The sequence below is a fragment of the Protopterus annectens genome, chromosome 15.part0 (genome assembly GCF_019279795.1).
Source record: "Protopterus annectens isolate FY-2018-M chromosome 15.part0, PAN1.0, whole genome shotgun sequence".
NCBI classification, from domain to species: domain Eukaryota; kingdom Metazoa; phylum Chordata; order Ceratodontiformes; family Protopteridae; genus Protopterus; species Protopterus annectens.
In genome coordinates this window covers 411,306,985-411,379,073 of record NC_056749.1, presented here as the reverse complement: position 1 = coordinate 411,379,073, position 72,089 = coordinate 411,306,985, and positions in this window count along the sequence as shown.

Here is a 72,089-nt window from a genome sequence, read left to right as displayed (position 1 = left end):
AACTCTATACTGAAAATCACAATTTTTTTAAGCACTGGATTCAAAGTCACTGGCTGACTGGTTTGGCTTCAACATTGTTGCTACCACGTATGCAGTTTTTGTGGTCATCAGTTTGGAAGGTCCCTTTCCAGTTTTTTTCTACATTAAAATATGTAGATTGCACAGAAAGCAGCATATTCAAGAAACATGTTCAGAAATAAGTTTAGAACATTGCCGGACCTTTTGACATCAACCTTTGAGAGAAGGTAGCTATAAAGCATTACTGCAATGGATCAACCATTCCTTTATCAAACAGTAGCTCTGCATCACAATGAATTTGTACCACCCTCCTCAACAACATCTAATTTTGTAGTGGATATTGAATGAATCCATCACTATTGTTTATAAGATTCATGAACGATGTATTAGGCTCACACATTTATGCACCTCCACTTGCTCAAAGTGAACTTTTAAGTCAAGAGGTTACTGAACCCAAATCTTTGCAGAGGTTTTGATAAGAGGTGTCCTACGAGTAGTAGCATGAACTCATGCAACTACATCTGGTACCACTAACTAAGCACAGTCATTCTGCAGATATAGTCACCTGTGCTGGCAAAGATGTTTTGATGAAAACAGCTGAATATGAAAGCAAAATACTGTAATGCAACAACTTCTGGAAACTTCCGCAAGCTGATAAAAGGAGTCTTGCCTTATTTCACATCATGCGGCACTTTTAAGCTTCAGTCCTGTTGTCCTGCTCCAGTTTGCCTTCATTGAAGTCTTTCAAGAAACACTATGACCAAGATCTGCATCACTATACAAAGCTTTCTATGCTGTAGTAAAAATAAAATATTCAAGGCCAATGGCACCAAGCCACACAGGCTCAAGGCCAATGGCACCAAGCCACACAGGCTCAAGTGAACTGCTATTTTAATCTCAGCAAACTTGCAGTCATGGGGAACTTCTCACTTTTAATTTAACTTCAAGCTATGAAACCCTTGATAAGGTCAGACAAGACTAAGGCTTACGTAACTCCTGCAGCAGTTTGTCTTGTCAAACACAAATGTTGAAGTGTGACACACATTACAGCACAATTTTCCATTAAGACAGTTTGCTTCTTTTGGAAGCCTTTGCTTACCTTTTAGAAGAATCTTCAACCCCGGGATTCTCTAAACCTGTTACAATGAAATGTGCTGCTAAAATCCATTTTAAAAATACAGCAGTTGGGCTAACACATTCTCTCCTGCACACGAGTTAGACCATATTACAAGTTCACCATTTCTTACCTTTTGTGATCTTTAATCCTGGGGTCATACAGATCCAGCTTCAGTCTTGACACTGGTCATGTGCAGGGCAAGTTTATAGTAGTTATAGTTAACCTTCATCTGTATTAGTCACAGTCAACCCATGCAGAGCCTGACACCAGCAATGACAGTTAGGCAACAGCTGCCCAAACAGCCAAATCTAAATACAGCAAAAGCAGAATTCTGTGTTTAGTCATGCCCACAGAGCTATCAAAACTACATTCCCTATACTACAGCATATTCCATGCCCTTTAACAATCGAGGTACTAAAATGCACAGAGGATTAAGTCAGATATGACAGTCTTAATGGCTAAACATACTGTCCAGTCACACCTACATTGCATAATGGCATCTAGTAATTAGCCACCATAATGCAACAGAAAAAAAATTGTAATTTTTTTTTTTTTTTAAACAGAGCTCAGACAAATGAGCCTACAGACTGAGGAGCCATTTCATATTGCTAAAAACTGCTCTCTAATGAGAGCTATTCATATTTGCTAACATTTCTGCAATACCACAAAGCCTAAATCAGCTGTATGGTGATGAATTAGCAATTTCATCCCATTCATAAAATGGGAACTACCTTTGATGTCTTCAACCGCAGGAAGCATTTAATTGCTTGGAGAAGTTCGGAAGCTGGTTGAAAAAGAATTGTTTGCAATGTACTTGGGAGTAGCAGTGCTCTGTTCACATACAGAATAGCAGCTATGCTTAGAGGTGTACTAAAGTAATGTTTTAAATGTAACCATGTTAGTCCTACTAGGACAATGGCCTACTTTCAGGTCTGACCCAAGGTAGCTCTACTACCAAGGGAAATTTGGGCCAGGCATCAGGGAATTTCACTACTCTCCAATAGGTGCCATGGGTCTTGCATCCACCTGAGCTACCAACTCAAGCAGATGAGCCTCTGTTTAAGGTCTCAACTGAATGACAGTAGTGCAGCACTGCACTGTATGCTTTCACAGCACCTGTTGCAGGAATATAACCAACAGCCCTCTTCACCAAATGGAGAGGGCACTACATGTGCCACTGACCACAATCGATGTCGGTCAAGACTCCAGTCCTCAGGGATTTCCCAGTCCACCAGACTAGCAAAAAGACAGTTTGAGATTTTAAGTCCTGCAAGATTCCCCTCAAGATCAAAATGAAGGCAGGCTCAGTACACATAATGCTACTTTGTACTGAAGTCAGTTGCCACTAATTGGTGTACAAAACCACATTAAGAAAATGGATTTCTCATCCATGACATACAATTAAAACTCAGTACTGTTCCCATTAATTCTTCAGAGACAGGTACCATGAAGTTGACTTGTATTCAAACATACCCATTCCAAAATTTGGAAGTCTCTAGTGTCCAAGTATCTTCCATCATGCTGAACTTCTCAAGACTACAGACCACTCATACCCTTGAACAGGCAATTCTAATCCTCATTTGCTACTGACTGGCTATTTTCTAAATCCAGCTAGAGAGCTTGCCAAGATCCTCACACATCCAGGCTTTAACAATGCTGTCTCAAGCAGTGGGACATCTTTGTGAGCATTTCAGATGGTCAAGATTGCAGCCACTACCATACTGTCCCACTGCCAACCAGAACCCATTTATATTCAACTGCATTCAGACCAGGCCTGGGCCCTTGGGATAAATGAAGGCATAAGCCTTTGTTATGAAGTGCTTTTACTTTTCAGGGCACTAGAGTGTGAAGGAGTTAGTTTAAATACATTCCTCACCATCATACTGCTCAGTTCAAAGCACTAGGAAAATTGTATCTGGGGAAGAGCAGTCAAGATACAAACTTAAATCTGTGGCACCATGAGAACCTTCAATATTAGTAGACTCAGTAGCTACAGAGATTTTAATTACATCCACCCTTCTGAATATCGATCTACTGAGGCACTAGGTTAACTGACCAGCATCCATGTAACCAAATTTGGCTCCAATTTTAAGCCTGATGGATTCTCACAGAGAGACTGCAGCAGTGTCTGCTAGAAAAGCTGTACAGAGAATGTGTCCATTAAGGAAAATTCAGATGTCACCCAAGTCCAAAGAGCATTTATATCCCAAAAGGAAGAGTCCAGCAAGAATGTTTGCTTAATAAATGATAGTTCTCACTACTAATAGCTAGATTTCTAATTGTCAATGAAAGAGACCAGGTCAGCTTGCCAAATTAGTTGTGCACAGAACTTCACACTTCAAGTTAATTGTCGCTAAATTTTTTTGCAGCAGTTAGACTTAAGAAATTTGTAAGGCTGGGGACTACATTTCAGAAGTTATATTCTCTACTACTATGTAAGGCTGGGGACTGCATTTCAGAAGTTATATTCTCTACTACTATGCAAGGCTGGGGACTGCATTTCAGAAGTTATATTCTTGACTATATAGAGAAGCACTGGCCTCAGGCCATCTCGGATCAAAATTTCTTTAACAGGACCCAGGAAAAGCCCATCTTATGGGACAGCTAGTAGACAGCTATCTCGGTAGGAAATGCTCCCAGATCCAGGACAAGTATTTATAAAGTAATCAAAAGATGAGAAGATATATTAGAAAGTACAAGCAGAAGTTGGCACTGCTAGAAGCCAGTTCAAGTAGCTGTGCTCTCCAATAATGAGAGCATTTGGATAGTATTTCTGAAAAACTTTACAGCACTGCAACAGAAATATCAATGAATATAGACTACAGTTGACAAGGGAAAAGCCAAGAGTGAGGATGCACAGCACTTCCAAAAACAAGGACCACTATAAAGGAGTGCCTTATCCACCTAATGGGCTCCATGGGTTAAAGGACACCACCCTCCATGTTCTTTGGGGTTTGTCTTAGCCCCCAATTTACCTATTAAAGGCACAGGATTTTCCTTCCTGAAAGGGGCTCTAGAAAGCTTTGCTCATAATGGATACAAGCAGTTGAGCAAGAGATCCAAAGGTATGAACACAATCCAAGTTACAGGGAAGTGGCAAGTGCTACTGGATCAAACTGGGGGTGCCCTAAATTTACCTCTGGATGATGGGAATTTACACCCCGAATGAAACACTGATTTAATTTACAATTCCGGCTTCAACTTACAAGGAGTAAAGTGCTTGGGACAGAAATGCTGAATAAGGAAGAGGATGGAGAAGTCTTGTTAAAGACAGCCTTAGAAAACTGATATGCCAAGAGTCCAGCAGAGTTGCCACGAGTTACCTAATGCAAATTGATGAATGTAGGCTTCATCCACAGGCTGCAGGAAGGATAGGCATGGTGGCTTGTATTCAAATACACCAATGGTATGCATGTTTCAGCAGTGCCAATCAGGACCAGTAATTTCCAATAAGGCAAAGAGTAAAATGAGCAGTCCCATCTGCCCACTGTACAACATGGTTGCCTACATGTGATTCTCCACCCCCCACCTGCCAGTAATCAACTAGAAGAATCTGTTTATGGTAGACTAGAAAAAATGCCAAAGCTTCTCAATCTGAAGTCAAGATCCTGTAGCATGTTGAGTAACTAAGGACTTGGGATCCTGTGACTGTAGGCAAGGGAAAGGGGGAATAAAAGCAGCACATCCGACCAGATAGCAGCTTTGCTAAAGCAGCAGCATGTAGAATGAAGAGGAAATGGTCTCAGACAGGAGGACTGGAAGTGGAAGAAAGATTTTTGAACAGTGGATATGAAAAGTAACTTTAGGAAATGATTTCTTAAAAGTACCCAAGATTGGAAGATGTGGAAATTCTTACAAGACAGGCTTACTGTAAAAGTACCATAGTTACAGGCTGAAGGAATTGAGACCTTCCCTGATTGCCACAACTGATGAATGGGTGGCTGTACAGTTAAACATTTTGTGCCACAAATTTGATAAAAATATCTACTTATATTAGCAAGACGGTAATGCCAACAGGAGCAATAGCATTTCTAATGCATCTTGCAATGCTGAAGTTATTTGGAAAGTGTTGTGGACCAAGGAGTCAGCAGAAGCAATAATCATGGTGTTTAGCAGGGGTGGGGAAAGGATTTCCCTGCAAATGCTTTAATTGTACAGAAGCCTGTGGATCTTAAAGACTCAAAACAGGATCATGCATGGTATCAGAAGGGGTACTAGACCAGAAAGGGCAACAAGTGGTGCAGGCATTTAACCATAGGGAACACAAGCATACTTGAGGATGCAAGGTTAAAGCAGGGCATGCTGACAACTGACCCCAGAAAAGCAGTAGAGCCCTGAGGTAGACAATTATATTATGGAAAGATCTTTGAAAGATGGTTATTGTCAGAGAAGACTTGAGAAGTGGGTGACCTGGGGTCTCAAAGCAAGGATGATGGCAGAATGAAGTCCACACAACATCCACAGAAATGGCAATAGAAAGGAGAAAATAGACCTACTCTCAGGACAACAGTCAGACAAGGGTGATGTGAATACTACCTTGGGGAGGTAGAAAAAGACAGACTTTCTTCTTTTTGGTAATAATGGTGTCCATGACTTTCAAAGCAGTGCAGACAATGTCATCTCAGCAAAAGCCTGGCTGTAGTTTAGAGACATCATGCATGCAAAGGAGCAGGGAAAAAAAGGTATTAAGTGCACTTAAGCACATTTTAAGATGCATGTGCCCAGTACTTTTTGTAGTGATCTGCTATACTTGCTGTCAATGAGTGCATGTATGGGGATCATGAAGCAGTCCTATCCCATTGCAGGACAATCTCAGGGTTTTTGGGAGGACAGTAACAAGGTATATATTGGCTGGTATAGGGACAAGCTAAACTCAGTTTCTTAATAGGTGGGAGAGCTGATTTACCACTACTCTTGGTGACACTGATGGCCACTGCATTAACTGGTCTGAGAAGGGGTGCTGATCAGTGACTTCCTGACCCAAAGGCCCTTAGGGACCAGGTCTATCAAACAGCAGCAAATTAAGCCTGCTTTAGGGGGGGTGTGGTGGTGGTGGAGGAGAAAAGTTGGGGTAGTAATGAATATTGCACGGATTAACAACTTCATAAAGGGGGAGTATAGGAGAGCTAGGATAATTCTTTCCACTTACTCTTGTAATAAGAGCTACAAGTGTTAGCTTAACATTGGTCAAAAATAGAGGGTAAAGCACAGGAATTTTCAACAGCTCTGCATAACAATGAAAAAGGGTAGCTAAAGATGAGGAAGGCAGAGGGACAAGGGGACAAAGGATTCAGACTGGCCTGAGCTCTATGGGCCTAGTACAGACCGACCCAAAATCTTCCACAACTGGATGAAGTATTTACAGGCATTAGGAGGAACTAATCATATTAACCCCACTAATTTCTAAAGTGGCCTTCCAGGTGAGTGTCAGTGACAGATTAACAGAGCCTATAGAAAAGTTTACAATAGCATTGTATTAAGAGGTGTCAACGCTTGCACTACATCTGTGCGATGTCAATCAAGTGTCTGTTCACCCATCAGCAAGATTAGAGAAAGCCCTTCAAAGGTTAAAGCAGCAGCAAGTGTTTTATTAAAGGAAGACCATCCAAGGATCAGCCGCTGGCAGTCTTACAATCACCAGGATTATTTTTAATGGTCAAGGTCTGGTGTATAAACGAAGGGAAAGTTGAAGACAGAACAGTAGTAGGGAGAAGTCCATTTGAACAGAATTGCTACTTGGAGGTCCCTGTACAACTTCCAAAAAGCTAATGAACATTTTCAATATCCCCACTATCAGATCTTACCACCCTCAAGGAGACATTGGCGATTAGAATCAGCAATGAACAGGAAGCAGTTCTGCATTCCCTGTAAAGATGTTCAGGCCATGGTGGCTAGTCCTACATGGTGACTATAATTTAAAGCCATAGCAGAGATTAGAGAACATAACTGGAAGATCTGAAGGCAAGGATGGGGAAGTATTAAATACCTGGACAGGTAGAGTTGACAAGACTTTGCAACAAGTTCAGACAATGATACTTCCACATATACCTTTATCTTAAACAGCATATACAAGCCAGCCCTGTAAATAAGATTAGAGGGGATAAGTATGAGACAGTGTGTGGGAAAACAAAAAAGATGAAGGAGTGGGAAAAATAGCCTTAAGACTCAAGAAAGCAGGAAGATTATGTACACTGGAGAGGTGAATGGGACAAAAGTATTTGCGATCTATGGTGGATCTGCCCCAAGGAGCTGTGGGGAAAAAGCTAGTAATCTAGGAAAAGGACATTAGAAGAGGGACCCAATAGATAGTTAAAATGAATAGCTAACTTTCCAGTTCAAGAGAAACACAGTTTACATAAAGGATAGTTGCTGTTACACCAGTGTGGACAATATAACCAGACTACTCAGAAAAGCAAATAAAAGATGCAGGAGGAGAAAGTGATTTAGGAGACAGGGCTAGCTGTAGGAAAAAGGATAAGGGAAGGAAAGGTACAGGTAGCTGGGGGAGCATGCAAGAACATGATATGGGTAAGTTGAGGGAGCAGTGGAGAAATGATATGGGCAGAAGAACTTTTTTTAAAGGAATATTAGCAATAAATGTATTGAGTGTGTCCCTTTTGGGGATCAGTATAGGATGGTGCACAGGTGGCATAGAACTCCCTGCAACAATATCAAGGACCATAAAAAGAGGTTATCCAGAGTGTTGGGAGATGTGGGGAAAAATGCTGCTGGGGTGCACACTTGGGGAGGTCATTATTGCAGAAGGGGTTAAGAGGTCTGCAGTAAATTGGGGAAGATGCCAGTTCAGTAGGACATGTGTTTTTGAAGTACATAAAAAAGGGATGGGCTAGAGATTAAGGGCTAGCCAACTGCTTACCAAGCTAGAGATACAACAGCCAAGGCTTGAAAGGGGAAGATTTGGAAGTTTAAGAATAAGGATCTGCAATAGAAACAGCAAGAATAGAAGTATAAAGGAGGTGTCCAGTGGCAAGACCAATCAAGCAAAGTATCAAGTGATGAAATTATAGCTTTAAGCAGATTACAGTTGGTAGTACCAAGTACAGTTGCAGGGACTGATGTTAAGATACTGTGCCCAAATGGAGGTAATCTTCAGGAGAGGGGTAGGAAGTAGAATATCACAAATTCTGTATACAGTGAAAGATGCATGATGGAATCTTCCAATCCATTACTAATGGATTTACTGCACACAAGTCAAATGGCATCAGAAATACTGTCTAGTGATCTAAACCTCTTCTGCAGCAGAATAGTTTTGGGGGTGAAGAAGATACTGCTGCTATGGAACAGACTTCTCATATAAACAAGACATTCATCCCTGTCCATATTCAACTGCAACTTAGATCTATGGATAGGAAACAGATTTACCCCAGGACTGCCCTCTGTACTACTAATGGACACAGACCATTGTTAAATGCTTTACTTCATGCATGGCTCCCCTTAAATAATATATGGTATCATCCCAGTTACTCATTAGGGGTAATATACAATCTACTGGATGGGAAAAGACCATCACAAAATGGGACATTTTAGAGCACAAACAGGTAAATTTTCTAGGCTTAAAATGGTCCACAAGGGCATCTAGCCTAGTACTTACCTAGACAGAGTTAGAGGGTGGTTATGGTTATGAACTGTGGAGTTTGAAGGAATTGTGCAGCTTGAATTACTTGGGGGGGTATGAATGAGAAATCCAGTTTTGTTGGATTCTAATAAGATGTAAAGGTCAGCTATTTGTGCTTCATATACCATGGCAAATTTGTATAATTTTGCCAACAAATGTGGAACCAATATTTGAAAATGTTAAATGGTATTGAAAAGTCTGGTTTCTTAAGTAAATAAAAAGAGGAATTACAAACCACTTTCAGTAGCACATAACAAATGATGCAGGCATATTTTTGGTATTCTACCCACTTGCAAATAGTCATGAATGACTAGCCAATAACCAACTAGTCAATACCCTCTTAGCTGTAAAAGCATAGTGCCCTGACCTTAAGTATTACCTGGATGGCTAGGCCTGAATATCCCAGTCTAGTCCATTAAACCCTTACAGGAAGTGATTGAAATGCTATAAGTACCCCCCCCCCCCACCATGAGGTATGGTTATTTTATGGTCCGGTAATTTCAGTGGGGGATTGACTGGCTATGCTACAAATTATCCACTGGAGCAACAGCCTAATAGTAACCCAGGAATAGATATGCCGACTCTCCCAACCCAACTACCACCCCCCCCAACACACAAATTTAAGACCTTGCATGTAAACTACTTTCCTGGTTAATAAATAAAATTCTAATGTCATCTAGGTGGGTTTGCTGCATCTATCTGCAGCTTTCCGTAAGCTAATTTGTCCAAAAGCTGCAGGGAGAAAACATTGACATACCAGCTACATGCTTAGAGAATGCATGTGTAAAACTTTCAATTTAGCTCGCAAGAACATGCATACAGTACTAAATGCAGTCAGATTTAAATAAAAACAGTGTTGACCATATACATTAAGTTTAGTTCACCCATATCAAGTTTTTATATTCCTGCATAGAAATTACAAAGACTACATACTCATCAGGTAAATCGAGATTTAGATTTGCCAGGTGTGTTCATTGGTTGTGGGGGAAATGAGACAGAGACACAGACCACCAATTAAGAAGCTAATCCTGATATCAAAGAGCAGCCTTTGTTAGATCCAGTTCAAAGTTTATAAGTGGTGTGAGCACAGTGAGCTACTCAGTACCTCCAGTAACAAGACTAGCATGTTTCAGGAATGATGTGTCAGTTTGCCATTTCAAGCACTCTACATGAGGTTCCTAACCAACTCAAACATCACTAAACCGAAGAGCCTTGTACAAGAGACAAGCAGAAAGTTACAACAGAAACTACACAGTAGATGCCATTTTGATTTGGCTGAACTATGCTGTAATATGGAGAGCACAGTGAGGAATGATAACATTTACCATGCAGAAAGCTTACCCATGCACTACCAAGGCAGTTTGGAGACTATTTCCAGTCAGGCTGAAGAGAAGTTAGAGAAACACATTTATACAGAGAAATAATAGATTCAAGCATAAGACATTTTAGAGAAAAAAAGTTATCCATTTAGGGCTTACTGGCAGATATGCTAACAGGCTCTTATATAGTCAAGATTAGCATACAACCAGGTCAATGTAGCCAGGCACTGTAACATTTTCTAGGAGAGTCTTGGCTTAAAGCTATTCCAATACATTTTTAAAAGACTGTGTAAACCACGGGTAAACAAGTTGTGGCAGAAGTGCCAGAGTATCTCAAATATTTGGATTGTCTACTCCTGAGCAGACTTACTGAGGTTCTTTTATTGACTTTTATAACAACTTCTTACAAATGGGTACATACATTCTAAAGTTTGCTGAAACAATGAAGTATAACTACCTGCTTCCCTGTTACCATCCATTTCTGCTCTAACACAACCTACAAATACATCATAATACTGAAAATATACCTATCCTTTGTCTACCCCACATCCAATTTCTTTTTAAAACACTTGTCATATCTCCTACAACTATCTGTAGGAGTACTTTATAGCTCCAACTGTGGGAACACATACAGAAGACATGATGCTGGTCCTAACTATGGACTAGGAATTTGCAATCCTTCAGCATAGTATGCACTACCCTGCACCCCTTTCAGATCAGGGTGTCACCACAAGTATAGATCAGTGCCTGCAACAAACCTCTGTAGTCAACAGTCTTGACAAACTACTGATATCAACCATGCTTTAATGGGAAGTGGGGAAGGTCCTTCACAGTCCGTTCCAGACCTCAATTGTCCAATTTTCTTTGTCCCTCTAACTGCATCTAAAAGTAACCAGTTTAAGGAAGAATTAAATAACAACAATTAGAGTTACAGAATTTCTACTTCAGAAAAGTTACATTAATTCACATTCTCTAAAGTCAATAGCAACATAATTTTAAAAAGTATCTCTAATCGTTTCCGAAATTGTGCCAGATTCATTGAGTTATGATCAGTAATAGTGACTTCCATTTGTAATTCTTGCACAATCTGAAGTTAAAAAACACTAAATATTACAGCAGATCACAGCAAATATGCTATTAACACATGCGTTGTAAGCAATAAAATACAAAACAGAAATAGAACCAACATCAAAAGACCAATATGTGCTTTCTGGGGAGGGAGCATCCATCAGTATACATGCCATTACATTTGGGCTGCTGCAAATCCAACAATAGAGTTTCTAATGACACACAAGAAATAAGCTTAAGGCATAGTTTTATTCATGTAAAACTGAAGTTTTTGATGTCATACAAGATGCACTACCAAATATATTCCCAACCAAGAATGGTGAGTAACTTACAGCTGTTGCCATTTCTTCAGAGTCTGTTAAAATGAGGCACAAGAACTAGCCTTTAATTGTGATAACAGCAAACAAGCCAGTATGCAGTGTTTTTGCAATGTGAGACCAGATGTTTATTCCCTACTCGGGTTACCGAACAAGTTAAGTCAGTGGTCCAGATTGGTCAGTTAGTATTTATTTCCAATATGACCGGTGACACCTGGCCATGAGGGTCATTGTTGCCCTGTCCCTTGGTAATTCTGGGTATGGCTACAGTTACTCAATTCTAGACAGAGCTGCATATTTAGCTGCAAAATGTGTCATTACGTTTTTAACTACAATTAAAATATGACAATGTCCCTCAACACCCATTATGTTGCCCAGACTTTACAAATTAAAATATAGAGCAGTAAAAGTCATAGCTGGACTGTTAGCATTCAATCTTTCAAATACCACAGGCAAGTCTCACCAAAGGCAGGCTTAACTTCTAAAAATAAAACTGTGGAGACTTATGGGAATTTTACATAGTTTACCCAGTTTATAAGTAGTCAGTTTCTAAATGTAACTTTAAACTTTAATAACCACCAGATATTTTGAAGGCCTCCTCCCTCCAACCACAGAATGCCTGTAGCTACCACCCAATACAAAATAACAGCTGGACATGAAAAGGGCATACAACACCCCCCCGACAAAGCCTGAGAATATTTTTCACCACAAAGAGCAGCTTTAAAATATTTCAATTACTATCTATAGGAGCAGTGAACCAATTATTTAAGATAACAGATGTGTAAGATGCCTTCAACAAAACATAATTTGCATTATAATATCCCCAACCAGTCTACCAGTAGGGAAGGTAGGGAGAACAGCATATAGTCTTCTATACTTCTACACATGTGTTTATGAAACAGACTTAAAATAGAAACTACCATACCTCTCAAGCTGAGAAAGACAAAACTGGACAGAGGGCCAAAAAATAGCAACTTTTTTTTAAATACTGCTCTTACAAACTTAAAGTTGATAAAACAGGTTTTGCATTACCATGGATTTTTCTGAATATAAAGTCTATAACTGAAATGTGTGCCATTATTTTCTGTCTTCAGTCCTCAATGAAAACCACAATTTTATGAGTAACGGACCAAAAATATAAGGCAAAAGTCTGGACAGCTGAGAGGTATGCAATCCACCTCACTAACCTACAGAAGGAAGGAAAATCCTACCCACCATGAGAGTACAATCAATCTTTCTACATGATGGTTTCCATAGTTCAGTCCCGACTCCCACCCTACCAACAGTTTTTATAGGCTATAAACCACCATCCCAGGATACCAGACTAGTCAATAGGCTACCTTTTGATTTGGATAACTAGACTAGTTGTGAAAGACTATTCATTCTGACTAATGAAATCCATGGGAAACAATTGGAGTTTAAAAGTTCTGAAAAAAAAAAATCACTGTAACCGCTACTAGGTTAGTATCAATGTAATATAGCTGCAACCTTGAAAATATTGTAAATAAGCTATTTTCTCTAAATGAATTTCAGAAGTTCTAAGATGTTATTTATAGAGCTAACATCAGACAGGGATTTGCTGAAAAATAAGCTTTCTATGGACAGAATGGAAACAGTTCGAGCTATTGTTTAAATCCAATACTCGTAGGCTACTACTTAGTGTTTTGGGGAGATGAAAATTACTATTTAAATAAAATATTTTCCATCAGAAATGCATAGTACAACTCTTCCAAGATTTTGGCATATTTTTGCTCACATATGATCGCCCCCTCCACCACAGAAATGCTATTATTGCCATTTGACCCAGTGCCTGCCATCACCAACCTGGCACTATGGGGTTAAGTGTACAGTATTATGAAATTTGGTGCCAATTTACTGATACCCCATCTTGCCTTATGTCAACCTTTACTGTAATGTGATTGCATATTTAACCTGGAAAAAACACTGACTGATGCATCACTTATGAAAATATGTGTCAATATGTGACTGAAGTAAACCAACTACAGACCACCATCTTTTCTAGTACTAGTTTCAAGTTTCTGGGCTGAATGTTCTAAAAATAGACCATACGTGGTACTGCTACTCTGAAAATACAAGGCTACAAAACTGGCCCTCTGTTGTTTTCTATTCTTGCTATCATTTTGGATGGTAGAAGAAAAAATTCCCTCTACTCTCTTTAGATGTACAGAAGTTATCAAAGTTATCAAACTAAAGACAGACAAGAGTCCATCTGTTTTAACCATTGTTGTCTAGAGATCAAGGCGTACAAAACCAGTGATATATTGCATATTAACACTGGTCAGGCTTGAATATACTAAGAAAAACTGCTCACTTCCTAGCTGGACTGCTCCTTCTGGACATATGAATCGATTCTAAAAATGGCTTTCACTAACCAGCACCAAGCTGTTTCATACAGGATTCTTTGACAGGTACAGTGCTTTGAAATTAGAGGAGCCACTGGGTAGTAGATGGCTCTCCTGCAGCAGGTAATGCAGAGGATACATACTACTGTCACGTAACCTGCCCGACTTCCCTCAATGAGCAGTAGAATAATCTTATACAGTCAATTCCTCAGGACCTGCCACTGCTGGGAGTATAGATCCTTACTGCCCAGACAGTTTAAATGGCTGTGATAAAAGTGCAGGCAGCTTAATGCTCTCTACACTAATATACAAAACTACTCTGGTAAGAGATTTAACCACCCACCCCCTACCCCTGCAAACACATCTAAACCACACACATCTTAGCACAAGAAATCTGAGAAAAGCCTAAAATAGAGGCAGATTTTAAATATTCTTATTAACTTAAGCAGCTGCTAGAACAGACTGTTAGCACACTTTTTTTTATAAAAAAAACATTATTGGAGTTTAAGCAACAAAAATTATAACCAAGCTGAACTAATACAAGTAGAACTATAGACAAAGTCCATAACAAAGACCATTTATATACAATACCTGCCCAAAAGATCTTCAAGCTTTAACCATGATGGCTGTTTATGTGTAAAATGTGATGTTCTTGCATTAAGTTTGTATTTCCCTATTACATACATTTTTTTGCTAAAGAAATGAATTCTGAAAGAGGATGTGTTTACATTTCCCATTTGTGATAACTTCCCTTGTTATAACAAAAAGATACTAGAGGAGAGGCACTTGTGTTCTTCGAATGGAATCCCAAATTGGTGTGTTAAAATAATGAATTAGATTTACAATTATCCAAAATGCTTTGGTGAAGTTTTTGAAATCTATCCAAAATGAAGCAAATCATTTACATTGAGACCATATGAAACCAATTTGCATTTAAAGCTTCTTCACACCTCCAACACTTTATATTGTCTTGTATATTAAAACAATTTTGTGTGGAGTTAGGAAACTTCTGTGCAAGTATGCTTTTATTGGATCATTTTTGTTTTATGACGTTATCACAAAATATTAAGGAAATTTGTCTGTAGGTCTCTGGTGCGGTCGTACCTGCTTGAATATTGCATTCAAGACCATTCAGCCAAAAAATGATGCAAGATACTGTACATAGGAAGAAAGGACACTGGGATGGTCTAAATGGATGGTAAGTTACATCAGGAAAGACTAGGAATGAGAATTTGCAATGGAATTGAAGAGAAGGTTGGGATTGTAATAGTGATCATTTGATGCGGACTGAAGCTCCAAAGATCAGCTTAGAGATGAAAACATTGTTCAATAGCTTAGCACACTACAGAGAAACTCTTGGACTGGCTAGTACACAGCAAAAGAAATGATTTTTAAAGAGCATGGAGTAACCTGAAATTGCAGGTATGGTTATTGTGAAGATAAAGGAGAGATGTAGTGTTGTAGAGGCCACACTAGGTAGAAACTTTTTAATCTGCACCCATGTACAATTTGTCAACTCAATGGACTGACAAGGACAGCATGATGTCAACATGTGTCCTTTCGGAGAAGGAAACCACACAGATGTTTTAGCAGGCTTATTTGATAGAACGAGAAGTTTTAACAATGTATTGCTACCTTTTTATGAAACAGATTTTATCGTATAGCAAGTGAGACCAAACCAAATTGTCATCTTTTCATTAGCTTAAAGGAAATTAACAGACTAGACATATGTTTTTAGCTGAAATATACTAAGATGAGACAGATGGCACTTGCTCTAGAAAATACTGCATCAGTGCTATAGGATTCAATCACCGCTGAGCTGAGATATAAATCACTATTACATCAGGCTATTAGGCATACTTCTCAAGGTTGCTGCTTCATAACAGTATTGTCGCTTGACTGACCAAGCTAGATAATTACCATGAGAGCTTTGCCATCTTTCCATGAAACACATTGAAGCCTCAGAACTTGGTATTCTCCATAGTCAACTGAAATTAGGGATCAAAGAAACAGGAAAGCACTTAAGGTCAGTTCACAATTTCAGTTACAAATGCAAGGGTCTGTGCCAGATACTTGCCTGAATGTGCCGTATGGTACTTTTCCGTCTCGCATGCCTGGTTGAAGTGGAAGGTATACAGATTTATGGGTGTCACATTTGAACGCTTATTACTTAGGTAAACTCAAAGCTTTTTATCAAAATGCTTTAAAGTAAATTAACAAAACAGATGAACCAGTGCAGCAGTAAATCAAAGGCAAGTAGGACTGTCAATTATCTATACAGCTCCATTCATGAATATTTCATGTAACAGCATAAATTGTATATGTATTTTTAAATTACTTTATTCTAATGGTAAGTCACACGGCTTGTAGCATCATTAACAGTTTCACACTATTTTAATAATATTTGTTTACTTGCGAAAAGGGCAATTCTTCCAGTCCACAGAATTTTGTAATATGTAATATTACCAGTTTAACAAATCAGTCAAAGTATAAATATTTGTGTGTGGGTTTGTGTGAAGTAGAGGCACATGATGAATATAAAAGCAAAATAAGCATGTACCAGACATTATCAGAACTAAACTAAAGAATATGGTCCATTATACATGTGTATATAAAGCATTTTTTTCAGTGAAGTGAGACCCTTTGACCAACCAGGTTGAAGGGGGAAGTTAATGCCTCCCCCATAATCTATCACTTAAGGACTATTCAACCTTTTTGATATGGGAATACTGCCTTATCCACAGCATTCAGAAGTCTGTTAGATGGAGTGACAGCTATATCCAGTTAGTGTGTTTTAGGGTGAGGTAATTATGGCTCCTATAGGAGAAATTTGTAGTGAATTTGGAAGACCTGGCAGAATGTAAGCAGTGGTACTGGGTTTACTTGGATGGTGAGTTAAGGTTTTGTCCAAAATAGGCTTTAGATTGTATGTGGTCAGATGTCATCTGATCAACAATTTTGACACCTGGCAGTTAGTTTTGTATGGGCAACTATGCCATTCACTGTGATGTTAGCAGAGATTGGGCATAGGGAGGGCTTTTGCTGAGACAGCTATAGAGTAAGAGTTGAATATTTTCTAACAAGCTTTCTAATGAGAAGGATTCTTTACTTTTAGGAGTTTAGAGATTGTGGAGCATGTTTGTGTAGAATCAGTGTACTGGACTATACTTGTATAGGTTCAAAGGTAGGTACTAGGCTATTTGCCCAAAGGCATTTATAAGCCTAGCCAGAATGTGTTGGCTTTTGGTACCCCCTTAGATTAGTTCCCTGTGCCTCTGTCCAGCAGAGCCATTGAAGTGATCCCTGGGGTAAACTTTGTTTCCCATCCACTCGTCAAGGTTTCTCTCGAGTGTTCACAAGGAGCTCTGCCTAATGTAGATTGGAATCTTGTTCCAAAGCATGGGAAGTCTCTGGGACAGGAATCTATCCCTCCAGCACATCCTATTTATTGTTGTGGTGAGGTTTAGGTCCCTATAGTGTGTGGCTCGAGGGGATAAGGTTTTCTTTAGGTGGAGCATGTCAATTCTGGGTTGGACATGGCCTTGTATGTCAGGCAGAGATCACCTCTGAGTAGGCGGTATGCAATAGAGTACAGCTGGAGTTTTTAGTAGAGCTGCATAGGGCATCTGTTTTGAGGCCAGTGATCCTCTTGGTGAGGTACTTCTGTGGTCTTTCCAGCTGTTTCAGGTGTCTTGTAAGGTACATCTAAAATGGGGCATTGTACTCTGTGTCTGATGAGTGAAGAGTAGAGGGGCACAATGACCTTGATCTGGATGTGAACCCTTTTGTGATCAGGTGGGGCACATAGGATTTTCTAACCATTTTGGCATTGTGATTATCAAAGGAGAGATTACTATCTACTTGGGTCCCCAGATCCCTCATTATATCTTCTGTATTTAGGGGATTACCACCTATGTGGTAGTTTGTGGGCATGTTTAGCAAATGTATGGAGATTATTGAAGATGTGAACTAGAAAGTGATGGTATTGTCCCTTGAGGAACTCGTGGATACAGGAAGAAAAAAGTCAGGACATTCACTGCCAGTTCTCTGTGAGAAAGGAAGCTGGTGAAACCAAGAGAGATGCATTAATGAATCCAATAAGTTTCTAATTGCTGAAGACACCAAATACTTTGGTAAGGTCTAGGAAAATAAGTTTTGTTTTTCAGGATGACATTGTTGATAAACTAGGTAGTGCTGCAGGAAGGACGAAAACTATGCTGTGTAAGAACATTTTCATTTAGGTAATTAAGTTGAAAGATGCTATCCTCAAGCACTTTGGAGAAAGGAGAACATTGCCATCAGGCTGAGGTTAGACATTCATCCTTTATGGAGTAGTAAGAAGGATTTTTTCCATAATCAATCAGGATGGAAAAGGGTAGACTAGGGCATCTGCTGCTGTTTTGATGTACTCTGCAGGTACATTGTTTGGTGCCAGAGTAGTTGTAGTTTGGAGATTTATTTATTTATTTTTTATAGTATGTGTGGGAATGAGTACAAGCTAAACACGTTAGGACGGTTGTGTATGTCCTTGTAAGGTGCACTATTGTCTTATCAGTTAGGCTATTGTTTGGATGAGTGTGAGATTGGCTTGGAGTGCTGTTTGGGATGATAGAAATGGGTTGGGTTGTTTGTCCAGTATTTGATATTTAGGGATGAGCAGAACAGTTAAAATATTTTTTTTTAAACTTGGGCTAAATGACCAGCCAGACTAGGCTCAGATTTTTCTAAGCTTTCTCTTCGCCTCAGGTGTTTTCCTAGATTTTGACTTGGTTCTGAGTGGAGTGTGTGCATTAAGGATGGTCACAAATGTGTTATTAAATTGAAAGACAGCATCATCTAATGGTAGGGCTTATAGATTATTCCAGTTATGAAGTTTTAAAAGTAAATATTTTTGACAACTACAGTGAATTCTGAGTTAGGGAGTGCACCACATGAAGCAATATCAGGGGTGGAGGTGGTTTTATCTACTTGCGTTTTTAGTGTGATTGATACAGTTTAATTTGTACATGGAATTCTGCATATAGTAGGCTGTAGGGCAAAAGAGTTTGCTAAAGGATAATTGATCGTTTACTTTGTACGTGGAATTCTGCATATAGTAGGCTGTAGGGCAAAAGAGTTTGCTAAAGGATATTTTATTGCAGTAAGTCGGCTGTAGTATGCAGGAATTTTGGAATGAGTGTATTTGCTATGTTACTAGGCAAGTAGGTCTGTTTACAAATAAGGGAGTCGGTGGGAAGTATAGGAGAGCAGAGTGAGCCATAATCGTAGTAAGGATAAACAAAGTGGGTTTACTCCTTCAAGAAGCTCACTGAAGAAAAACCTACTGAATGGTTGTAATGATGGGAGAAAATGGCAAAGAAAAATGCAGGAGAGCCCACAGTGAGCTAACGGGGAAAAGGGGGGTTGGATAGCACCAGGAACTGGACAGTTAAAGGAGATGCAAAAAATCAAGCAGTATATTGGAAAGAGAAGTCAGTAGTGCAATACTCCAAAGTTTGGGGTTGTTGGGAGACAAAATAAACAGAAACCCCTCTTGGTTAGTGTACAATGTTAGAATTGAGTTTATGTAAGAAGGTGATTCCTTAGAAGGTAATTGTTATGAATGACCTCCAGCTGAAAGTTTCAGGAAATAACAGTTTGCTTATATTTTACAACCAGTTTAATGCAGTTGTATATTTACTGTTTCTTGGCATTTCCTTTGCTGTGTTTAGGATCACCAATGCATACACAATTCAAAGTCTAGCTTCAGTGTTGTCCAAAATGCAGTCAGTCAAGGGGATTCATTTAGAGAATATTGGCAAAGAAAAAAGTACCGCAAAAGAGCAAATATAGCTAAGAAAACAAGGCAAAGGTAGTGGCGGGCATAACTCTCAACCGCCTCTGATTTTCAGGTATATCCCTGATTCTGACTCAATTTTTAGCACTGTCCCTCTTAATCCCACCTATGCTAGGGTAATCCTATGCGCTAGGCTTGTAAAGGCTCCAGGGCCAGTAGCCTAGTACACACCTATGAACCTATAAAACTAGGTGAATTTTGGAGGAAAGAGGGTGAATTACACTTCATGAATAATGACAAGAGTTAGACTTTTTACTTCAGAAAATGTGTATTAATTCATATGCTCTGATTATGTCAATGTCTCAAGTTAATAGCACTAAGATTTTAAGTGTCCCTGATTTTTTCTGGATCTGTTCCAGATTCTGATGAACTTTGTCCCTGAATAGTTGAGAGCTATGTTGGCAGGAAATATGAAAATAAAAAACAGGTTTGCAAACATCAAGTGGTGTAAAAAATCCACATGACCAAAACAATGGAAAGTTGTCCTACCTGTTCTGCAGGTTTATCTTCATACAGAATAACCACCCAAAAATGCCAGAGAGATGCAGAGTAAGATGATTTCACAACCGATCACTTCCAGGGCAATCCTTGTAAAAATACAAAGTATTTTAATTATATTAGTGAACACACATTTCAACAGCCAAACAGACTCCATTATGAGGTTCTACTTCAAAACACTGAAATTTCATAACATTGAAATTCAAAACATGAGACCAGAACATCAAAATCCCAAATCAATGAAGCTTCAAAACATTGAAACTTAGTTTCATAACATTGAAAACTACATTGCACATGTAAACAACCCTTCCACCTATAACACCTTAATTTCTACTACATCTTTGCAAGGAGCAATCCCCCCTGCACCCCCATGTAAAGGGCTCTACACCCACACCCCTGTAAATTAAATATACCAACTCCAAGACTGTACTACAGTGGAAAAAAGTTCATTTCCTAACCTGACTGTATCACAATCACCATACACTGAGGTTAGGAAATTAACTTTTTCCACTGTAGTGGAATCTTGGAGTTGGTATATTTAATTTAGGGAGGGTGTTGGGGAAGAGCCCCCACATGGGGGGGGGGTCAGCGGGCTTGCCCTCCTGCAAAAACAGTAGAAAGCGTGTTTGTTAGGTGTTATAGGTTGAGGGGATCTTATTTAGATGTGCGATGTAGTTTTCAATGTTATGAAGCTAAGTTTCAATGTTTTGAAGTTTCATTGTTTTGGGTTTTCAGTGCTTTGAATTTTTGATGTTAAGGTCTCGATGCTATGAATTTCAATGTCATGAGATTTCAATCATACACATCAGTGATTACACTCTGGTAACTCAAATAAGTCTGTAGTACAGTTCACAGAAACATCCCAATACTACACTAGGGAGAAAACTTGCTGTACTCTGCTATCAATAGGTATCCAAGTTCAGTCAAAAGACAACTGTGTTCTTTTGTTAATCTTTGTTGTGCAACTACTAGTTAAAGGCAAACTAAACAGGTTCATGGTTGTGACAGTTGGCAAATCTATTTGTCCAGGGTAAAATGTTTGCCTTGCTTTGATTCCTAGAGCAAGAACATCATGAATAGTGCAATACAAGTACCAATACTAACAAGATGAGACATTTTGAATCAACATATATACTTATCAGTGTACATCATATATGTTCTGTAAGAACTGCCAGCAATGAGCAAATTACATAACATTATCAGTTTTCCCCAAGAATGAGGAAACAATTTTGAAACTTTGCTTAGAGATTGGGATTTTTGGCTCAGTAGCTGCAGTAGAGCCTATAAGAGAGAGGAGGAACAGCTGGCCAATGCAAATGCACTGCAAGAAAGAACAATTTTATATATGTGACAAGCATACATTAGGCTTACAAAACACAGGTAAGGAGGGTTACAGTATGGAAAATAGTTTAGATAAGGAGTGAAACATTAGCAGATAGTATATTCTCTAAGAGACAATCAAAACTGTGTAAAAAGGTGGCAAGTTTGCGTTTCACAGCTCCAAAGAAGTGGTGTAAAGCCTAACTTCAGTGTTTATAATTATGTTCCAATGAGTTTGCATGAAGTTTCTTCACATACTGTTTCCTTTCAAAACACAACCTAACTAGCTGCATTAAATTCTCCATACAGAGGTACATCTCTCTTTTGCTCTTATTTTATCCCCAAGGGTGGTAAGGGACCATGAACATCTTTTCATGCAACATTTCCAAAATTTCAGGCAGAAAATCTTATCAGGACTCTTCAGTCCACACTTATCTACCCCTTTCCTCTACTACCACTGATTTACATTACAGCAGTTAAAGCTAGAATAGGAATGTATGGCAAATATATGCAGCATCCAAAGTAACCCATTTGGTTAGTATTTAATATATTAGAACAGAGTCAATCTGTAGGAAGGTGATTACCTAGAGTAACTGCTGCATACAATGTCCAGACAAAGTAGCAGTACATAAAATTATGATTTAAGTGCAGTTGCATGTATAGACAGTCTTGTCTTTACTGGGTTTAGGATTACCAATTTTTCACTCATTTTAAAACCCAGTTTCGGTGTGCGGTCGTGACAATATATTAAGCTCTAGAAGCAATTCATTTGGGGAAAATAAAAGCAGAGATAGAATTCAGGATATCTTCCAACCAAGAGAGGACTTATCAAAATAAGAAATATTGTAGAAAAAAAGCTGTGGAAACCTCATTTTGTTAGACTAGATCCCAAGTATGGGGAATGTCTTTACAATCCTTGATAACAGACGACTCATTTCAGAAGGACACATTTCTGCTGCATCGTCATTTCTAGCAACAAGTTTAAAAAGCAGTGCAAAAGACCGAAGTGCATGATATATTAGAACATAAAAATAATCAGATTACATTGGTGCAATCTCAGATTATCTTGATTATCTAGGAACACTATGTAAAGGCACAGAAAATACAATTATAAAAATAGTATAAATGTAAGCATACAAATAGATGGAATAAAATTCTCGTCACCTTTGAAGACAGGTTACAATTAATAAACATGACATTTATCCAAAACTCTACATAGCTCTACTTCTTAACTTTTCTTATACATATTAATACATTAAAGATAGACAGATGACTAATGAAATTCCTCTGGTTCCCAAAAAAACAGAATAGCTTTTTTACATCACATTAGACCTTGGGAGCAAGGAGGAATCAAATTCCTGGATAGTGTAACATATTAATGCATCCATATTAAGATTTTAACCTGGATTAATTCAAATTATACCATGACCCCCCCCCCCCCATTAATATTCCAAAACGTGCACGCTGATTGGTCAGCGTGCACGTTGTAAATTGACTTATACTAATGGAAAAAGGTCCGGTCACCTGGACTTTTTCCATTAGTATAAGTCTTTTTTAAAACACTGTCTCGCTATGTTAAAGGAGTTTAACATAGTGAGACAGGTTTAAAAAAAGCAACGGAGATCTCCGTTGCTTTTTTAAAAGCTGTTTCGCTATGTTAAACTCCTTTAACATAGCGAGACAGTGTGTAAAAAAGCAACAGAGATCTTGCTTTCTCCGTTGCTTTTTTTAAACCTGTTTCGCTATGTTAAATGGGTTTAACATAGCGAGACAGCTTTAAAATAAGCAACGGAGATCTCCGTTGCTTATTTTAAAGCTGTCTTGCTATGTTAAACCCATTTAACATAGCGTAACAGTTTGTAAAAAGCAACGGAGATCTTGCTTTCTCTGTTGCTTTTTTCAAAACTGTCTCGCTATGTTAAATGGGTTTAACATAGCAAGACAGCTTTAAAATAAGCAACGGAGATTCTCTGTTGCTTTGTCTCGCTATGTTAAACCCATTTAACATAGCGAAACAGTAAAAAGCAATGGAGAGCTTGCTTTCTCCGTTGCTTTTGCCCACAACTCTGATGTACTGCATAGGCATACGCATGCACAGTACATCAGAACTGCCGCAGAATACCAGACAGCTGTGGAAGGGCAGCAAGGAGGCATTATACAATGCCATTATTTAAGAAAAATTATTATTTTTTTTCTTAAATAATGGCATTAATAACAATAACCACTTCTGGGTGTGGGTAATGCTGGATTTACCCATGATTGGCTTTGTTTGGCCACTCGGGCTTCGCCCTCGTGACCAAACCACGCCAACCGTGGGTAAATCTAGCATTACCCACACCCATGCATGGGTTATTGCTATATTATCACTCTACTTGGAAACTATTACATCTAACCTTACTAATTAATGAAACTGCCCTGTTAGCCAAACTTCCATTGAATAATTCTTCTAATAAGTTCTGGTACTTATGTCATATTACCCAACACAAATCTTACCAAACCCACAAAATTAAATTCATTAAATTACTATTTTAAATTTCTTCAGAAAATTTGTTAACTCTAATGCTATTAAAGACCTGGTTTGAACTGTTAACACAGTTTAAAATTACAAGGAATTTTCCTGATAAAATACATCAGTGTTTTTTAGATAGTTGGGAATCCAAGAACTTTATATGTTGGTATCAATGCATAAATGACACTAAAGTTTTAGACTCAGTTTCTTAGCATGATTTACTTCCTCAAAACTGATTAATTCTATAACGTATCTTAACTTACTCTCAAGATTTATGCATAATACTTAAACTCATCTTAAACACCAAATATAATGCTCATGTGTAAAACTTTAAATAGCTTTAATACAAATAACATGTTATAATTTTTGAAATTATAAGACTAATATAAATTAAAGTTACTGGAACTTTATATCCCAAGACTGTTCTTTTAACTTCTCACATGATGAAAAACAAAAAAATTCTGTTATCCATCAAGCATACTTCATGGTCTCATTACTGGAGTATTTTTGCTTTGTAATATCTCCAGAGGGCATTTCTGACACCAGATAAGATAGTTAAAATCAATAACTCCAGCACATCCTGTTGGAGATGTACAGAACATACTAAAGCTGATTGGGCACACATTTTTTATGACTGTCCTAAATTAAAGGGCTATTGGAACAGCACAGATTTTCTCAAAGCATTATTGACCGATTCCTTACTGTCTAAATATCAATGTGAATGAAGGCTGCTTTTTGAATAAGAAAAATTCATATTTATTATGGTCAGTACTTGCTATCGCCAGAAAATACATCACTAGAAGATGGAAAACTAGCTGCCCACCCACTGTTGAGGGTTTCTTTTGTCTTCAGTGAAAGACCTGGGAATCAAAGAAATTAAGACCAAAGAACTTAGAATCTATCCAAAGACATTTGTTAATAATTCTTGGACAAAAGTTTTAACACTTAGAGACTTTACAAATGGACTACAATTCTTTCTGAACTGATACTTATACTAAAGAACTTGTATATTTTAACTGTGATCTGTAGTTTTGCTTCAGGCCTATGTATATATTGTGAATAGTTTTTACCTTGTTTGCTAACAATTTGTCTTAGAATGAAAATACTGTGTCATTTTTTACTTTTCTTGGAAAACTTAAAATATTTTGAAGAAAAAATAAAATATATGGGTGCCCAATACCATGATTTGCAGTCCCTCTGGGCATAGTGTGTGCATTATTTAAAGCCATTTTAATCACACATGAATGAAGGCATCCAAGTACCACAATACACCTGAATTAGGTTCATTCATAATTTCAGTCATTTTATAATAAAAACTTCAAACTATTAAACCACTGCCAACTAAACTTGCTGCATCATTCGGTGATGTCAGCTTAAGGACAATGTGGGATGAATTCTAAAAGAATCTTTCAGCTTGCAAAATTGTGCATCCATTGAAGTCTATGAACACACCTCATGCTTCACTACTTTGGGGTTACTTTAGCCACAGTGGCACGAATAAAGATAAAACTATTTTTGAAGAGTTCAAAAAAACTCTTGCCATTTAGAAGACACTGTTCAAAAGGGCAGTCTGGTGGCTCCAACAACAGAGTGCCAAGGTAAGTTTTTGCAAGAGCAGCAATGTAATGAGTGTACCATAAACAGAGCATGAATGTCATAATACAGTTATAAAATGGATATACATTGAGTCATTCATGCTTTGGAATGGCAGTGTACCACTTGTTTCTCACAAAATGTGAGAATTATTGGTACTCCAATGACTCAGTAATTGTCACAGCTGACAAAACATTTAGTACAAAATTAACAGCTGCACTGCCTCTCAATTCCAAAGAATTGGTGTAAAGCCCAACGTCAGGTCAGTCTGTGTACAATTTTATGCTCTCATGAGTTTGAATGGCATTTCTACATGTACTTTGGTTCCCTCTCAAATCACATTAACTAGCTACATTGAATTCTCCATATAGAGACATACATCCTGCATTTTACTATTGTTTTAGTGCCAAGTGCATCAGAAGAAGGTCCATGAACATCTTATTTCATGCAACAATACCACAATTTCACAGGCAGAACATCTGTTTGTCAGGAGGCTTCAGTCTGCACTTAAATCTAGGCCTTTCCTCTGTTCTCTACATTAGGGCTGTTAACTGCCGGTCTGAGCCTGTTCCTATTTTCTTTTCATTACCTACTGGGAAACCGATTGGTAGCAGCAACTGATCTACCATAAGATTTGTCCTGGTTTTTAATCTAATACTTCAAGCTATTTCACATGGCAGCTCCTTTTTCACCCAATGAAACTGAAAGGGCATTACTTATACTTCAATGAAAACTTCAATTGTCTCCCAGTTTATTTCCTTCACTGCTTTCTCTGAAAGTTTCAGCCAAGTGACTTGACTTAGTCCTGGTGTAGCTATTGCTCCAAGGTGTTTATGTTGAGCATGTGTCTCAATCACATTTATTCTATACAGGGTGATCCTGAGCCGTCGCAGTGCTTCTCCCTTTTTAGCTTAATATCCACAGAATTGCAGTTTCAAATCACTCACGTCTAGCAATACAAATCATGTTCACATCCACCAGCACTGGACATGCTGCTCTTCTCACACTGACCTTGCTATCAATGGTACATGCCAGCAGTGAATCTGGAAGACATTCGCTAAAGTTGCTTTTTTCCACAGTGTTTGGAATGTTCTGGTGTGTTTATTACTTAGCAATGTAGGTAGCCCAAGAAGCCATACAAGATACACACCTACAGTCATCTTGCAGAAAGGTCACATGGAATCACAGCCCTGACAACTGACCAGAGAAAGCCATGGTAGTACTAATGGATTAGAGGTACTGCCCTTCTACTCTGACCTCTTAAGTATCCACAGGGATTTGCAAACAGAATAGAGTTGTACCTCTCAACTGCAGAGATTTTCACATAATGTCCTGATTTTTGACTCTCATCTTTGGTCCATTTTTCACACATTTGTGGTTTTCTGGCAAATCATTAACAATTGAAGTTAGAAAATATTGACACACATTTGAGTTTGATTTCATACCCTTCAAAACATTCATGCTAATGCAGAACCTGTTATTCTATCAATTTTCTAAGTTTGTAAGAGCAATACTTAAAAACGGTCCCTATTTTTGTACTTTTATCCCACTTTGTCCAGATTTCTTACTCTTAAGAGGTATAGATGGAGTATCTATGCAACTCAGAGAACAAAAATGTAAGTGAAAATCTTAGGTACCACCATTTCCAGAGATGCTTCAAGTGTTTTTTTTTTTTAGATCAAAACTACTGAAGGCAGTAAACACCCATGATTTCCTGAATCCTGGTCAACAGGGTAAGGCAGCATTAATCCTTTGTACTACACTTAAAGTAGGCAGCACAGCTAAGCATGGAGTATGACCTTTCCCCAGACTCCCACTTAAGAGTCACGGCAACTTGTATCGCAAGATGATGAATTAAGGACCCCTGCATCATACAGAAACCACCAACACTTAAGTTACCCATAAGGTAGCAGTCAGAACCACTTCCCTGTCTGATACAGGACCTCACCATAGTACAAAGTGTCTTGAGCAGATGAATTTTAATTGTGCTGAGGGCACTGTGACAAGGTCAATTGAACTGTGATTCAAAGTCCATATGTTTTATTTTGAAGGTTCACTTCTATCAAGACAAAATTTGTATAGAGCATTGCAGTTACAGCCCAGGTCCACATGCTCCTGCACAATTTCCCCATATGTGTAAATATTCCCCCACCTTAGTCTTTCCTTGAATTTTTTATACCCCAGAAAAAATTAAACCTCAAAACTAATATATAAATCAGCAAACTGAAATGTTGATTCAGTTCAGTGGAAATCCACATTGGTATTAAGTCCAGTAACTAGACATTGCACAACTGCAGTGTCATGGGATATCACAAGTTACATTGTAGCATTTTCCCCAATGAAAATTTGTTATATCTATAGCCAAGAGTAAGATGACATTTGAGGTCTCTTGCTGTATGTCAGTTGCACAAGTGGACACAGGTTCTAAATAGAGCCAATAGAACCCTGGTAACTTCAGTTTTGGCAGTGTTTTTTTCAGAGTGAGCTCCACTGTATTATAAACCAGCTTATTACATTTGGCTTTAGACTTTCAGCTGTCTGCAACATACCTACCTTCCACTTTTTAAAAGGTTCCCTTCCTAGTCTAGTTCTTAAGTTTTCATCCAATAGCTGTGACATTGTCACTACATTACTTTCACATAGTTAAAGTTGCTCCCTTGAAGTGAGTTGTTAACTACTAAATTCTACCAGTCAAGGTAAACCCTAAAACCATGACTGACATACAGCTTGTCAGCATAGTCTTCACTGCCCGATGCACAAATACATTTCAGGCTAAGCACTGTTTGTGAATGAGACATCAAGGAACCATTACCGGCCTGGGGTAATAGTCATGCGAGAGGTGTAGCTCCCCCATAGCAAAGCACAGTCTTATTTAGGAGTGGGGAAAAGTCTCAGTAAGATGCACTACCCCACGATCAGGTAGTTGTTTCACAGCCCTCCATTGTTATTCACTTAGATATAATATTCTAATTTCTAGTCAAAATGGTCAGCACAGAGGCAGCAAATGTGCACAAAAGCTAGTCACTTATTCAGCAATATGTAGGTTAGACATATTTCGAACACAAATTTACTTCCATTTCATGTATAGCAAGTGGATAGTCTTGATAGAAGCAGCCTGTACAAAATGAGTTACTAGCAGCCACATCGGTAACATTTTTGAAAGGAGGCACTACCATGGACTAAACCTCTTATAAAAAAAGCAGTGAGACAAGTGAATGATCCAACAAATTACTAGAGGATGAATTATATATATATATATATATATATATATATATATATATATATATATATATATATATAGGTTCATAGGTTCATAGGTTCATACTAGGCTATCTGCCCGAGGGCATTTATAAGCCTAGCCCATTGTTTTGTGGCTTACGCCACCCCTTTAGTATGGGGAACTATACCCATTATTTTGCTGTGCCTCTGTCGAGCAGTGACACTGAGGTAATTCCTGGGGTATATCTGCGATCTCCCATCCATTGGTCAAGATTTCTCTTGAACAAGGCCAGCGAGGTGCTCTGCCTCACATGTACCGGGATTTTGTTCCACAGCATAGGGAGTCTTTGGGTGATGAATCTATCTCTCCAGCACGTCCTATTAATAGCCGTGTCGAGGTTTAAGTCTCCGCCTTGTGGCTCTGATGGATCTAGATTTTTGAGGTGAAGCATATTCATCAAATCTGGGTTTGACATGGCCTTGTATGTTAGGCAAAGGTCACCTCTGAGCAAGCGGTGCGACTGAATAGAGCTGGAGTTCTTTCAGTCGGGCAGCATAGGACAGATTTTTGAGACCCTTTATCCTTTTGGTGAGGAACTTTTGTGGCCTCTCCAGCTGCTGCAAGTGTCGGGTCAGATACATTCGAATGGGGCATTGTACTCAATCATTGGTCTGATGAGTGATGAGTAAAGGGAGACTATGACCTCCCTTGATCTAGATGAGAATCCCTTCATGATAAGGTGGGCAATGTAGAAGGACTTCCTAACTACTTTAGCTACATGGGTGTCGAATGACAGACTACTATCAACCTGGGTCCCCAGGTCCCTGATAACTTCTTCTGTGCTCAGTGGATTGCCACCTATTTGGTAGCTAGGGTAACCTTGTTTTTGTATGACTATGCATTTTTGGCATTTAACTTTAGGCCGTGGCTCTGGCACCAGTTATCCGTTTCTGTGAGACCCTTCTGAAGGATATCTGTGTCAGATGTGTTTTCTACTATGGCCCAGTTTGCAGTCATCTGCAAACTTTGTCAGCCATAACCCTCCTGTGTTTGCTTGTACTGGAAAAGTAGATGCCAAACAAGAGTGGGCCCAGGACTGAGCCCTGTGGGACACCACTTGTGACAGGCTTTGAGTCTGACATGGCGCCAGCAACTCTGACCCTGTGGGTTCTGTCACTCAGCCAGTTTGCAACCCATCTTGTGATGTATGGGTTAACATTTAAGCTGATGAGTTTTTCAATGATACCCGAGTGGGGTATTGTATCGAAGGCCTTAGCCAGATCGAGGTAGGCTGTATGGACTGCCTTTCCTCATCAATGGCTTTGGTGACTGTTTCAAAAGTCAACCAAGTTTAAAAGGCATGATCTGCCTTTGACAAAGCCAAACTGGGTTGGATCCAAAGTCTGCAAATTCCCTATGTCTTTATTTATGAGGTCCATTATGATCCTCTCCATGGCTTTGCAGATAAGGCTTGTCAAGCTAATGGGGTAATTTCCAGGGTCTGTGGAGGCACCGCCTTTGTGAAGTGGGACCACAGTTGCAGTGCGCCATCCAGAGGTAAGACTTTGATTAAACAGCTGTCCTAGCTGTGGGTTTAATTCCTCATTGAGTTCGTGGAGCACACAGCCGGGGACACCATCGGGTCCCATGGATCCTGTGTTTTTGCTTTGGAGAGAGCAGTTCTCACTTGGGCGCTGGAGATGTTTGGGGGCTGCACTCATTTGGTATAGATATCTCTCCTGGGGGAGGGGGGAAGTTTGCACTGAACCTGTCAGCCAGTATGTTGGCAATGTCTGTAGGATCAGTAATCTTCACATCATTTTGAACTAGTTCTGAGCATATCTGGGAGTTTCCTCCTAGGTTTCTAACATAGCTAAAGAAGGCCTTATGATTGTCTTTTGAGTCTTTAGCTATTTTTCTCTCGAAATTTGCTTTGGATGATTTTATGAGAGCTCTTAGTTTTTACTTATAGTGATCAAGGGTGTCTTACCTTTTAAGGATTTTGCTCTATCTTGTAGTAGCTTCCTCCTTTGTTGTAGAGTTTGTTTATGGCTGGGGTCCACCAGACTGGACGCTTGCCTTTGGTACAAAGAGTCTTTGTTTTGCTTGGGATTGCCTTATCCATGCAGTCCTGCAGGTGCTGGTAGAAGGCGGATTCAGCGGCTTGAGTATTGTTTTCCAATCTGGGGGCCTGAAAGGAGACCACACTAGTCTTTAGAAGTGTGAAGTCGGCTTTTGAGAAGTTCTTTACTGTGGTCTTTTTATTTCAGGTGGGGTGGGATGAGGACCTCCAGCGAGATTAGTTTGTGATCTGATCTCACCAGTGAGGGGTATAGTGTTGAACATTGTGCTCCCATGTTCGTGATGATGAGATCAAGTATGTTATCTCCTCTTGTGGGATGGTGACTAGTTGTTCCATGGCATTTGAGTTTATGAATTCCAGGAACTTTTGGGCTAGGGTGTTTGGGCTTGAGTAGTGTTCCCAGTCTATATTAGGGTAATTGAAGTCACCTAGTATGATGGTGTTTGGTGATACATTTATCCCTCTAGTGTTTTCAGGAAGGCCATGTGAGTTTCCTGAGTTTGTGAGGGTGGCCTGTAACATGCTACAATTTGCAGAGCAGTCTTGCCTATGGTTAATTGCACCTGGATGGTCTCCGATGCATCGTGCGTGCCACCGATGCATCGTAGGCTACTCAGTCTTGAGGTGTGGTCCTTGATGAATATGGATACCTCCTTTTCTTGGTATATTGTCCGATTTTTGGGGCGCATGATATGAGGTAAAACCTGATAGCGCTTGGGGTGCTGGAGCCTTGAACCAGGTTTCTGTCACAGCACAGACATCGATGTTCTCCATACTGAGGAGGGCCTCGAGTGGTGCATTTTGAGATTTAGACTTCTGGCATTGAGCAGCATTACCCTTAGTTTTTTTTTTTTTTTTCTAGGGTGGGTAGGGTTTAGAATTTGAGCCTTGCCTAAAAAAGGCACTATGGGGTGGCAAGAGCCTTGCCAATATCTGAATCCCAGGGTGGGGTGTGCAAGGTGCAAGCTATAAGCAGCGTGGCTTGTCCAGCATGTCATCCCAGGCAGACAGATACTGATCCCCCTTGAATGACACCAGTGTTTAAGCCAATTGTTAAAGCTGATCATCTTATCTCTGTATTGTGGCATCATTCTTGGTGAAGGTAGGATACTGCTCATGGTCAGGGTCATACCTGCCTGGGCTACATAATCAGAGAGCTCCTCAATGTCTCTTTCATGTAGTCCAAGCTCAGGTCTTACACCAGCGGACAATGACTGAGTCATATTTGTACCTGCTGTTGAGAGACCTGAGTGCTTTATGCTATGTGGCGGATTCTAGCGCCAGACAGGCAGCTTACTGTGACCTTCTCCTTACTCAGTCTGGTGAGCGGGACATCAGTGTGTCTGACTATGGAGTCACCAATGACTAGTGTGTCTGGCATTGTGTTTGGCCTTAAGGGCTGTGACTGTTTGACACTCTGACTGTGAGGTCTATGTGTTGCGGGTGTTGTGTTCTGAGGTGGTGGTTGTTTGGGTGTCTGCTGGTGGCCTCTGCTGTTTTGGTAGATTTTGATCAGAGCCTCCAGTATGTCTTTGTGTGTTTATGTGTATGATTTGAGGTTGTAATGGTACTATGTGAGACTGGGTCTACAGTGTGTGGTAACCTTCTCCTCCTGACTGGTCTTGCCAGTCCTATGTTGAGAGAGAGCTCCTCCAGTTTGGCGATAGTTGCATCTCTCATCTGTATTTTGTGTTTTGTGTGGGAGGAGGAAAGGGTTGTACATGAGGATGAGTGAAAACAAACATTGCCTCAATATTCCCAGGTTCACCAGCTGAGCAGGAGGACACTAGCAACTGATCCCCCGACATGCTAGAAGGGTAGATTAAAAACTTTAAAAAGATTCGGGGGGCGTGGGTGACCGAGAAATGGGGGTTGCCTTTTGGGGGTGCTATCTATGACAAGAGTGCCATATCAAGGTAATAAGTACAGTAGGAGCAAGTGCTAGGTTTAATAGATAGAGAATAGACTACTTGGAGTCAAGTAGAGTTGATCTTTTAGTTATAGGATACGCTGATTTGATCAGTAGTATAGTTCGAGGAAGGTAGTTTTAAGGGAAAATTGAAGAGTGGACTTTTAGGTAGCCGAATAGTTTTAACCTGCTTAACCGGCACTGCCCTGTGTGCAACAGTGGCAGCTCCGCTCTAAATCAGGCGAACGCTTAGCTACGCGTATACCAGGGGCTGGGAAAAGCTAGAAACTGGCCCAAACTACTAGTTAAACTACTGGCTGAAACCTCACAAAACTGGACAAAGCAGCTCAATGCTTCCCACTCCCACTGGTAAGCAAGGTAGCTTCCCTTCCCCCAAATAAGGCAAGGAAACAGTACACAGGAACTACAACCAAAGCCCAGGAATCAGCAACTCTGAAACTGGACTAAACTAGTAAAGCAGGAAAGCAAGGTAGCTTCCCATCCCATAACCTGTACTAGACTTTCTGTATCATGGTGGGATACTGAAATAGGCATATTCACCTTTCCAATGTCAAGACACTGGCATTGTCAGGAAGTATGCAAAGAGAAAACTGCACTAGTGTTTTGACTTAGAATTTTAAACTCAGATTTATTTGAAAATTACATCGCTCATTAGTATAGCGATTTCAAAACCAGGATGTGGAAAGGAACAGATCTAGAATACTGTTGTATATAAAATGTCTCTGGAAAGATAGTATCACCCAAACTGTTGGCACTGATAGTGGTTCAGCTATCCTGCCCCTTTCATTCTAACAGTGAACAGAATGGGAATCCTGTATATATATATATATATATATATATATATATATATATATATATATATATATATATATGGTACAAATTCCTGAAACTGCTCACAAAACACAATCATGAGATACTCTGTACAGCACAAGCAGTTTGCTAACTACATTGCCACTTTCTAATATAGAGACTGTTGTTCACCAGACAAATACAACAGTTTACAGTTTATGTCCTTTAAAACAGAGTCCAGTCTATAGTCAAGAGTCAGTTTTCCAGAGAAAACTGTGAGAAAACTCACACTGGACTCCTTTTTTGGTACATTATCTTAATCAGACCTGTTTAAGTCTATTTGTACTGCACAGCTTTCAATGCTCTGCCTTACCAAAACCTCTCCCAACTTTAAATTATAAAGCCACACAAGTCAAAATGTGGTTCTTGTGTTTGTTACTTGAGTACACCATCATTATCCCTTGTCATTACTGCTGTGCTAACAATCAAGTGCATTTTGCCAACAGCTATGTTAACGGGTAGAGAAATTGAGGTAATGTCAAGAACAGTTACATTTCTGAATTCCAGCAACAAGATACAGCATTAAACATGTTTGTTTAAAGTTGTACAATTACATGAGGCTTAAGTAACATCTCTGGAAAAATGACAAGAATTAAAACAAAGGCAAGTCTCCTTTGCCTTGGATGCAAATAGTCCATGTAAGGATCTTTACTACAATGCTCACACAAGTTACCCGAAAAATGTCATATTAACCATTATGAAGACTCACCTTGATATGTGTACAAAGACTTTCTTAAAATGGTTAAAGTCTACATGTGTTAGAGACACTATAAAGATGAAGGGCAATGGTGAAATTAGTTGGGTTTTCAGTAGGGACTGTGTATTAGATGGTCTATACATTAAAAGATTAAACTACAGATTTAAATCAAAGTCATAAAGCTAGAGCTCTTTCTTGAATCAGTTTGCATAATGATGCAATAGTGAAGTGGGGAAGGGGGTCAGTAAAAGATTGTTCAGTAAGAATTTCTAGTAACAGTATGATGTTGGGATTTTATGGTGTTCTTATCCAAGAACATTTGTGAAAGCTGCAGCTGTAAAACATTTTAAAGTCTACACTGTTAGAGAACTTGCATTTGTTTAGTTCAGTATTTCAGTTTTGGATGGAAAGTGCAGCTCTTTACATGGTTTTAGCATTAGATGCTTTTTCTTTCAGACTGCATTTGCTAACTAGTTGGAAACTACCCCAATGCAACTGCACAACAGCATCTGTTACAGATGGGCTTACTATTTCCCTTCCATCCACTAATGGGTTATTGAACAAAAAGTAATGCAAATAGTTAGAAGGGCTTGCAAGAAATTTTAGGGGTGTAAGTTCTAATGTGTTTTTATGAAGGTTGTTTGTTCCAATACTTGTGTATTCCTGCATTTAGTTTCACTAGCACATCTGAGGTGTGCACAATACACAGTATCTGCTATGCACATTTCACGCATACATGCGGAAGCAGACAAACATATCTGTTATATTAAAATACTTCCTCTAATACTTTACATACCCTATAGTAACAAGGTGGATATCTTTGTAATTAATGTAATATTGTAATGCAAGTGAATGTTAAAGTGCACTGACAGACTACTCAAATATTTAAACATTGTAGCAAACATACAACTTTTGCTTATAATCTAGGAAGTGGGTATAATTTATATATTCACTGTGGTACTCCAAGTCATCCAGTATTCAGAACAGGTTATTAGATGGATAATTATGATCAGACATTTGAAAGTTACTTCAGCACTGATAAAAAAACTTCAGTATCAGATCCTTGACTACGTCAGTTTTTAGTGCAGGTAGAATTGATTCAACAGTATGTAATAGAAGTATAGTAAGGGAGGGGTAAAGGGAGCAACCAAAGATTATGTGCAAGGGTCAAGAATTTAGAGATCGTGCAGCAAATCTTTACCTTCCAGTTCTGAGCTATGAGGTTTTGCCACATCCTTCAGTAAACAAAACTGACCAGTGTACAAGTGTCTTAAACTCTACTGCTAAAAAGCATGCAAATCCTGTAGGACATAGATAATTTTCTTCCTACGAGACTAGTGTCACACACTGTTTAGAGAAAGGAAATGGAATCTCATCTTACACATATGGTATACATTGCAGTCAGCTTAGACCACAACCATGCAAAACTGTCAGTTGAGGGACAGCCGAGCCACATGCTCCGAGGGACAGCCGAGGCACATGCTCCGAGGGACAGCCGAGGCACATGCTCCGAGGGACAGCCGACTTGTTTAATTTTTGTTAATATTTAAGAGATATTTTGAGCATCATGTAATTTACTTACTGTTCCTATAACATTCAGTGAAAATGGTGTTACTGACTTGTTCTGCTAGTTGTCTTACTTTATCATACAACTTCTACAAGGGAAGTGCCATACAGATTTACCTGGTATGACAACAGGTAAACCACACATTTTGACACTGGCTTCCTGGATGTTGGGTGGAGGCCTACTGTAATTATGTACCATTACTCAACTACATTAAGTTCAGTTTACTTCACCCCCCCCCATGAATGCAGCATTTCAAAACTGCTCAAATGGGAGAAAATGTGCAGACAATACAGTAGCACAAACTTCTAATGCAGATTAGAACCTCTTACAGGATGGTATAAAGCACCTCCCCATTCAAATGGAACTGGCAGATTAGAACCTCTTATAGGATGGTATAAAGCACCTCCCCATTCAAATGGAACTGGCAACTATGCAGAGTTCTACACCAATGCTTTATACTCTGCTGTATCTGATAGGACCAAAACAAGCTCCCTCCTCAGCTTAAAACCAAGACTTCTTGTGAAGTCTTTCAAATCAAACTACTAATCCAAATTATCTTCCTCAACTAAGGAAACCATAAAGTGTTAAGTTACATCCGTAACCTAATGAAAGGTCCAGATTTGTGCAGAACTGGTAGTTAATACCACTTATACTGAGCCTGTGGACATGAAAGGTTCTGTAAAGACTTCTGTCTCACCACACATCCCCATGACATCCCTACCACCTGCCCCCCCACCTTGCATCTCAAGTAGATTGTAAATTCCCTTTCCAAGGCCAAAAACAATCTGGCTGTATCCTATATGACCTCCAAGAACTAGCAACACCATTGGGTACTCTTCATAGTCTAAGCACCAGATTCATACCAATTGAATGGAAACAGCCAACATTCTTTTCTTGCACAAAGGTGGTGCTTCCACTGACCCTGGGAACTAGACATATTATCCTGACTAACCTTATCTGCAAGGCCATGGAGTGAATCAAGGACCTTAAAGATACAGGTAATCTCCAAACACTTGACCTCACTTGGTTTGGGTTTCTCAAAGAGAGATCATGCCTGTTAAACCTGATTGACTTGAGATGGTCAAGGCCCTGGACAAGGAAATCTGTGCATACAGCCTACCTAGACTTAGCCAAGGCATTTGACTCTCACTCAGGCATCACTGAAACTCACCCAGCTAGGTATTAACCCTTATATCTATATTAGATGGGTTGCCAACTGGCTCACTGAACTCATATCAAAATGGGAATCCACCTCCAAACAGACCTGTAACTATTTGTGTTCCACAGGGATCAGTCTTGGGACCTGTACTGCTTAGAATCCATTTCTCTGAAGTACAAGCAAAAACTGAAAAGCCTGTGGCTGACAAAAGGTTTGCAGATTTTTGCAAACTGGGAGCAAATCACACAATCTCCCAATGTCAACATACTACAAGAGGGTATTTTCTTCTTCCTTAAAATATATCTAAACCTCATTGTGGCTGATCTGTCTAGTGACACTGTAGGCCACTCCTAATAGCCTTGCTCTTGGTCATACTGAGTATGATGGGATACCCTTTGTTAGGGGGGCCTTAAAGTATTGGATAAGTAGCTGGCTGGTGGCAGTAATAACTACCTTATAGGCTGGGCAAAAGATGCCATAGCTAGTGAACCTATTCCAGCCCATCCCAGGTGTGTGCATAAATCAAACCTCAAAGAATGTGCGTCAGCTAGTTGGGCAGGGACACTAAGCACTGGTTGGACAGAGCACAGAACGTTTGCTTATCCACTCAGCTGAGATTTCAACTATAGCTGTGCCAATTGGAAGTCTTATTGGGGAACAGCAGAAAGGGAAAAAACAGCCCCGGAGTGACTGTGCTCTGTGTGCTCTTTAAGAGCACAGACCGTTCCTTAAGGAAATGGTACTTTATTACTGTGTACATTGTCACCCTCCCAGTGCATGTCCTCCACTGTTGACAGTGGTGAGGATTGAGGCTCCATGATTACTGGGTCCAGTGGAGGGGCCTCAACCCTAACTAATCCAACATTGCTTGGAAGGCAACAATTCTCTAGTAACAAATCACAACCAACCATGTGCAATGCAAATACTCATCCACAGAACATTAGTCATACCAAGCCATCCCTCTGAAAAACTTTGCTTAAAATATAGTATTACAATTGTAAGAACCTTTATCCTCAAAAGGTAATTTTTGTCTAACTGCAAATCACTTTACATTTCCTACAAATGCCACTTTGTTCACAAAGGCAAATACATGACAGACCAGGATAAGCACATCCCCAACTCTGCCCCTCAATTTAAAAATCCACTCACTATACCCTATTCCTTAAGGATTGATTTTGGTTACCAATCTCATTGATAAAATTGGAAAAACACATAGCTTCCTGTAGTCAGCTGTAACGTTTTTCACAACTGATCTTCATGCAGATGTTAGTAATTTTAATGAACTGAACAAAAGGATACACTTTTCTAAAACAAAGGGCCCTCACAGCATACTAGCTATTCTAAAACTGTCCCTCAATGAATAAGGAACTTTCCCTTTACGCACATCCACACCCTAAATGTACCACACACATCAAGTATCACAATTACACTACACATTTACAGGCAATTCAAATGGTTAACTGAAACAGGGGAAGTCAGCAGTTACCACCAAAACTAAACCTTGCCCATAGCCACCACTGTTTAAACATGAATAAAACTTTGCATAATCTAAATCTGGAATTCACAAAGCTAACAGGGAGGAAACCACATTTCCAAAATAAAATATACCATAGTACATAAGCTTTACAAGTTACCCTACTAGTTATACAAAATTACATTTCCCCTCATACTTCAAAAGCTTGTCATTACTAACTCTTCAATACATTATAGCAAGACATTGCTATACTTTCATAGCCAAGTAGCTACCACCACACTCCTGCATTAAACAGTTACAAGTTAGCGGATAGTCAATGGAACACCAAGTCTCCCATTAATGTGTTAAGTGAATAAATACACCATGTCACAGTTCCATAACCATAGACTAACATTTTAAGTACAGTACCAAAATATTTACAAGATAGTCAGAAGAAAATTGTGTAAACTTCACTTGGAAGCTGGAGCATTTTCTTGGTTTGATTTCAGATCTTAATGGTTCAGTATATCTTTATCTTAGGAGTTAACCCAATACAAGGTCCATATGTTATCTTCAGAAACATTGCCTTAGCTGCTGTAAAGTGTAGTCATTGTATCAAGTATACAGATATTAGAAAGTCTTAGAGTACTATTGTGTTTGTATTTGAACAAATTCAAAACCAGTTTATGCCATTTCCTCAAAAGATGCAATGTAATTTTAAACACTGTACCCATACCCCCCCCACTGGACAGTGACTCCCCATCAGAAAGGGAGAGAATATTCTTAAAGTGAGCTAAAATTCTAGGAACTCCTACTAACAGCTGAAATAAAGTAACAAAATTCTGTTAAAATAAGATACCAAGGACAAATTTGATGCAAGAAAATGTATAGCAGTCTTTATTCTGGCATAATGAAAATGTTACCAGAATCTAATCTGTCCTAAAATGTCACACAGTTCCAACCCCCCCCCCCAGGAAGTTATTTTAACTTGAAGACTCAACCCTACTGCTAGTTTACTACAGAAAGCTGCGCAGCAGGCTCTTCCAGGATCCTTACTCAAGATCCCTTCTGCACAAGTTTAGGTGTATAAATGTAGCATATGGCAGACTTCCAATACTGGAGTTCTACCAGTTTCCAAGTGTCATGGAGTCACAACCCCCATCCCACCCCAAACATGTCAGACACCATGTTCTTTCTACCTGGTTTAGTTAGGGGGATCTTTGTTGTCTAAGAGTTAACAGCCTGAGAAAGTTAACACTGGAGTACTGCATCTTAAAATATCCAATAGGGTATTTATCCTTATTACCTAAAGGATCAGAAGGTTTCTGGCCAAGCTATTCAAAAGTGTTGGTCTACAGATTAAAAGCAAAAATAAAAGTAAGCCCATCATCTTACAGATGGAAAGGCAAAAGTGTAGGCCCATCGTCTTAACTTTTTCTGTGTTAATTGGCTAAACTGGTCCTAATCCTCTTTGCAGCTGCAGGATATCAAGTGCAACTTGTATGCTACAGGGAAGGAGAAATGCAGACATTAATATAAACTGATCAAAAAACTTAAGCCTCTAATAGTTGCATACTATGATCAAACCTGGCAGCTGATAACTGCCACCAGGTATAGCCTTTCATCCTCCCCATTCAATTATTCACTGGTGACACTTCACTGCACTCCACCCCCAAGTCTCAGATTAGTATATACATTAAGGATTTGTGTTTATACCCTGTTAAACACCTGCCCCACTGGCAAGGCAGATAACTGTGCCTCAGTATTAACAGTGCCTTTGTGCTGGGGCAGTTAAACTAAGTGGAGTGGAAACTTACTTCCACAGAACCAGACACATGCATTTCATCACTGGAGCATAATAGATAGGACCAGCAATTATGGAACTGCATTTACATCAGTATTCGTATAATCATTTGCTAGGTAAATATACTCCAATATATACTTGCAACCTATTCCAACCTCTACATAAATCTGGTAATTACACAACTCTAAATAGGGAGCCAAGTGAAGGATGAAAAAAGGCAGATGTATCAGGTAAAAGTTGCAATATTAAATTGCAATTGGACAGCTTAGTACTCTGTCATTATGCAAAAAAGTGAAGAACTCATGGCCACATTCTCTGCTCTACAAATTACCAAGTGTATATATGATTACAGTAAATCTCCATGAACTGGAGAGGTGCTAGTTACAAGACAAAGCTAGTCCTCCCCTTTTTCTAGACAAGTATGGTATAGCTAGTCTGTTAAGCAGAAAGTAAGGAGAACAGCTCATTTCCAAGAAATGCTGCCAATAAGTCATGTCTGAAACATTTCAAGCAAATGGATTTACAGTAGAAACCATATCAATAATAGGCCAAGGCAGTTTTAATCTGAAATGAGGGCCCCGCTAGCATACTAGCCACATAACTGCCCTAGCTTCCTTCCTTAGAATTCTCTCCAAGTACATAACTTGCAATTCCTACAGTAAGGCTACTCACCTCACCGAGTGCAATAAATCCAAGATTATGCAAAGCAAATCAGTTAGGTTTACAAGAATCTAGGTTAATTTTACAAATAAGGAATCCATTCTGGACCAGCAGAAGAGCACCTGGCTAAGGCTGGGACAAAGTGACATTCCCAGTGTCCCCTTCCTGGGAACAGTTATGGCAGACTGCTTTGGTCATTCTTAATGTTGCAGGGTCTTCATGAAGATAACATACTATAATCTATATAGTAGTCAAGGCATTTGATTTTTGATGACCAAGGCTCGAGAATGCTTCATATACAGCTACGGGTAAAAACTGCAAGTGCTACCTATACTATATAGGTGTGGGCTATAGTCTTCCAGTGAAGCCTTGCTATGCCAAGTGAATGGGATAACTTAAAGGGGACCACAGAATCATACAAAGGTGTTCTTCTGAAGTCAAGTTTGTTGTGCACTACTGGAAAAGACTACACTGTACAAATTCAGAGTCATTTTGACTGCCACTATGAATTATGGATGTAGCACATTTTTCACTAGACCTACCCTGTCCTGGGATAGTTTTACTATTCCTAGTAGGAATCTCAATTTGTGTGCAGATCCCTAAAAACATATAGAATTGGATAGACAGCTCTCCCATTAGTTTATAATTTGAAGGGATGTCAATATTTCTACAAGCACCAAGATACTGGAAGTATTAGGACTGCTCACTGACCTTCCTGTACTGAAGTGGTAGGCAATCCAATTAATGTAGTCTGACTCAAGGTTGTAGTTGTACCTTGGTGCCAGTAGTGTAGTACAGTCCAGCTTTACTATAGAGCAGTAGCATCATAGTTAGGCTTTTTAGTCAGATGAACAAGGGCAGCTGACTTGCCAGCTGAAAGTGTCTCTGCTGATCTGACTTTCCCTGCAGTGCACTTGTATTGTACATCTGCAGTAGTGTGTGAATGTTTGCAGCTTAACTTAATGTTAAGGGCTGGGGCAGTATGCCACCTAAGGGGTGGGGTACTGGCAGGGTTGGAACAAGTGCCAACCCTGCCCCATCTCAAACCCAAATCCCATAACTGTTAAAACATTAGTAATCACTAGTCTGAAATTATCTGAAGGTACCGATTGCAAGCCTTGCAAAAGGAAAGCTTATTTTACTTTGTAGACATTTGACAGTAATTTTTGGAAAGTCAGCATTGATGTAGTGTTAATATTTATGCATGTTAGCAGATATATAAAGCTAAAATCTTCCAGAGGGCCTGAAGTACCCTTCAGCTATTTAATGGCTTTGTCCAAAAACATTTACAGCCAATACTGGTCCCCTAGTCTTTCCAGCATTACACAGGGGACACCAGCTTGTGGCACTTAACCATGCCAACTGTATGCCAATCTTATAGCCAGCAAGAAGTGCTGGCATTATCCCCTCAGCAATTATAAGGCATTAGTCAACTACCGTATGGTCAAATGCCCAAATATGTGGGGAGAAAAAAGTTGAAACCCAAGAACATGGGCCACAAGATTGGGAAGATGGCAATTCATACTGATCATACCTGTCAACCATACAGATTTTTGCAGAACGTCTAGATTTGCCTCAATTTGTTCCTCAAAGTGTGGTTTTCTGGCAAATTACTAGGATGATCTAAGGAAATCACTAAATGACAAAGTGTGAGACTTCATATCCTTTAGAAAATGCATTTTAAAAGACAACCCTATTATTCTAGTTATTTCTAATAGAAGAGAAATATTAGAAAACTGTCCCTATTTTTTGGCCTTAATCCCCCCTATTATGCAAGGCATTCTCCAGATTTCTTAGCCTAAGGTTGAGAGGTACGATACTGATCTGTCAGTTTGGTTGATGTAGTATACTAAAAGTAATTATCTAGCATTCTAGAGATTTGAGTGTACACCATACAACTGTCTAGATTTGCTTCATTTGGTCAGTTCAATCTTTAGCTTGACAGCCATATTGTAAGAGTTAGAGGATATTTTGTCACTGACCTGTCCAAATTCCTTCTGCTCAAGTCAAAAGGAATGGTGCACCCCAAGTTTTTTATATGATAAATGTACCCTAGTCATGTCATGCAAGTGACAATGCAGGACACAGGGCCTAGCCTTGCAGAAGGTAAGGACAGTGAGCATTTAAGAATGTATACCATTTGTAAAGGCAGTATTTGTCACAACTCTTAAAGGGCTTTCCTTCATTGTCCCAGGACCTCAGTCATTCCTGCCTTGTCACAGTGCAAAGACAGCATTAAAGTGTACCATTAATGGGAGTAATCCCTGCAGCTAAACAATCAGTGACCCTTAGCTACAGAGAGCAAGTTTCATACTAAAGGCATTGTTAAAATTCTGCACACAGCGCAAACGTTAGTCTCAAAAAGAAATGGAGCATCACTGAAGATACTCCGTTTACACCAAGAAATACAAATGGTGGAAAGTAACTATTCACCTCCAGCCCATGCCAGTGATTTTGATGATGTTAAAACATTGCAGAATACCCTCCCAACTTAAGTCATGACAGTTGGTTACTCCTACAGGCTTTGATTTTTAGCTACAGTGCTAATACATGGATTTAAGTTGCTGACATTTATCACAGTAGGAGCTCTTCAAACTTCTGCACTTACTTTGGGGGCACTGTCAATAAGCACTATAGCATAACCACTGAATTGCACTTGTTAGTTTCTTGCAAGTCACTGCATTTAAGTTCCCATCTGAGTTGCAGGTTTTATACAACTCATTCGCCAGTGTAATGAGTCTTAAACATTCCCGTGACCCCAGAACCAGACTACCACCATTATTGTACTTCCTGAAATGCGTTTAACTTCCAAGACAAAACTTAAGGATAAAGCAGAGGGCAGGGAAAGAATACATGTATGAAAGTGCAAAGTAGACCAGAAAGTAAAAATATGGGCAGCAAACACACTGCATCACAAGTTTCACTAGGTGGGATGGAAACAAGATTCCCAAGACTACAGTTTGAACAGAAGCTCATAGTACAGCAGGAAGCATCCCTAGTAATGTTAAAGGGATTGTTGACCAAGCATTAATTGATACCAATTGCACCAGCTTTTACTGCGACTGAAGGGAAGCCAGATGTAGTCCTACTGCAAGTATACTGCATCAAGCAGACCAATAGCTCCAGTGTCCTAGAATTATACTCTACCTGCTGCACAAGGACAGTGCCATCAGCATAGCACTGCTTGTCATGGTGGTTATTCAGCATCCATGCCATTGGGCAACTGGTTAGTACTTATGAAAACCATTAGGAAGTTATGAATCTGGGGCTTACACTCCATATTGAGTCAGGGTAAGTACCAAGATATTGACAGATATCAATTTCAGGTACTCAGGATGGACAATAGTAGAGTATTTCTACAAAGAGATGGGTGTTCACTCAACTAGACCTAGAGGAAGGCTGCTTAGTGTGGTGACTATGAGAAACCAGGTAATTACAACCCACTTCATCTGTAAGCTTGAGTCCAAGATGGGACAAAACATTTCACTACTGGATTGAAAGTGAGGGAGTGGTTCTGCATTTAAGCACACATCACCTTTAGTCCTTTGATTGCATCTGAAGCACTATGGCAATACTATTGTTACAGAACCAGCCAAGTTAAATGCTACTAAAATCTCAGCTAGTTGAGATATCACTTGTTTCAAAGTACCTTTAATTTTGATGAGCTTATAGCTTACTCTAAAATAACTGCAACATTAAACTTTTGAAGCCATTCATATCTAGCTCACACTGCAGAGAGACTTTCCAGCCCACATCCAAGAAAATCATTTAGCATCTTCCAACCATTTCACACAAGATTGTGTTGCTTTTCCTTTAACTACCAAAAGGGCTCAATCATTGGTATTTAAGCAAAGGTCACTTACAACCTTGCCCTGTAAAACTGGTAGTTATAGACCCTTTATAACCACTTGGACAACCAAGTTAAGGGGTAGTCAATACTCCCTTTCAAGTCTTGGGACTACAGTCAAACGACATTGCACAGGTAGCCTCAATAAAGGAGGCTTGCCAAAACACTCCAAAAATGCCCGGCTTCCTTTATACAAAAAGGAAAAGTGTTAAAGACTTTATGCAATGCTAAACTTGCAAAGCTCTCAGAGTAGCATCCCAGAGGTTACTTGCATGGGAAGCAATGCTGAGAAACTAGTCAGGTCAGCTGGGTTTTTATAGCTAAAAGCTATAAAACCTGCGTTTGTACTAGTGAAAAGGGGGCCTGGCCCACCACACCTACTAGAGATTGGAAAGCTGCTCCTCAGAAAGTGCTGCAGAGGGAGTTACAGCTGCTTGTAGATGTTCAGAGGGATTGAGACCTTTTCAGGTCCAACTCTCAATGCAGGCTCAAAATGGCTGCCAATAAGGCCACTTAGTGGTACTGGGACAAATGCTCAAAAATGCCCATTTCACACATGATTTTTATAGGAAAGGGAGTCATTGGGGCAAGGTACATTAAATCAAACAGAAGTTATGACAACTTAAAGTGGGACCATAATAGCATAAAGTAATTTTACCTGCTGGGACTTTGGGGGGGCAGAGTCATCCTGAAATTAGTACAAGCAATTTTGCAAACGTACAAGTCAGCAAGTTCAGTTCAGGACATGGAGCCTAGACTTGATCCACAAGTCATTAGGCTTAAAACACTAACTTGCACAAATTAAAGTGTACCAGAAACCATCTGGAGTTGGGGACAGCTCAAGTTAAAATATTGTTGCCATACTCTGCTTTAAGTGGTTATGTCATACAAAACCCAATTTGAAAGTTGGGCTAGATATTGCCTAGATAGCATTAAAGTGCCATGCCACACTGCAGAAACTGGCATGGGCTTGAATTCCCAAGTTATGATCTTGAGAAGTCTAATGGTACTCCCAAAGTGCTACACAAATAGCTGCAGTGAGATCCTGTATTCAGATGATTAGGTGAATGTGACAGTTGGATCACAAGATAGAAAACGCCTAGCAGCAGATTTGGAAGCAGTTCCCTTTCAAGATCAGATACCTCACCTTTGACACTGCACACTCAAATGAGTGCCTGCATATTGTTTCGTACGACTACATCCATCTCAAGGCAATCTACAGAGGAAGTCTTAATTCAATAACCTCCCATACCATTATGCAATCCTATGCCTTGAGTTTCAATAGACAGCTCCACCCCAAAGTCAGAGCCTGACCAACTAAGGCACCAAGCCAGGTGATCTACATAACTCCTGTAGTTGGGTAAATAATGACACACACCAATTTAAAAAATAGTTTATTAAGTGTACAAGTTACACATACAATAATGTTAGATGCAGTTTAACAGCCCAGTAAGTCACATTGAAATTTTGCACATGCTTAAAAAATAGGCGCAACTACAATTTTATGGAAGAGTTTACGAAACTGAAGTTTTATGCATTATTGTATCTACCACAAAACTGTTGTTACAGTTAAAGGTTACAGTACGAAGTTAAGAAAAAACTACACTAACCCCATTTGCAAGATTTTTGACAAGTGTGCAATTTATTTATTCACATTAGGTTGCTCAGCAGTTGCATACATTAAGCCAGACAATATGCTCCCTGGACTCTGGTCAGAAATGTCAATTCAAAGCTGAACACTGGAGCTGCATGTACAGCAATACTAGAAAGACCATGTTCCTCACCCAAAATGGGTGAGGACTCCAGTGATCCAATACCTGGATTACAGAAACTAGTCATGCATCACAATTAGCATGACAAACACTCCAAGGTTATGCATACTTTAAAATAATTTGTGTACTACAGCAGGTCCTTGTAACATGAGTTCCAAGCACTTGGTCAAAACCTACATCACCGCATTTAGATTGCACAGAAAGCAGAACATTGAAGATGCATGCCCAAAGACAGGCTAAGGAGTACTGCCCTACCTTTTGGCATCAATCTTTGAGAAAGCTATAAATTTCTCCTGCAGTTAACTATTCCTTCAACAGTAACTTGGCATCACAATGTATTTGTACTACCCTATACTACATCTGTTTTTGTAGCGGATCCTTGGAATGTATCCAACATTATTATCGCTTGTATAGTTCATGGATTAGCTCAAATATGTTGTACACCTTCACTTGCTCAAGGTGACCTTTGAGAGAGAGTCTGAACCCAAATCTTTCCAGGTGTATTGACAAGAGGTCCTGTAAATAGCATGAACCAATGCAATTAAGCACAATCATTTTGCAGAGTAACCTGTGCTGGCAGAGTTGAGCACAGTTGAGTGCACATATAGTCAGTTATAAAAGCAATACTATCATGCAACAACTTTTGGAAACTTTGGCAAGCTGATAAAGGGCATCTTACCTGATTTCAGGTCTTAAGGCACTTTTTGAGCTTCAATCCTGGGGTCCTGCTCCAGTTAGTCTTCAATGAAAAATCAAGCTTTTCCATGAAACTATAACCAAGATATCCATCACTATACAAACTTGTTATAAAACAAGACTCAAGGCAAAACGACAGCTGCATAGCCTCAAGGCGAAATGACACTTAGCTGCATAGACTTAAGGCGAAACAATTCAACACTAAGATGACCAACTACCAATTTGCAGAGACAAAATGCCACTAGTAAATTACTAGAAATACACAAGGGCAGTGAACTGTCATTTTAATCTGAGCAATCTAGACTTGGACATGGGCAACTTCTGGCTTATAGTTTAACTTAGTTATGAAACACAAAGATTAGGGCTTATGCAATTCATACAGCAGCTTGCCTTGTTGAACACAAATGTTGAACTGCCACACACACCACAAAACAATTTCCCATCAAGACAGTTTGACTGCTTAACTTTTAGAAGAATCTTCAACCCCAGGATTCTTTAAACCTGTTAAAATGAAATGCACTGCCAAAAGCCATTTTAGAAATGCAGAAGTTTGGCTGCCATGTCCTCTCTCCTGCACAAGTTAGACCATTAGTACAAATGAAACACTTTTTACCTTTGGTGATCTTCAATCCTGGGGTCATGCAGATCCAGCTTCAGTCTTGACACTGGTGATGTACAGGGCAAGTTTATAGTAATTGTCATTCAACTGTATTAGTCACAGTCAACCCATGCAGAACCCAACACAGCAATGACAGTTAAAGGCAACAGCTGCTCGAACCGCCAATTCTAAGTACAGCAAAAGCAGAATTCTATGGTTGGTCATGCCCAGAACTACATTCCTTAAACTATTGCATATTTCATGCCCTTTAGCAACCAAGGAGGTACTAAAATGCACCTAGGATTAAGTGAGATATGACCATCTTAATGGTAAAGTACACTACCTAATCAACACAGAACTCCAACAAATGCACCTACAGACCAAGGAGCCATTTCATATTGTTAAAAGCTCTTCTTCCCCAATGAGAGCTGCTCCTACTACTTAACAGTTATGCAATACCACAAAGCCTAAATCAGATGTATAGTGATGGATTAGCAGTTAAGAGTCCAATCTTAAGATGGGAAACTCCTACATTTGATGTCTTCAACCCCAGGATCCTTTTAATTGCTTGGAGAAGTTCTGAAGTTGGTTAAAAAAAAATAAAGTTACTTTTGCAATGTAATCGGAGTAACAGGGTTCTACAGACATGTTATAGAAAGTTAGAATAGCAGCTATGCCTAGAGGTGTACTACAGTATGTAATGTTTTAAATGCAACTAGGCTAGTCCCAACTAGGACTGACCTCTTCAAGTGTGACCCAAGGTATACTACCAAGGAATTTGTCCCAGTCATCAGGAACCGAATACTCCAATAGGAGCCATGGATCTTTTACATCCACCTGAGCTACCACCAACTCAAGCAGACGAGTCTCTGTTTAATGTCTCAGTCACAGTAGTACAGCACAGTGCCAGCTAGCAAAGCACCTGGTGCAGGAATATAATCAACAGCCCTTTTCACCAAATGGAGGGTACTATATGTTACACCACTGACCAATCAATGCCTGTCAGACTCCAGTCCTCAATAATTTACCAGACCACAAGAATTTTGAACAAAAACAGCAAAAACAAACGTGCCCTGCAACATTCCCCTCAAGATCAAAATGAAAGTACATGCTGCTACTTTGTACAGAGACGTCCGTTGCCACTAGCTGGTGTACAGAGCCACAAATCCTCCAATCAGAAATGGGTACCAGATAAGTCTACTTGCATTCATAGATTCCCCATTTCTAAATAAAAAAACAAATGTAGAAGTCTAACATCCAAGACTAATACCATCCTTTAGACGTTACATGCTCATCCACTGTTCAGCCACAGTACTCCCTCCAGTACTGCTCAGCCCCAGAGCTAGTCCCCTGCCTCCAAGACTTGCTGCTAGCAAGTGAATTTAAGAAAGTGTCTGAAATTACTACATAGCAGCCTTTTACTGATGGTTATGCAATAGGGAAATTTAGTGCAACTGGCCAGTCCAAACTCCTCCCTATGATCCATGCCACTAACACTCAAAGAGTTGTGTATCCCTCATCAGCTGAGGTTGTCCACCTTTGAAAAGATCTACACAGATCTTCAGTTAGCCATCCAATTTGGCTAACAAATTAAGCTACCACTTATTGTATCCCTTTTGCACACATTTCTTAGTTGCATGACTTTTTACATGAAGACTACAGAGCAGTCAAACCCTTTAACAGGTGATTCTAAGGTTCCCTATTACGCTGTCGCAGGTTGTCGAATGCATTTTTGTCGAACAGTAAAGCGTGAAAAGGCAACATAGCAAAGCAGCTGTTTAGTGAATTTTCACTGGGAAAGAATTTGTTTGGCCACTTTCGCCACTTTGCCTTTTCGGCACTGTAGTGCGATCTCGGAGTTGGTATATTTAAGTAGGGGTGTGGGGGGCACAGCCTCCCACATCAGGGGGTGTGAGGGTGAAGCCCCCCACATTAAGTAATATTTTACTGTTTGTTTCAGAACAGCAATAGTTTTCCATTGGAAAATAATCACTGTTCTGAAGTTGACTTTATAAGCTTTTGCTTACATGGGGTCGATTATCTGCTGTTCGCTCTGCATGCGATGTGATAATATAGACCCAATTCTAATCCCCACTTGCCACTGATTATCTGGCTTTAGTAGAAAATAGCCAGAGAGTTTACCAAGATCTTAAACCTATCTAGACTAAACTATGATCAACCAGTGGGATGTGTTGGTGAGCATTTCAAATATTCAAGATTGCGGTCAAACCTGCCACTACTATACTGTCCCAACTGCCAACCAGGACCCATTTATATTCAACTGCATTCAGACCAGGCCTGGGCCCTTGGGATAAATGAAGGCATAAGCCTTTGTTATGAAGTGCTTTTGCTTTTCAGGGCACTAGGCTATGAAGGAGTTAGTTTAAATACATTCCTCACCTTCATACTGCTCAGTTCAAAAAGCTAGGAAAACTGAAAAATCTGAGGAAGAGCAGTCTAGATCCAAACTATATCTGTTGCACCATGAGAACCTTGAATTCTCTGCAGGTAATTCCTAGCATTGATTTAAAATGTAATTAAATTCACACTTCTAAAATATTGATCTACTAAAAGCACTAAGACTTTCCAGCAGACCAGCATCCAGGTAACCAAATTTAGCTCCAGATGATTTTAAGCCTGATGAATTCTCACAAAAGAATTCAGCAGCATCTTCTTGAAAGGCTGTACAGAGAATCTGTCCATTAAGGAAAGTTTAGAAGCCACCCATCAAGTCCAAACACCATTGATATCCCAAAAGGAAAAGGAGTCCAACAAGAATGTATGGTTTAAATGACCATTATCTGCCAGTAGCTAGATTTCTAATTGGGAATGGAAAAGATGGAGGAAGCTTGCTAAATTAGTTGTGCAAAAACTTCAGACTCTAGAAGTTTTTACTAGCTTTTTGAAACAGGCTATAGAATTTAAGTTTGAAGGCTGAGGACTGCATTTCAAGCATTATACTCACTATGTGGAGAAACACTGGCCTCTCAACATCTCAGATCAAAATTTCTGTAACCACCAGAACAGAGGAAAAGCCCATCCCATCGGATGGGTATTAGACCTGCACCTCAGTAGGGAATGCTCTCCAATCCAGGCAAATCAGGTTTCAAATTACAAGTGAGACAGAAATGCTGAATAAGGAAGAGGACAGTAGTCTTTTACAGTCTTAGAAAAATGGGTATGCTAAGACTTCAGCAGAGATGCTATGAGTTACTTAATGTTGCTTAATGCTGCAGAAGGACATGGTGACTTGTATTCAAATACACCAATGGGATGCATGTGGCACAGCAGTGCCAATTAGGACCAGTAATTTCCAAAAGGCAGAGGACAAGAGCAGTCCCATTTGGGGCAAAGTAAGCTACTGTAACAACATGGCTGCCTAGATTTGATTCCCCCCAACCCGCCAAAGGTTAATCACTAAACTAGAAGTTGTTTTTACAGCAGACTAGAAAGAAAATAAAACTGAATCAATCTGGAAGAAGTCAAGATCCTGCAGCATGTTGAGTAAATGACTAAACTCAAGACCTTGTGACTATGCAAGGGAAAGGGATAAAAAGCACTGACTACACAGCAGCATTTAGAATGCAGAAAACAGTCGCTGGGCAGAGAAGGGCTGGGGGAAAGACATAGTGGATATGGCAAGTAACACAAGGGATGGATTTCTTTAAAAAAGTAACCAAGGTTGGTCGATTTTCTGGAAATTCTTACAAGACACTTGCTGTAAAGTGCCATAGTTACAGGCTGAAGGAATAGAGATCTCCCTGAGTGCCACAATAAACAAATGGCTAGGTTACTGTACAATTGAGAATCGTGCCACAAATTTGAGAAAGAGTCTGCTTTTTGTCAGCAAGACAGTATTGCAAACAGGAGCAGTGGCAATATTTCTATATAGCTTGCAATGCTAAACTTAAGTGTTGTGGGCCAAAAATGAGGCAGAAGTAATACTCAAGGTGTTAGCAGGGTTTGTGGACAGGATTCCCCTGGAAATGCTTTAATTGTACAGCAGAAGCCTGTTGATCATAAAGACTCAGAAAGCATGATCATGCATCCTATCAGAAAGGGCTACTAGACCAAAAAGGGCAACAAGTGGTATGGGTATTTACCCAGAGCAAACAAGCATGCTTGAGGAGGCAAGGTTAAAGGAACATACTGACAACTAACCCAAAAAAGCAGTGGAGTCCTGAGGTAGACAATTCTATTATGCAAAGATCTTTGAAAGATAGTTGCTGTCAAAGACTGGAAAGGTTGGTGACCTCAGGGCTCAATGGGAGGATGAAGACCATATAATATCCACAGAAATAGCAATAAGAGAAAATAGACAGCATCTCAGGAGAGCACTATATTGGGGAGGTAAAAAGCTAGACTGGCTGCATTTTGGTAAGAATGGTGTCCATAACTTGGTCTGGGAAGGGGTCCTGATCAAAGATTTTCCAACTCAAAGGGTCTTGGGGACCAGCTCTGTTAAAGCAGCAAATAAGCATGCTTTAGGGAGTGTGGTGGTGCAGAAGGGGAAAAGGTGGGTAATACTGAATACTGCAGGGACTTCATAAAGGGGAGTATAGGAGAGCTAGGATCAGTCTTCCAACTGTCACAAGTAATCTATTTAAAAGGGTTTCATGTGGTTAACTTAAAGCTAGTCAAAACTGAGTAAATCTAAAAAAAGTGAGGATAGTTAAAGAGGAGGAAGGCAGATGGCCAAGGGGGACAAAGGACTGAGATCAGCCTGTTCTCTATGGGCCTAGTGCAGACAGACCCAAAGTCCTCCACAACTGGATGAAGTATTTGCAGGCATTAAGAGGGACTAGTACTTGACAAATGTAAGTAAACCCCAAACAGGATAGTACATTTGGAGCAATTTTACTTCATATAGACTCTCTGCTAGGGCTTGTAAGCCCAGGGGTGGCAGAGTATACATTTTCAGCATCTAAAATAAACCAAGTTAGTAGTTAGATCAATTGATGGGATACAGGAAACCACAACTATATAACAACTATATATTACAGAGAAAATATCAATCCATTGTCTAGATGAGCTGAAAGTGAGAAATCAGACTAAGTGGTTTGAGATGGAATCCTGAGCACTGAATGAGAAAAATGGTACAGGTAGGGAGACCTCTTGCAAGAGAAAATGCATAAGTAATTTGTGAATGGAATGGGGTTACAGCTGCCTAATGGTTGCCATTATGGTGAGGAGTATAGAGTGCAGAAGTGTTAGTTCTAGAGAATATGTTTTGGCAGCTGAAATGCATTGCATAAGGACAGAACTTTGGATGTAATCAGAACAAATGGTTCTAAGGGAGAGGCTGATAATGAGGAATTGGAAACTAAAGGAGAATTGGCCAGAAGATGGGCAGGAAAATGGTTGAGGAGAGACAAAGATGCTTATGTGGAGTAGAGCATGAATCATTTCACTGGAAGATTAAATGTAATGCAGAGAGCTGTCTGAATAAGCCAAAGGGGGGATTTCTACATTAGACTGATCTCATGAATAGACCCCTCCTCCCAATTTAATTAGATCATGAATTGAAATTAAGTATCGAAGAATGGGTAAAGCCAGCAGTAGAGGATATTTTCAGATTCCTAAAAAATGGGCTTCTAGGTAAGTGGCAGTGAGATTAACAGATCCTATGGAAAAAGGATCCAATAGTGTTGTATTAAGAGGTGCCAAAACATGCACCAGCTCTGTGCAATATCATTGAAGTGTCTCTTCACTTGTTAGCAAGAACAAAAAAATCCATTCAAACACCAAGACAGCAGCAAGTGGGCTTTATTAAAGGCAGTCTTGCATCACCAGAGTTATTTAATGGTCAAAGTCTGGTGCATAAACTAAGGGAAAGTTGAACAAGGTAGGACAGTGATGGAGAATACATCCAATTTGAACAGTATTGCTGCTTGAGGAAGTCACTGTACAACTTCCAAAAAGACTACTGAACATCTTCCCCAGTAGTGTCAGATATTACCACCCTCAATGAGACAGTGGCAATTAGAATCAGTAGCTAACAAGCAATTAATCATTTCAGGGAATGCAGTTCATGCCATCGGGTGGCTAGTCCTACATGGTGACTAATTTAAAATTAGAGAGATTAGAAACCATCATTGTATGCACCTAAAGGCAAGGATGGGGATGTGTTAAATACCTGTGACAGGTAGATTTGCCAGACTTTGCAAGTGCAAACTCTAATACTTCCACATGTACCTTTATCTTAGACAGCATATTGGTGGATATGCCCTAAGGAGCTGTAGAAACTGGTAATCTAGAAGAGGACCCAAGAGATGAAATCTAGCCATTTTAACTAATTTCTCAATACAAATACAATTTATAGAAAGGAGACTTGCTGTTATATCAGGGTGCAGAATATAACCAGACTAGTCAGAAAAGCAAGTATAAACAAGATACCAGGAGAAAGTGATTCACAAGACTGGGATAGTTTTAAGAAAAAAGATAAGGGACTATAAAGGCTGCTGGGGAGCATGCAAAGAGGGGTTTGGGGTAACTTGAGGGAGCAGTGGAGAAATGAGATGGACAGAATTGCCAATTCCTTTCAAAATTTGAAAGATGGTGTCCCTTTTGGGAATCAGTGCAGGATGGTGCACTGGTGGCATAGAATCCCCTGCAAAAAAGTACCAAATGATGGTGTGCAGAGTGTTGGGAGATGTGGGGAAGAAAACATTGCTTGGGTGCACATGTAGTGAGGTCATATTGCAGAAGGGGACAAAGATTTGGAGTAAATTGAGGAAGATACCAGCTCAGTAGGGCATACCTTTTTGCAGTACATAAAGGGATGGGCTAGAGATGAGACTAGCCAACTGCTTACTGAGGAAGAGAATAGTCCGTGCTTGGAAAGGGGAGGATTTTGAAGTCTAAGTAGAAAGAATAAGGATCTGCAATGAAATCAGCAAAAGCAATACCCGGGAAGTGTAGAGATTTTCAATGGAAAGACCAATCAAGCAAAGCAGCAAGAATGAGTGATAAAGTTATAGCAGAATATGGTTGCTAGTAGCAACTACAGATGCAGGGATTGCCAGCAATTAAAGAGACCAAATGGAGGTAATCTTCAGGAGAGAGTAAGGAGTGTCCCAAATTCTGCATATAGTGAATGCTGCATGATGGAATCCAACCCATTAGAGATTGATTTACTGCTCATCAGTAGGTCAAATAGCATCAGCAATACTATCTAAGATCTAAACCTCATATGCAGCACAGTTGGGGGGGTGGAGAGACAGGAATATCTCAGAAGATACAGCTGCTCTGGAACAGACTCACAATCCACAAATAAGTCCATATTCAATTGGAACTTTATTCTATGGCTGGAAAAATGTACCCCAGGACTGCCACTTGTACTAATGGGTACAGGCAGCCCCTAAATATTTCTCATGCATAGGTCCCCTCAAATTATGTATAGTACCATCCCAGTTGGGGTAATACGCAACCACTGGATGGGCAAGGCCAATCACCAAATGGGACAGTTTAGTGCATAGAAGGAAATTGGCTAGACCTAGAAACAGCCCTCAAGGGAAGTGAGCCTAGTACTTACCTAGTCAATAGAGTTACAGGGGGAAGGTTAGGGTTACAAATGATGCAGCTGGAAAATTGTGCAGCTTGAATTATGGGGGTATGAATGAGAAATCCAGTTTAAGATTTTAACAAGGTGCAAAGGTCAGCTATTTGTGCTTCATATACCATGGCAAATTTGTATAATTTTGCACACAGATGTTGATTGCATGAAAATGCTAAATGGTATTGAAAAGCTTTGTTTCATAAACAAAAATTTAGAGGAAATTCTAAACTACTTTCATCTGCACATACCAAATGATGCAGGTAGATTTTTGGTCTTACTCCCACATGCATAGTCCATGAGTAACTAAACCAACTACACCCACCCCCTTGATGTAAAAGCAGTGCCCTGACCTAAAGCATTAACTGGATGGGTAATGCCAAGTACATTTCAGTCTAGTCCATTAAACCCTTCTAGGAAGTGGTTGAAATACTACAGAAGTATTCTCCCCATGAGGTATGGGGATTTTATAGCCTGGCAATTTCAGTAGGGGATTCATTGTCTAGGCTACAAATTATCTCCTACAGCAAGAGCCTAGTATTAACCTAAATAGATATGCTGGGTCTCCCAACTCAACTACCCCCAACACAGATTTAGGCCATTGCATGTAAACTGCTTCCCTGGTTAGTAAATAAAACATTCTAATATCTATTAGAGTTTGCTGCATCGCCTTCCAGTAAGACAAGCTGTCTAAACGCTGTAAGGGGAAAAGAATGATAACGGTTTAGAAAGAATATACAAGTAAAGCTTCCCGTTTAGCTAGCAAGAACATGCTTACAGTACTAAATGCAATCAAGTTTAAACATTTGTGTTGACCATATACAAAACGTTACATTAACCAGGTCATGTTTTTTTATATTCCTGTTCGGAACTACAAACACTGAAGACTCAAGATTTAGATTTGCCAAATGTGTGCGTGTGGGGGGATAAAAGAAATGCATGCACACCGAAGGGACAAAGCTAATAATTTTACTAAGAGGAGATCAAGTAAGAACTACTATGGGAGGAGAAATATTCAAAGAGCAGCCTCCATCACACACTGTTCAAAGTTTACAAGTGCTCTGAACACAGTGATCTACTCAGAGTACCTCCAGTAACAAGTTAAGACTAGCATATTTCAGGAAACATTTTAAGGTGTTCATTTCAAGTACCAAACCTAAACTCTGGTAAATAGATGGAGCACACTGAAGAACCTTATGCCAGACAAGCATGGAAGTACAACAGCATACACTGTAAAAATAGGGATAACATTCACAATCTCTAAAGTCTTTCAACTACGGGGAGTAGTAATTTACTGCTGTTACTTTTCCAAAGTCTGTTAAAATGTACAAGAACCATTTTACCCTGTGTGATACAAACAGCAAATAAGCCAGCAGTCTGTCGGTTTACAACGTTTATTCTTGCTCAGGTTACCGAGCAAGTTAAGTCAGTGGTCCAAGTTGGTCACTTACCCTCTTTGGGTAGTTGTGTCCTGCAAAGAAATAAAAAAATGGCAAATGTCCTGAGATTTTAGGACAACCATATTTCCTATATTTTATGTAATAGTTACATAAAACAGTTATTCTGTATCCGAAACACCTACATTTTTTTATTTTATTTTTTTTTTATTTAACATTTGTTGACCGGGAAAGTCCGACTAGGTTCCACAGATCCTGTTTTCAGCAGAGGCCCGGGGAGAAACGCTCCAGAAATGTTTTAATAAACAGAATAAGCAACTAAAATGCTACAATAATAAGTATGGCCGTGGGTATGTTTTGTCCTGCAAAATCCGACGTTTGTATCAAACATGTCCCACTTTGGGCATTTGAAAAGGTGGCAACCCTACACACGCCTGGCCGTGAGGGTCATTGTTGCCCTTTCTCTCGGTTATCCTGGTCAGGTATGGCTGTCGTTACCCAGTTCTAAATGGAGCTGCAGGTTTGGGGATGTTGCTACAAAAGTTTTAACTAAAATTAAAATATAAAATGTGTCCCAACCTCCAATCATGTTTCCTTTGTTAATACTTCACGAAGGAGATTTAAGATACACTGGCAGCAAGTCACAGCTGGACCGTTAGCATTCAGTTTTCCCAAATACCATAGGGGAGTCCGAGTCACCAAGGAAATGTTAAACTTTTTGAAAGACAGTAGAGACTTAGGGGGATGTTAAGCCAGTCAACTTTAAGCTTATGTTTATCAGAAGTCCGTTCATTTCTAAATGTGACGCTAACGACCCCCAAACATGTGAAGATAACATTTTTACTCCCCAACGTGGGCTGCCTTTGGCTACGGCCCAATACAAATTACAGCTGGACACGAAAAGGACGTATAACACCACCCCCTACATAACCAGTGAATATTTTTCACCGCAAAAAAAAAGTAATTAAATGAGCAATTGCTCAATTACAGTCTACAGCAGCAATAAATAATAGTTTAATACACAAGTTTTAAGAACCCTACAAAACAGAACTTACATTAAACCCCCCCACCCAGTCTAACTGCAGAGAAGATAAGAATAGAACAGGAGACTGTCTTCTATACTTCTACACAATGTATTTGCGAAACGTCAAATTAATAAAAAAAATGGAAAACAGTCTACCTCACTAATATCGACACGAGGGGAAAGCCTACCCCAGACAACCACTCTCACTACAAAATGGTTTCCAGTGCTTTATCCCAACCAACCCTTCCTACACCGTTTTTATATTCTACGAACCACCACCCGAGATACCCCACAAGTCAGTAGGCTACCTTTTGATCATTATTTAGATCACCTGAGGGATGTAACCTGTGCCATTAACCCAGTCAAGTCAGAAACTAATCTGATTCATAGGTTCATAGGTTCATACTAGGCTATCTGCCCTAGGGCATTTATAAGCCTAGCCAGTGTGTGTTTGGCTTTTGCCACCCATTTTAAATGAATTTTGCTATGCCCTTTTTCGAGGTTAATATACTGTGCCTCTGTCTAACAATGACACAGAAGTGATACCCAGCGTAAACCTACGATCTCCCATCCACTCATCAAGATTCCTCTTGAAGAGAGTCAATGAGGGACTCTGCCTAACCTGGAGTGGGATTTTATTCCAGAGTAAAGGGAGCCTCTGGGTTATGAATCTGTCCCTCCAGCATGTCCTATTTATTTCAGTGCTGAGGTTCAAGTCTCTCGAGCGCGTAGCTCGATGGGATTTGGATTTTCTGAGGTGCAGCATGTCCATTAATTCCAGGTTGGACATGGCTTTATACGTCAGGCACAGATCGCCCCTGAGCAGGCGGTATGCCACTGAGTAGAGCTGGAGTTTCTTTAACCGGGCAGCATATGGCATCTGTTTGAGCCCTCTGATCCTCTTGGTGAGGTACTTTTGGAGTCTTTCCAGTTGCTGCTGGTGTCTGGTAAGGTACATCCCAAAAGGGGCATTGTACTCAATTATTGGCCTGATGAGGGATGAGTAAAGAGGCATGATGACCTCCCCTGATTTAGATGTGAATCCCTTCATGATTAGGTGGGCTATATAAAATGTTTTTCTAACCACTTTGGCCACGTGGTTTTCAAATGAGAGATTGCTATCAACTTGGGTCCCCAGGTCCCTAATTATGTCTTCCATACTTAATGGATTACCACCTATGTGGTAATTTGTGGGCACTTTGTTTTTGCCAAAGGGGATGACTATACACTTTTTGGCATTTAGCTTGAGGCCATGGCTCTGGCACCAGTTGTCTGTTTCTATGAGGCCCTTTTGTAGGATGCTTGTTTCGGCTGGAGAGTCGATTATGGTGCCTAGTTTGCAGTCATCTGCGAACTTGGTCAGCCACAGTCCTTCCATGTTGGCCTGTACCTCCGAGAAATATATACTGAACAAGAGAGGTCCCAGGACTGAGCCTTGTGGGATGCCACTTGTAACTGGTTTGGAGTCTGACATGGCTCCAGAAATTCTAACCATGTGGGTTCTGTCCTTGAGCCAGTTTGCAACCCATCTAGTGACATAGGGGTTTATATTTAAGCTGGTGAGCTTATCTATAATGTCTGAGTGGGGTATTGTATCGAAAGCTTTTGTGAGGTCCAGGTAGGCTGTGTGGACCACCTTCCCCTTGTCAATGGCCTTGGTGACTATTTCAAAGAAATCAACCAGGTTTAAGAGGCAGGATCTGCCCTTAACAAAGCCGAACTGGGTAGGATCCAGTGTCTGTAGGTCCACAATATCTTTATTTATGAAGTCCATGATGATCCTTTCCATAGCTTTGCAGACCAAGCTAGCCAGGCTTATGGGGCGATAGTTTCCAAGATCCGTTGAGGCACCACCTTTGTGGAGAGGGACCACTGTTGCTGTACGTCACTCTTTGGGTACATATCCAGTAGTAAGGCTGAGATTGAACAGTAGTTTTATGTTTGGGTTTAGCTCTTGGAGTTCATGTAGGACGCAGCCGGGACACCGTCTGGTCCCATTGATGCTGTGTTTTTGCTTTGGAGAGGTGGCTCTTACCTGAGCATCTGAGATGTCAGGGGGGCAGCACTCTGCTGGGATAGATATTTGCCCTTTTGGTGGGGGGAGTTTGCGCTGAACCTGTCAGCTAGGATGTTGGCAATGTCTGTGGGTTTGGTGTATTTTTTGTAATTTTGGACTAATTCTGAGCATATCTGGGAATTCCCACCCACGTTCCTAACATAACTAAAGAAAGCCTTGCGATTATCCTTAGTGTCCTGTGCAATTTTTCTCTCGAAGCTGGCCTTAGATGATTTTATGAGTGCCCGTAGATTTTTGCTAATACTGATCAGAGATGCCTTCCCTTTTTGGGATTTTGCTCTATCATGTAGTAGCTTCTTCCTTCTATTGTATAGTTTGTTTATGGCTGGGGTCCACCAGACAGGATGTCTGCCTTTGGAGGATTGGGTCTTGGTTTTATTTGGGATTGCATGATCCATGCATTCCTGAAGGTGTTCATAGAATGCGTTTATAAAGGATTCTGCGGTCTGGGCCATATTTTCCACAGGCCCGGGGGCTTTGAAAGATTCCACCTCGGTTTTGAGGAGTGTGAAATTTGCTTTAGAGAAGTTTTTCACTGTGGTTTTCTGGGCAGGGGGTGGGGTCAGGATGTGAATATCCAGTGCGATTAGTTTATGGTCTGAGCTTACCAGTGAGGGATACACTTCTGGTCTGGAGGATAGAGCCCCCATGTTGGTGATGATCAGTTCCAGTATGTTTTCCCCTCTTGTGGGAGTGGTAACAAGTTGTTCCATAGCATTTGAGTTTATAAATTCTAGGAACCTTTGGGCTAGGGTGTTGGAGCTAGAGTAATGCTCCCAGTCTATGTTTGGGTAGTTGAAGTCACCCAATATAATGGTATTTGGAGAGACCTTCATATTTTCCAGTGTTCTCAGGAAGGCCGAGTGGGGTTCCTGGGTTTGGGAGGGTGGTCTGTAGCAGGCTATAAACTGGAAGGCAGTTTTACCCACTGTTAGTTGCACGTGGATAGTCTCTGATGCTTCGTGCTGTGCCACCAACCTGGAGGTGTGGGTATCTTTGACGAATATTGATACTCCCCCTTCTTTTGTGGTTCGGTCCAAGTCTTGGGGCGAAAAGCATGGTATGAGGTATAACCTGGTAGTGCTGGGGTGCTCTGGGAGCCTTGAACCAGGTTTCTGTTACTGCACAGATATCAATGTTCTCCATGCTAAGGAGAGTTTTGAGTGCATGCATCTTGAGGTTTAGACTTCTGGCGTTGAGTAGCATTACTCTTAGTTTCTTATCCCTTGTGATACCTATGGAGGTGGGTTTGTCTTTTGAGCCTTGCCTAAAAAAGGCACTATGGGGGTGGCAAGAGCCTTTGCCAATATCTGAAAGCCCAGGGGTGACAGGTGCAAGCCATCCCTAGCGATGCATCGTGGCTTGTCGAGCATGTCATCCCAGGCTGACAGGCATTGGATCCCCTTTGAATGACACCAATACTTAAGCCAATTGTTGAAATTGATCATCTTGTCTTCATATTGTGACATCATTCTTGGTGAGGGTAAGATGCTACTCAAGGTCAGGGTCATACCGGCCTGGGCTACATGCTCAGAGAGCTCCTCTATGTCTCTTTTCATGTAGTCCAGGGAGGTACATCTCAGGTCATTCACACCAGCATGGACAATGACTGAGTCATATTTGTACTTGCCTTGGAGTGACCTGAGTGCTTGTGTTATGTGGCGGATCCTAGCACCCGACAGGCAGCTCACCATGACCTTCTCCTTGTTCAGCCTGGTGAACGGGACATCAGTGTGTCTGACGATAGAGTCACCTATTACAAGTGTATCAGGTGTGTTGTTTAGCCTTAAGGGCTGTGACTGTTCAGAACACTGGCTTTGTGAGCTATGTGTTGCACATGTTTTGTTTTGGGGTAGCAGTTGCTTGGGTGTCTGCTTTGGAGGTCTCTGCTGCTTAGGCAGATTTTTATTTAGAGCCTCTGAGTATGTTTTTGTGTGTTTATGTGTTTGGTTTGCTGTCGTGGTAGGTCTATGTGAGACTGGAATTGTAGTGAGTGTGGTTTCCTTCTCCTCCTGACTGGTTATGCCAGTACTGAGTTGAGAGAACTTACCCTCCAGTTTGGCTATATGGTTGCATCTCTCACATGTGTTGGAATTTGTTGGGAGGAGGAGAGGGTTGCCTGTGTACATGAGGCAGTTATAACATTGCCTCAAGATTCCCAGATTCACCAGCTGGACTGGAGAGGAGATTGACAACTGACCTTTGGACATGCTAGAATAGCATTGGGAATTCCTTTATAATTGAAAAAAAGGGCCAGTGGGGAACAAGGTACTCAAGGGGAGTTTGTGAGGGTGTAGTGCTTTTAATTTTTTAGTGCTGACTTATATAATTGCTTTAGTGAGCAACTGCCAGGCTTTAGAGTAGGAATAGGGTGTTTATTATAAAAACTAGATCAGTTCTAAGGGAAAAAGTGAAGAGCAGACTTTGTTGAGCGGAGAATGGTTTAAACCCAATTAAGCAGAGCTGCCCGATGCTGCGCTATGCGCAAAATCGCGCAAAGCTGTGCCAAAGCGGGTTTTATACAGGGGGACTTGAAAGAGCTAGAAATTGGCCCAAAACGGCCAATAGACTAAATAGACTGATTGTGAAACACTATTAATTCTAATGAAATGTGTGGGAAGCAACCGATCATAGTTTAAAAGTTCTGAAAAATCTCCATAACCGCTAGTAGGTTAGTAATACAAGCACTGCAATGTAGCTGTGACCTTGGAAATAATGTAAATAAGCTATTTTCTATTGTTTGTTTGTGTCTTTCAGCTTTTCTCGGTTAGGGGTCGCCACAGCAGAACTCCAGTCTGCTAATGATTGGCAGTTGATTTTTACGTACAGGCTTGCCAGGCCTGACGCACAACCATCAACGAAGGTACGCCCATTCACGCATGTCTCCATGCAGAAGACGCTCTAGCTGAGAATCAAACCGGACAGCGTATTACTATGAGGCGACAACGCTACCGCAGCATCATCACCGTGGGTAAAATAAGCTATTTTCTATAAATAAATGAATATCGGAAGTCCCAGGATATGCTGTTTATAGGACTAACATCAGAGGGGGATTATTTGCTAAAAGAAAAGCAGCGTCCTAAGGACAGGATGTAAACATTTCGTGCTATTGTTGTGTAAATGTGATACTTGCAGGCAACTACTACTGAATGTTTTGGGGAACTGAAAATTACTATTTAAATAAAAGATTTTCCGTCGAAAATGCAAAGTAGTACAAGTCTTCCAAGATTCTGGCATTGGGGTCCTCACATGAAATCTCCCCCTCCACCGCAGAGATGTGGTTGTAACCTTGCCCTCTGACCCAGTGCCTGCCATCACCAACCTGGCACTATTGGGTTACAGTACAGGATTATGAAATTTGGTGCAGTACCCCATCTTGCCATATATCTACCGTTTCTATTCTTTACTATAATGTGATTGTGTATTTAGCCTACAAATTTCAGTCGCATCTTTTCATAGGTGATGCAACCTAACCACTACAGACCACTCACTATCTTTTCTAGTACTAATTTCAAGTTTATGGGCTGACTGTTCTAAATCAACTGCATCTATGGTATGTCTACTCTGAAAATACAATAAGGCTATGTACTAGGGCCTCTACTGTTCTTCCACCCTTAATTATTAACCACATTGAATGGTAAAAGAAAAAAATCCACCCTTCTCTCTTTAGATGACATACAGAAGTTATCAAATAAAGTGGAATTAAAGACTAACAACAGTCCATCTGTTTTAACCATTGTTGACTAGAGGTCAAGGTATACAAAACCAGTGCTATATTCCAGATGAACCTTGATCAGGCTTGAATATTGTAACAAAAGCTACTCAGTTCCCAACTGGGCTTCTCCTTCTGGACATATGAATAGATTCTAAAAATGGCTTTCACTAACCAGCACCAAGCTGTTTCATACAGGATTCTTTGACAGGTACAGTGCTTTGAAATTAGAGGAGCCACTGGGTAGTAGATGGCTCTCCTGCAGCGGGTAATGCAGAGGATACGTACTACTGTCACTTAACCTGCCCGTGTTCTGACATCCCTCAATGAGCAGTAGAATAATCTTATACAGTCAATTCCTCAGGACCTGCCACTGCTGGGAGTATAGATCCTTACTGCCCAGACAGTTTAAGTGGCTGTGATAAAAGTGCAGGCAGCTTAATGCTTTATACACTAATATGCAAAACTACTCTGGTAAGAGATTTGTTCACTACCACCCACCCCCTCCCCTACACATGCATCCAAACCACCGATACACACACACACACACACACACACACACACACACACACACACACGCGCACACACGCACACACACACACACACACACACACACACACACACACACACACACACACACACACACATATATATCTTAGCACATGAAATCTGGACTAACCCTAAAATAAAGGGGGGACAAGGGCTTAACTGAGGCAGTTGCTAGAATAACAAGATTTGTGTTAGCACACATTTTCTGAAGGATTTGTGTCTTTTGGCTTTTCCCAGTTAGGGGTTGCCACAGCGGTACTCCGGTCCCCTAATGATTGGCAGTAGATTTTTACGTACTGGCTTGCCGGGCCTAATGCACAACCTTCAACGAAGGAAGGCCCATTCACGCATGTTGCTATACAGAAGATGCTCTAACTGAGAATCGAACGGGCATCTAACTGTGAGGCGACAACGCTACCGCAGCACCACCACCGCATCACACATTTTCTGAAGGATATGATGTCTAAAACTCAAATGTATGTTATTATTCAGTGACTTCAGTTCTAAGGAATTTTCCCAGAAAAACACAAATTTTATGAGGAATACACCAAAAACATAAATGAAACAGACCAACTATAATACAATGGCTGGTATTCAAGCACAACACACTGGCTTGTGAAACCACATTTTTTTTAAAACTTGACAGTGATGAGCACATTCATATATAGATATTTTAGCAGTACACATAATTCTCAAAAGTTTTTAAAAGTGTTGATTTTCTGGTCCACAACCTTACCTATAATTTGTTAAGCCTTGAACTAATATTTCTGAAATGTTATTTAGAATTTACTGTTATTCATATTACTCATGTTTCTGAAACTGATCATGTTTATGCATGTATTAGTTTGTTAAACAGAGTAGAGCACTGATCAATCTAGACCTTTTTCAGACAAAGCCCAGGAGTATAAATTAAAAAATAAAGATATAATCTCTTGATAACATAATATAGGCCATACAATACAGAAACGAATAACAATATGAAATAACAGCATGAAATGTAACGTGAAATACAATTTCAGATCATTAAACAATACTGTAAGGTATCTAAATATATTGTTGCAGGTCAAAATAATGAATGCTCACAACTGAGAACACTTTTTCAGGCTGTAAATAACAGTGAATGCTCATATGCGTGAACATTTTCAATGATGTTTTTGCATTTCTGTATGCATTCATAGTGCAGCGGGTATGTGTGATGTCAGAGTGGGTATATATAATTAACAGGGATTTGAATGGGCCATATGAGCTTGCCTCCCTACAAAAATAAAAATTAGTTTTCACTTTTATTGCTCTCAATCATTTTATATAGGATCTAAAATGAATGTTCTTTCATTGTTTGCTATTGTAAGTGTTTTATATTTGATGAGGCACTCGTATATGTTTGTGTGTGTGTATACATATATATATATATATATATATATATATATATATATATATATATAAATAGATCTATGGATATAACTATATAAATAGATGGATATATATACATATATATATATATATATATATATATATGTGTGTGTGTGTGTGTGTGTGTGTGTGTACTATATGCAACATACTAAAGGTGTAATAGTTTATATGTATAGAGTATTCCATGTTATTCTGGTAAAATTTCAGAAGCATAACATTTATCAATATCAGATGATTTTGGCAGAAGATAAATCAACAGTGTATGATATTTAGGTTGTAAACATCCCTGGTATTATAATGGTTATCACTTCCAGTGATCTTACAATGTGATAGTTTAACATGCAGGATCCTGTTCCTCCCAGTATGATAAAAATTGTTTATGATCTGCTCACTGACTTTTGTTTCTGATTCAAAACAGTGAGTTATGGGTAGTGTTGCTACTAAGTTTTGCACCAATATCTTGGTATTGGCTTTCTGCAACATTGGACATGGGACTAACATCTTTTAAATGTTACTTGCCATTATATTAACTGAAGTACCAGTCACTAGTAACAGTCTCACTTCAGTATTCAGTTGTTTTGCTATTGTGTCTGGTCTTGTATTATTTTTATGCTCATGTGTGGTATACAAAAGTGTATGCTTATCTTTCACACCTTCTACACTGCTGTTTTATGTCTCCTTGGTATGTCTTTTCCCTGCATTGTTTTCTCTTCATTTATTTGTACTCTTACATTCCATGGAAAATGGTTTAACTTTTTTGGTTTTCATATATCTTTTCCTTAGCTAGACGTACTTCTTTGTGTGATATATGTCCACCACAGTATCTAGAGACATGTATAACTTTCTCATTGCAGGCTGCTTTCACACACACATTCTGCTGTGACTCAGGGCCAGATTCAAAAAGGCCTGCTCTAAGTGTATAAGGTCATTTACACTGAAAGCATGTCTTTTGGATTCTGGCACAGTGTCTCCAAATTTTTGATGGACCGCTTTGTAATGTGGAGACGTATACATACACACAGATATTTCAAGCACAGGCATTAATGCTCTTCTAACTTGCCAATATACCAAAACACTTGTTCCCATAAGTGTCCAGGCTGATCTTAAAAAATATTTAAACTAGTACTTGGTATAATGTAATTTTGTAGTGTGTTCTATGTATCAGCTGCTTTCTCAGAGAACCAGTTAGTACAATTCTCATTCCTATAGAATCCTCTACATAGGTTGTCTGATGATTCTGTACTACTTTTTGATAACCCCAAACATTCCCAGATAGTTGTCTCTAAATGCCCTGTATAACTGAATAAGATCTCCTCTTAGATATCTATAAGAGATACTGTACAAGTTCAGATATTCTAGGTTTTCATAATAACTTAAAATTTCACATCCATGGATGGCCTTGATATATTTCTAATGTACTCTTTCTAGTTTACTCATGCTTATTTTCTTATAAGGTTTCCATATTGTTATTCCATACTCAAGTTTGGGTCTAATGTAACTAAGAAACAATGACTTCATAATTTCTGATTTTCTAGACTTTATAAATCTTTTTTATATAACTTATAGTTCTAACTATAATGATCATTAACCAAGTGGTTGATATGCTTAGAAAAACTCCTATCTGGATCTACACATATACCTAGGTCCTTAAATGAGTCTACAGTTCAATCACTGTGTGCTGTATTAAATATTCATCTTTCAGTTTATATCTCCCAAATCTCATCTGCTTAGTTTTTGATGTATTTATCAGCATATTATTCTCCTGTGCCTTTAGTCATTTTTAGTTCTTTTGCAGACATGCATGCAATCAGTTTATCCAGTTTCAAGTCATCTGCATATAGACTGTAGAAAACCTCAGATGAAAAAAGTTATGTCTGAAAGATACAATATAAACAAGTAAGGGCCAAGCTCTGTGGGTCATCCTGACTGTAACCAAGGATGTCACCTGTCCAGATGCTGTAAGAGACTTGCCATGTCCTATTTGTAAGCCATGCAGCTATCCATCTTATCAGGAGTGCATCGATACCTAGTTGTTCTAATTTATTGAGCAGTGTTTTTTTGTATGACCATGTTAAATGTTGAAGTTAAATGTATATAAATTACATCACAGCACAATTTTTCATTTATAGCTATTACTGTATTGTTATAGAACATCATATTACCGGTGGTAATAGATCTATTTTCAAGATATTTATTTGCTTTTATTTATTTTATTTTACATTTGTTTACCAAGAAAGTCTGACTGGTCAAAAATGTCCTTTTTCAGCAGAGGCCCATGGAGAAAAGCTCCACATTTATAAATAACAGTATGATACATACACAACATACAGATACAAATGTTGATTCAATCTCAGATAAGAGCACAAAATGAAAAATACATGTTATAGATTTCACTAATACAATCATATAGCCTAGGTAGGAATAAAGAGAATGGCAGTACTGTGACTGAAGGTACATGCTGATATATGGTTTCAAGTCCCAACCTATCCAATTCTGACAATAACTTATCTAATATTACCTTCTCCATTATTTTTCCACAACATGAAAGTAGACTTAAGGGTCTATATGACTCAGGGGTTTTCCTACTCCCCTTTCCCTTAAAGCCAGTTTAATAAGTGCATGCCTCTATTCTTTAGGAATCTCCCTATATTTATATCATCTACTAAATAATAGACATAATGGTACTGTAAATACTTGCTGAACTGTTCTCATGTCATTATTACTAATACTGTCTCCTCCCTGTGCTTTGTTTGGATCTAGTCTGTGCATTTCTTTTTCTATATAATCTAATTTGATTCCAGTATCTGAGGTTGCCTGGATGTCACTAGGACAACTTATCACACCCTTTGTGGAGCCAACTGTTTTGCTTAAGATTTTGTAAATATATCTCTATAATATGTTGTGTCTGAAAATACATTTTAGAATCTGCACACAGTTTATCAGTTTGTATGTCTTTACTCCTTCCACATCATATGTATCTATAAAAATGTGTCATACTATGATCAATATTGTTATAGAAATTTTCTGCAAATTTTTCTTGATCTTGTCTTGCACTATGTTTAATTTGTGTATCCAGCTTGTTTATTTCACAGGTTCATAGGTTCATAGGTTTATACTAGGCTATCTGCCCTAAGGCATTTATAAGTCTAGCCCAAAGTTTTGTGGCTTTTTAGCCTTATGTTAAAAAATACTGTGCCCATTAGTTTGTTGTGCCTCTGTCCAGCAGTGACACAGAGATGATTCCCGGGGTAAACCTATGATCTCCCATCCACCGGTCAAGATTTCTCTTGAACAGAGCCAGCGAGGTGCTCTGCCTCACATGGACTGGGATTTTATTCCACAGCATAGGGAGTCTCTGGGTGACAATTGACCTCTCTTCCATTTCTTATATTTTTGTCTCTCATCTTAATCAGGTATCTTGTTCTTATGAAAATATATCCCCCCTGACATTGTATGCCTAGATCCTGATGTTAAACATTTTTTTTGCACTCAAACAATTTCTTTTTCAAAACTTTTCACATTCCATCTGCAGTTTTTTCCACTGAACACATCACTCTAGTTAGATTTACATAGTGACTGTTTTGCTTCCATATAATCTGTAATTAACTTCTGTGCATTGATTTAGATTTCAGTTTGGCAGAATTATCTAGCAACAAAGTAACCTTTATAACCCCATGATCACTGCACATCAACAGTAGTAAAACTTAAACTGAAGTGACAGTAACTTCTTTAGGAACACAATGTCTAGCATGTTCCATTCCCTGGTAGTTTTTTTTACATTCTGAAACAATTGTTGTTCCTGAATATACATTGTGAAAATTTCCTTACTAATGTCATTGAATCAACATTCCAATCTTTTTCTGGTAAATTTAAGCCCCCAGCTAATGTTACTCTTCCCTCCTGTGTTTCATGCAAGAAATGTATGAATTCCTCTAGGTCATCTGCCCTTGACGTTGGTGATCTGTACACTCCAACAATTGTTATATGTTCCAGGATTGTCTTTGTTGTCACAGTTACACAGTCTATATTATTGGTATTATCACTGAACATGTAATAATCATAGGTCTCATAACTATCTTTAATCCCTATCATAACATCTCCACCTGATTTTTTGTTTATACCCTGACAGAACTAGTTTCCAGTCATTGTTCTTTAATCATGTTTCAGAAACAATAGTGACATCAATCTTGTGGGAACACAGCAAATTTTCCAATAAAAAAAATATTATTAATGTTCCTAGCATTAGCAACCATCAGAGGTGCATCAAATGCTGTCTGTGAACTGTTAATTTTTTGACCTGGCAAAAATCCTGCCTAGTGTTTGTCAAATATTGCAAAATATCTGCTGCAAAAATTCTCTTCCCTGATCTTGACAAATGCACATCATCCTGTCTGAACATGTGCACCCCAAACTAGGCTTGGATGCTCTACACATTTCTATTTTTTAAAACAGGACATTTTTCCATGTAGTATTTAACCAAAAAATCTTTTCAATCACAGTGACCTGACTATCGTTTCTATAGGTGATTTGTGAAAAATACGTCCTAACACCAGTACAAGCAATACTATCTAAGAGGGCTGTCAGTTCTGTGCTAACAGTCAGAGAGTCCTTGTGGATGAGATCATTTATATTTGTATAATAAAAACAGATCCATACTGCCTTACATCAAGGCATCCCAAGGCTTGTCTCACATCTTCCATTTTTGCTTCTGGCAAGCATAACACTTTTCAATGTTCAATATCTTCTATGCAAATATAAGTATCAGTTCTTCTTATAATTCAATCTGCAATTGCAAGAATATCTTTTCTGATCAGATCTGAAGAATCTTCAACTTCTAATACAATAATATCTGCTCTATCAGTTGTTATAAAGGAATGATCTTCATCACCAATAGTCTTATTAATCCCACTGTTTCCATTGCATTTTAAATATGCAAGCATACAATACTCATCCAGCTGGCTTTGTACATCCACAGCTTGTATAGTCAACATCTGTCTCTCTCTTCTTTTTTCTTACAGTAATGTTCTTCAATCCTTCAATGCTCAAGTTTGATTTCTTCCTATTCACCTGTCCCTTGCCTCTTTTTTCTCTTTTGGAAACATGGTTCATTTTTCTGTAAACTGAAGGTTTTCTGATAGCAAAATGTTATCATTCAATGCAATGTGTGTTACATAACAAAGCAGTATCCTTTTTAGTAAATATTCTCTTTACTTTACATACATTAATCCATTTTCTTCCTTGTTATCTGTTGTGAACTTCTTTCTTTCTTTCTTTCTTTCTTTTTGTGTCCTTCTAAACACTATGAATCCTCAGATTGCCGAATACCTGCATCCAGAATTCTGATGTCAGGGGCATCATCTTGTTTCATAGGGGTTGAATGATCTTTACAGACAATAGACACACCATTTCCTAAATATGTTCTATTTGCTTTTTGCCTAACATTATTTATCTCACCAGTCCAGTCATTAATATATGTAACAACAGTTCTCCAAGCCATGTCAATTACACGAGTCCAATCATCATCAGTAAGTCTAGATTTACTTCTAATAATGGCCATCAAATCATCCAGCTTTTGATATAAAGAACACAGGTCACCAGTGTTATCAGGTGCTACCTTTAAAAATGCATAGCAATTATTATACTGTATAAGAAATTTGTGCTTTAGCAAATCATTAATTGCAAACTCATTTATGGAATCCATATTCAGCTTTAAATGAATAAAAGCTTATAAAGGAAAAGACTGATCAAAATCAATAACCACGGAATTCAAAGAGAACTTAAATCAACTTCTATGACAAAAATCACACAACCAATATACAACTAAGTACTGAAGTAAATACAGTAGAGTTGTTCTGACCGTACAAGTTCTAAAAGTCAGGCAAAATCTGTAATTCCTTTCTGTCGCACACTATCGTTTGCAGTTGCACTTCTTTTTAACAGTAAAGCTCAATAAATCACAAACCAAGATAGGATTGTTTAGATAAGCTCTGGATTGTCCTTTCTGCAGTCTGTGTGAATTTATAGCTAACTATGCCCCTTGGGATGGCTATAACTTGCCTGTCTAAAACCTATCCCTTTTTAACAACCAACAGTGAAAATTAAAGGTAAAACAATAAAATATAAATGAAAGTAAATCTTCTTGTCTACAAGCAATCCCTTCCTCCAAATGAACAGTGAAAAGCAATGATAAAACATAAAATAGAAATTCAAATAAAACTTTTCTTACCAGTCAACTTCACAGTAAATTACAAACCAAGATAGGACTGTTTAGATAAGCTCTGGCAGTATGTCATATGACACTTTCAGGAGTGTTTGTTCCATGACTATGACGGCAGGGCATTGGGACTGTAATTGCCTTTCAAAACATCTTGCTAGAAAATCTTTGCCTAACAGTTGCCTGTGTGTGCATTACTGTGCAGGCATGTTTAGGTGAACC